The sequence below is a fragment of the Leopardus geoffroyi genome, chromosome B4 (genome assembly GCF_018350155.1).
Source record: "Leopardus geoffroyi isolate Oge1 chromosome B4, O.geoffroyi_Oge1_pat1.0, whole genome shotgun sequence".
Classification (NCBI taxonomy): domain Eukaryota; kingdom Metazoa; phylum Chordata; class Mammalia; order Carnivora; family Felidae; genus Leopardus; species Leopardus geoffroyi.
The window spans coordinates 133,311,170-133,363,544 of record NC_059341.1 but is presented as its reverse complement, the minus strand read 5'-3'; the positions used below and the strand labels follow the sequence as shown (position 1 = coordinate 133,363,544).

General features: G+C 54.5%; 1 protein-coding gene and 1 non-coding gene across 4 annotated transcripts; both read right to left on the bottom strand.

Moving 5' to 3' along the window:
• Nucleotides 1-15,026: 15,026 nt before the first annotated feature.
• On the bottom strand, nucleotides 15,027-15,182 carry LOC123592351. The gene has a single exon (XR_006709738.1). It is a non-coding gene; the product is annotated as a U1 spliceosomal RNA (small nuclear RNA).
• Nucleotides 15,183-19,879: 4,697 nt separating this feature from the next.
• On the bottom strand, nucleotides 19,880-44,149 carry SYNGR1 (synaptogyrin 1). 3 transcript variants are annotated; one of them, XM_045465881.1, is made up of 4 exons: nucleotides 43,981-44,149; nucleotides 26,703-26,940; nucleotides 25,113-25,258; nucleotides 19,880-20,857 (listed from the first exon to the last, which is right to left on the bottom strand). In XM_045465881.1, the coding sequence occupies exons 1-4, from the start codon at nucleotides 44,077-44,079 to the stop codon at nucleotides 20,702-20,704; spliced, it is 639 nt and encodes a 212-aa protein (XP_045321837.1). In that variant the 5' UTR covers nucleotides 44,080-44,149; the 3' UTR covers nucleotides 19,880-20,701. The 3 variants fall into 3 exon arrangements, with proteins under 3 accessions (XP_045321837.1, XP_045321836.1, XP_045321838.1); XM_045465880.1 differs by having other exon boundaries at nucleotides 19,880-20,923; nucleotides 43,981-44,144; XM_045465882.1 differs by lacking the exon at nucleotides 19,880-20,857 and adding an exon at nucleotides 23,275-23,579 and having other exon boundaries at nucleotides 43,981-44,144.
• Nucleotides 44,150-52,375: the final 8,226 nt, after the last annotated feature.

Sequence of the window (52,375 nt, the reverse complement as noted above, 5' to 3'; positions counted from 1 at the left end):
GGTCCTCCCTCAGCAGGAACCAACCCCACTGACTCCTTAATCTCGGGCTTCTGGCCCCCAGGACCGCGAGACAACACATTTCTGTTGTTTAAGCCCCCCAACTTGGGGTAACTTGGTTACAACGGTCCTGCCGAACTTACACAGCGTGAACCTCCTTGGAGGCAGCTAATGATGCAGAGATGTGCGAGCTGGACTCCTGGGATGTGCTCCGCCCTCCACCCCAGCAGCATGAACCAGGATGGGATCCTTCCCAGACGTGGTTCCAGCCCCCATCCTTGGTCGGCTGTGCTCCTGGCTGACACGCTGTCTTATGAAAATCCATTCTAGTTTATCTCCCGTGGCTCAAACCTCTAGAGGGTATCCGTGCAGGGGACTCTTCGGGCCAGCCATCCCCAGGCCCGGCTGTGGCCAGCCTCCTGTCCCCTCAGCTCTGTCTGTGAAGGTCCCCGCTTCCGAGCCCCCGAGGGAAGCAGGTTCTTCCCGCCATCTGCCAGGAAGCCTGTTTCCCCACATGGTAGCTCCTCTTTCCAGGGACTCCAGACCCCACCCTCAGCTCCTCTAGGCCCCCGCTGCCCGCCCTAGGCTTCAGGAGCCCCAGGAAAGGGGAGTTTGCTGGAGGATGGCCAAGAGCTGACAAAGAAGGCAAAAGGTGTCTTTCCTAGGCACCCAGAGAGCTACGGAAAAACCAAGAACAGAGACTGAATTCATTCAACAAATTCTTGCCTAGTGCCTGCGATGCAACAGACCAGCACATGGGAAGGGAGACGAGTGTGAATCAGTGATTACTGAACCCATCGTAGGTTCAGCATAGATGGACTGGCACACTGGGTGGGGGTTGGGTGGAGAGAGAGGCAGAAATCCAAGAAGGCTTCTTGGAGGAGGCAACCACCTTGGGCAATTTACGTAACTTCTCTAAGCATCTGATCAATTATTTATTTTCTTTAGTAAGTAACTCGTAGGCAAAACTGTAGGGGTCAAAAGCAGAACAGTGGCTCCCAGGGGCAGGGGGAGGGAAGGTAAAGGGCCCCAAGGGAATTGTTGTTGTTGTTGTTGTTGTTGTTATGTTGGGAATGTTCTATGAGTCGGTGATGATGGTGTTGCCACAACTGTATATTTTTGTCAAAACTTACCAAATTGTACACTTAAAAGTGGTGAGTTTTACTGTGTGTAAATTATACTTCAAGAAAACTGATTAACAAAATAGAAAATAACATTTTATTTTATTTTATTTGAGAGAGACAGAGAGAGTGTGAGTAGGGGAGGGGCAGAGAGAGGGAGGGAGAGAATCCCAAGCAGGCTTCCCGTCACCAGCGTAGAGCCCAATGCGGGGCTCAAACTCACAAAACCATGAGATCATGACCGGAGCCGAAACCAAGAGTCATACGCTTAACTGAGCCACCCAGGCGCCCCAAATATAAAAGAACTTTTAATGTGGTTTTATATCTTATAAAAATAATACACGTTTATTTTTTTAAGGTTTATTTATTTATTATTTATTATTTATTATTTTTTATTTTTTTCAACGTTTATTTATTTTTGGGACAGAGAGAGACAAAGCATGAACGGGGGAGGGGCAGAGAGAGAGGGAGACACAGAATCGGAAACAGGCTCCAGGCTCTGAGCCATCAGCCCAGAGCCCGACGCGGGGCTCGAACTCACGGACCGCGAGATCGTGACCTGGCTGAAGTCGGACGCTTAACCGACTGCGCCACCCAGGCGCCCCAAGGTTTATTTATTTTTGAGAGAGAGAGAGAGGGGGGCAGAGAGAGAGGGAGACACAGAATCCGAAGCAGGCTCCAGGCTCTGAGCTGTCAGCACAGGGCCCGACGCAGGGCTCGAACTCACGGACTATGAGATAATGACCTGAGCCAAAGTTGGACGCTTAACTGACTGAGCCACCCAGGCACCCCAACACATGCTTTTTAAATTAATTAATTAATTAATCAATCAATTAATTAATTTAAATTTAATTTAATTTAATATTTTTTTAATTCTTAAATTTATAGCCAAGTTAGTTAGCATATAGTGCAATGATGATTTCAGGAGTACACTCCAGTGATTCCCTCTCTACATATAACACCCAGTGCTCCTGCCGACAAGTGTCCTCCTTAATGCCCCTTACCCATTTAGCCCATCCCCCCCCACACACAACCCTCCAGCAACCCTGTTTGTTCTCTATATTTAAGAGTCTCTTATGCTTTGTCTCCTTCCCTGTCTTTATATTATTTTACCTTCCCTTCCCTTATGTGCATCTGTTTGGTATCTTAAACTCCTCATAGGAGTGAAGTCATATGATATTTGTCTTTCTCTAATTTCGCTTAGCATAATACCCTCTAGGTCTACCCACGTAGTTGCAAATGACAAGATTTCATTCTTCTTGATTGCCGAGTAGTACTTCATTGTATATATATATACATATACCACATCTTCTTTATCCATTCATCCATCGATGGACATTTGGGCTGTTTGCATACTTGGGCTATTGTCGATAGCGCTGTTATAAAATAATACATGTTTAATGCAGAAAATGAAAAAAACAAGAACAGAGAAAAAATATTAAATCACCCATATCCCAAGGCTACTTGGATATAACCACTATGATTAACATTTTGGTAAATGTCCTCTGAGACATTCGTGTATATATCAACATGTGTATCTCATGCTTTTACAAAAATTAGATATCACTATACGTATGATTTTATAACTGAATATTATAATTTTGATGTTTCACTTCACTATTCTTCTACAATACAGTTTTTCTTTCCCTCATGGTATCCTGTTTATAGACACAGCCAAGTTTAATTAACCAGTTTCCCTTGTGTGATGCCTCTGTCTTTTCTTTCCCGTTTTTCGGGATTACACTCAAGTTGGTATTGGGCATCACTGTAGACCAGAATTTCTTGAACTTCTCTGTGTGAGAATGCTTCTGGCCGCCGGGAAAAGCCCCCTCTCAAAATAATATTTTAAAACTGTATGGAGGTTCCTCAAAAAACTAAAAATAGAACTACCCCACGACCCAGCAATTGCACTACTAGGCATTTATCCACGGGATACAGGGGGGCTGTTTTGAAGGGACACGTGCACCCCCATGTTTAGAGCAGCACGATCAACAATAACCAAAGTATGGGAAGAGCCCACATGCCCATCGATGGATGAATGGATAAAGAAGATGTGGTACATAGACACAATGGAGTATTACTCGGCAATCAAAAAGAATGAAATCTTGCCATTTGCAACTACGTGGATGGAACTGGAGGGTATTATACTAAGTGAAATTAGTCAGAGAAAGACAAAAATCATATGACTTCACTCATATGAGTACTTTAAGAGACAAAACAGATGAACATAAGGGAAGGGAAGCAAAAATAATCTAAAAACAGGGAGGGGGGCCAAACAGAAGAGACTCCTAAATATGGAGAACGAACTGAGGGTTACGGGAGGGGTTGTGGGAGGGGGGGATGGGCTAAGGGGGTCAGGGGCATTAAGGAATCTACTCCTGAAATCATCGTTGCACTAGATGCTAATTTGGATGTAAATTAAAAAAAAATAGGGGCGCCTGGGTGGCACAGTCGGTTAAGTGTCTGACTTCAGCCAGGTCACGATCTCACGGTCCGTGAGTTCGAGCCCCGCGTCGGGCTCTGGGCTGATGGCTCAGAGCCTGGAGCCTGTTTCCGATTCTGTGTCTCCCTCTCTTTCTGCCCCTCCCCCGTTCATGCTCTGTCTCTCTCTGTCCCAAAAATAAATAAACGTTGAAAAAAAATAAAAAATAAAATAAAAAAAATATTTTAAAATGCATAGAATTATATACCAGCGTTTCAAAGGAAACCAATTACAGTATATTAAAACCTATTTATCAAAATATATTTTAAAATATTTTTTAAGTTTATTTTGAGAAAGAGATGGAGTGCACGTGAGTGGCAGAGGGGTAGAGAGAGAGAGGGAGAGGATCCCAAGCAAGCTCTGAGCTGTCGGTGTGGAGCCCAATGTGGGGCTCGATCCCACACACCATGAGATCACGACCTGAGCCGAAATCAAGAGAACGCTTAACCGACTGAGCCACCCAGGCGCCCCTACTAAAATATAGTTTTTAATTTGTGCCACAGAGATCCAAAGGTGTGAGACACGTGGAGCAGAGCCACCCCAGCAGACCCACACCTACAGTGAAAAGCAGAGCAGCCCCGGTCCCACCGACCCGCCATCAGCCGAGCCCCACAATACTGGCAGACGGGTGGTCATTGTTTTAACCTACTTGAGTGTTGGAATCGTGTGTTTCACGGCTAGGCTGTCTGATTCCATGGGGGACGGGGGGAAGTAGCCTTCCCGTGGAAAACATCCCCTAACGTTATAGCTAAGCCTGGAGCTGAAATGGCAAATAAACATACGAAAAGAGGCTCCCCATCCCGCGTCAGCAGCAGATTGCAAATTGAACAACAATGAGATCACGACACACCTATTCGCGTGGCTAAATTCCAAAACGGCGATCACACCAAATACCGACGAGGATGTCGAGTGACAGGCATTTTCCTCCGTCGCTGCTGGGAATGCAAAATGGCACAGACAGCTCGGAAGTTTGGTGGTTTCTTCCAAAGCTAAACATAGTCTCACCGTATGGTCCGGCAGTTGTTCCTCTGAGTATTTACCCAAAGGAGTTGAAAGTGACATCCACACAAAAAGCTGCACACAGATATTTATGGAAGCTTTATTTGTAATTGCCAAAGCTGAAGGAACCAAGATGTCCTCTGACATCTGGATAAGCAACTGTGGAACGTGCGGGCAACGCAAGAACATCATGGATGAAAAGAAATGAGCTATCAAGCCATGAAAAGACATGGAGGAGAGGTAAATGTGGACTGCTAAGTAAAGGAGTGAATTGAAAAGCTATGTACTGTATGATCTTAACTATATGACATTCTGGGAGAGGCAAAACTAGAAACAGTAAAAAAAAAAAAAAAAGAGGGCGTCTGGGTGACTCAGCAGGTTAAGGGTCTGTCTTCGGCTCAGGTCACGATCTCGCGGTTCGTGAATTCGAGCCCCACATCCGGCTCTGTGCTGACAGCTCAGAGCCTGGAGCCTGCTTCACATTCTGTGTCTCCCTCTCTGTCTGTTCCCTGCTCACACACACACACACACACACACTCTGTCAAAAATAAATTAACATTAAAAAATTACAAAAAAAAAAAAAAAGAAAGAAAGAAAAGAAAGAAAACCAGTGTTCCTAGGGGTTCAGGAAAAGAAAAGGAGGGGTGAATAAGTAATGCACTGGGGATGTGTAGGGCAGAGTGCCTCTCTGTATGATATCATATGGTGGATACATGACATGGTACGTTGGTCAAAACCCACAGAATATCCAACACCAAGAATGAACCCTGATGTTAACCATGGCCTTTACTTAACAGTAACGTGTCATTATTGGCTTATCAATGGTAAACAACGTCCCACACTAATGCAGGATGTTACCTAATAGGGTAAACTCCGGGGGCAGGGAGACAGGAAGCATATGGGAACTCTAGGTCCTGCTCCATTTTTATGTAAACCTTAACCTGATCTAAAAAATAAAGTCTATTTTGAAGTGCACAAAAAGAAAAAAAGCGGGGGGGGGGGGGGAGAGCTGTGACTAATAGATGTGCTTCTCCTCCCTAATGCATGTTAACAGCAAGACCTCATAACTTTGAAACGGTAACGAGGGAGGGATCGAGATCTCCACTGGGATCCTGTGGGTGGAAAAGCCACAGGTACTGCTGATTCTCCTGTGGTTTGCTGCCTACATCCGCAAGTGAAGGAAGTGCTAAATCTCATCTCGAGGTCTCTGAAAATAAAGGGGCAGTGTTTTTGCTCCCCCGTCCAGCTTCACGGATTGCTTGTCGTGGAAGCAGTTTTGCCGGGTCGGAGTGTGCGCACTGGAGAGATTGTGCTGGCAGTCGGGGAAGTGGTCTTCCGATTGGCAGGTGCGGTTTCCAGTCGATGGGGGAAACGAAGGCAAAAGAAACAAATTAGATTTCCTTGCAACTGATAGCCCGTTGACAGGTTGTTGAGACAGGCAGAGTGACCTTCCTCTAGGAGCTAAGCCGCCTGGAGGATGACACTTTGCTAAGGGCAAAAGGCAATCTTAGCTTAACGTTATCCCAGCCCCCGAGATCCTGTTTTAACACATAAACATTCCTTTGGGAGCCTCATCTCTGTCTCCCAAGACGTATGTCGCCTATCACCCTCCAAACATACGGCCCACTGATATAAGTCTGAAGGGTCCCATGATTGGGTTTTTACTAACCAGTAATAAATGACCTTTTCCTAAGGACAGCTAGACCCTCAAGGTCCTAGAAACCTCCTCTCCAAAATACCTTGGAGGCTTGTGCTGTCCCTAACCCCCTCCCAACTTCAAAGTATATAATCAGCCACTCTTCACAATCCCCAGGCAGCTCTTTCTGCCCACGGATCCTGTCCCTGTGCTCTAATAAAACCACCTTTTGGGGGCCCCTGGGTGATTCGGTCGGTGAAGCGTTCGACTCTTGATTTCAGCTCAGGTCATGATCTCACAGTTTGTGGGTTGGAGCCCCTCATCGGGCTCTGCGCTGACAGTGCGGAGCCTGCTTGGGTTTCTCTCTCTCCCTCTCTCTGCTCCTCCCCTGCTCGCGCGTGCACTCTCTCAAAATAAATAAACGTTTAAAAAAAATAAATACGAAATAAAATACAGATATCTTTTTGCACCAAAGATATCTCGAGAATTCTTCCTTGGCTGTCGGCTCTGCACCCCACAGTCACGCAGCATTTAAAGCTCCTGCTCTCCTACCTCCAACCTGCAGCTAGGGGTCCTCAAATGCTTCATCCCGGGGCCACCCTGCTCTTTAACACTCAAATGGAAACAGCCTGAGCGGCTCTTCAGGACACCAGGATCTCACAGGTTTGCCTCCCCAGAGACCGCAGACCAACGCTTCCTTGCCCTGCCCTGCCCTGGCTGCTGCCTGGCACCCTGGCCACCTCCCTTTCCTCTGGATCGCCACCCTGCTCCCCAGAAACGGGTCACCTCCTGCCATCTGGTGACATGTCCAGGCTTCAGCTCCCAGGATGGCTTCCCTGGGCTCAGCACCCTCCCAGAATTCCCTGAAACACGGCTACCCCCGGCCTGGGGACATTTACTGCAGGTTTGGGGCGAACAGACGGCCGATTTAAACTAGAGGTCGCTGCTACCAAAGTCTGCAATCTCAGATTCTCCACGGGGGGCACTCTGGTTGTCTCTTTTCTTAGCCCTCCTCCGCCTCAGTACAGGGACTCACTGGACCTCTACAAGCGTGCATGCTCTTGACCGGGGCCTCCCCGGAGTGTGGACCTCCGCAGCCCCCCACCCCAGGGGGAGGAGAAATCAGGCCTCCTGTCCGAAGCCTGCTTCCGCTTCTGTTCCCACAGCTTTGACCGTGGGAATATTCGTTCTCTTCGGGGGCAACCCCCACCCTCCTCAAGAACCTGGACAGGACAGACCATCACAGCATATGGCTGCACACCCCAAGGTCAGGCCGGCTCCACTGCCTGTGGTCGGAGAGCCCAGACCAGTGGCTTTAAAAAAAAAAAAGAAAGAAAAGTTCTTTAACCGGCCCAGCTTACATAACTTCAGAATACTCAATGCCTTACTTCACAGGCCGATAGAGAAACTTACTTAGCAGCTGTTACTTCACAGCTGCCTGCCCAAGAGGATCGATCCATGGCGGTGATCGTTCCAGAACAATCCAGAACAAGGAGAAGATCGTCTCTGCAAGCAACTTCTCTCTCCTGCCCTAGAATGTAAAAGTCGTTTGTAATCTTTTTAAAAAAAAAAGTTTATTGGGGCGCCTGGGTGGCTCAGTCGGTTGGGCATCCGACTTCAGCTCAGGTCACGATCTCGCGGTCCGTGAGTTCGAGCCCCGCGTCGGGCTCTGGGCTGATGGCTCAGAGCCTGGAGCCTGTTTCCGATTCTGTGTCTCCCTCTCTCTCTGACCCTCCCCCGTTCATGCTCTGTCTCTCCCTGTCCCAAAAATAAATAAACGTTAAAAAAAAAAATTAAAAAAAAAAAGTTTATTTATTTAAGCAATCTCTCCACCCAATGTGGGGCTCAAACTCACAACCCCAGAATCAAGTCAGTGCCCGCTCCACTGACTGAGCCAGCCAGGTGCCCCTATTTATAACCTGTAAAGTGGCAGTTTCTAGCATCAGCAGTTTCAAGATGCATTTAATAAAATTATTCTATCATGGGGTGCCATGATAGAATAATTTTATTGAAGTGAATATTTGATAATTTGGTAGATTAAAAATGGTACCTCAGGGGCACCTGGGTGGCTCAGTCGGTTAAGCGTCAGACCTTAGCTCAGGTCATGATCTTGCAGTTCGTGAGTTCGAGCCCCGTATCAGGCTCTGTGCTGACGGCTCGGAGCCTGGAGCCTGCTTCGGATTCTGTGTCTCCCTCTCTCTCTGCCCCTCCCCTGCTCATGCTCTGTCTCTCAAAAAGTGAATAAATGTTAAAAAAAATCTTTTTAATAGTACCTCAGTTTGATTTAATTCGCATTTCTATGATTATTTGGAAAACTGAACTTTTCTGGATACGTATATTGGCACGCTTGTGTTTCTTATTCTGTGAATTGTCTGTTTAGATCATGAACCTATATCTCTGTCTGTTAGCCTGTCGGAAATGGTTTTCCCAGTTTTCCATTTAGTTTTCCACAAACTATACATTTACAGTCTGACTAACCAAATCTCTCAATATTTTCCTTTATGGTCTCTGTCTTCTGTGTTATGCTGAGAAATACCTACCTGACCCCGAGGGATGTAAATATTCACTTAACCGGTCAGTGTTGATTCCATTTGGAGTTTAATGCAGTGTAAAAGATCCAATCTGATCATTTCCATAAACATCAGCCAATTTCCTCTGGAAGCCTTTTATCAAATAATCTCGTCTTTCCCCCACTGCTTTGAAGTGCTGCTTTTATTTGGTTTGTAAACCTTATGTACCCAGTTCTTTGTTTTTGAAATCCCTACCTCCCAGGGATATTACCAGGATTAAATGAAGTAACATCTTCAGAGTCCCTAGCATGGGAACGTAAAATCCTCTCCAAACATCTTGGTTCTCTTCCCTTCTCCTCTTCTCCAGACCATTACTCCCTCCTCATGCCATATGCTTCTACTGTTGACCTTGGGATTCTGGGAACAGTTCCAGCCACACAGAAGGTGCTTACTCAGGCTTTGCCGTTTGGCCCCCAAACTTCTTTTTGGCCTGTTAGCACCTCAGCCAAGGTGACCTTGCTCTGGAGGGCTGCATGGGTGAGCCGCCAGGGGAAGATGGTAATTACACAGTGCTGAGTCTGTGGTAGGGGTGGGGGGAGTCAGGGGAGACGTCCCAGGGGGAGGTGACGTTGGAGCCGGGTCTAGGAGGGGAGAGGAACTGGCAGGCAGAGAAGGGAGAAAGGGCATCCGTGGCCAAGGGAACAGCGTGATCCAAGCAGCGGAGTGTGTGGGGGCAATGGCAGAGGTCAAGAGTGGCAGGAGGCTGGGGATGACAAGTCAGGGAGGGCTGTCTATGCCCGGGAACGGGTAGGGATTCATTTAAGTGGGAGAGTCCCACGATCACATTTGTGTTTTAGGAAGATCAGCCCAGGCCAGATGGCGGGTGGGGAGACCAGTACTAGGAGGCTGTTGAGAGAGCCCAGATGCAATGGAGGGGGGGCGGGGGTGGTGGCCAGGACCAAGATGGTGGCCTTGAGGATGAAAGGAAACGAGCAGTTTTCAAAACCATCCAATTAAATGAAAAGAGAGAGACTGGCAGGGGTTTGAAGTGGAAGAGACAGGAGGCAAGGAGGACCTCCAGGTTCCTGGCTCGGGGGGGGGGGGGGGGGGGGGCTATGTCCGTGACGGAGGATTTACTGAGACAGGAGCACTGGTCGGGGAGCACTTTTGGGCTCAGGTTGGGGAGGACAACGGGATCAGTGGAAAGGGATGGGGTGGAGAGGACACAGAAAAATTCAAAACGTGCAAAACTCGATGTATTCTTGTACGCATTCCAGGCATCTGTTAAAGAAGGGCAGAACCAAGGGGGTGGCAGAAGGGATGATGGGAAGTGGATGGTTTGAAAAATATTTAGGAAGTGGAGTCGACAAGATCTGGCAGATACTTTGATTTTTTTTTTTTTTTAAGAGCAGCATGAATCTCGGATAGTACCCCCAGGGCGGGTAACTGCGGGCTGAAGGCGCCTGTTTCCGAGACGGGGAACACAGGGAAAGGAGGAGGCTTGGTGGGAAGATAATTAACGCAACAATCCTCAGCTACTTACTCGATGCCAGGAACTTTGTGTTTAGGATAGAGCAATGACAAAATCTCTGCTCTTAGAAGACTTAAATTCAGTGAGGAGGGCTAGACAATAAAGAAACAAACAAGTAAACATATGTCAAGTGGTGAAAATTGTTATGGAGGTAAATAAAATGGCAGTGAAGTCCAAAGTGTTTTAAACATATTTTTGTTTTATTTCTAAGTAAGCCGTACACACCATGTGGGGCGGGGACTCACGACCCCAAGGTCAAGAGTCACACGCTGTACCGATTGAGCCAGCCAGGCGCCCCTGGTTCGCAATTTTTTAACGATATGACCAGCGATGGTCCCACTAAGAAGGTGTCACATGGGCAGAGACTTGGAGAGAGGGGGAAGAGCGTTCCAGGAAGGGGAAACGGCAAGTGCAAAGGCCCTGAGGCAGGAGCATGCTAGATATGTTCTAGGAACAGTGAGGAGACCAGTGTGGTGGGACAAGGAGGAACAGTGTGGTAGGGGAGGAGTGGCCGAAGATGGGATTGGAGGGGAAGCAGAGGCAGATACTGTGGGGCCACGTAGGCCATAGTAAAGGCTCTAGCTTTTATGCTAAGAAAGCCATGAAAGCTCTCTGGAGAATCTTGGGCAGAAGAGGACCCTGAATACACTGAATTTTTAAAAGCTTAGTGAGTAAGAATTCCTTGGTCTTTAAATTTTTAAAATGTTTATGGGGGGGGGGGGAAGGGGCAGAGAGAGAAGGAGAAAGAAAACTCCAAGCAGCCCTGTGCAGGGCTTGATCCCACGAACCAGGAGATCATGGCCTGAGCCGAAATCAAGAGCCGGACGCTCACCCAACAGAGGCTGCCCAGGTGCCTCAAGAATTCCTCGGTCTTTAGGTCTCAGTTCTACCACTTTCCAGCTAGGTGACCTTGGACACGTTATTTAATTTCTCTGTGTCCTCAGCTTCACAATCTGTAAGACAATAAAAGCAATCACTCTGTATGGTTATCGTGAGGGTTAAATACAGTTAAAATGGAGAAAGCACTCAGAACCGTATCTGGCACTGTAGGCCGGGAGCAGCAATTATGATCATTATCATCAAGGCTGCTGGTGTTGAGAACAGACTGGAGGGCGCCAGGGCGGAAGCAGGGACACCATCCGGGCAGCCCCTGCAGTGGCCCGGTGGTCCAGGAGAATGGCGAGAGTGACTGGGACCCGAGTGGAGAGAAATGGTCAGAATGAGGGAGAGGTGATAGCATCCGCCGGTGGGTCACATGTGAAATGTGAGAGAAAGAGGGAGTTATGGAGGCTCCAAGGATTTTGCCCTGAACACACGGAAACTGAAGTCGCTGTTCGCTGGGAGGGGAAGGAACGTCGGGAGTCTGCCTTTGAGCGTGATATACAGGAGACGCCCCTGGATGTCGCAGTGTGAAGGCAGGCAGTTGGATATACAGGTGGCCCAAGCTGGGGGCATATGCTTGTGAGCGGTCAGTATACAGTGGATGCTGAAAGCCGTGGGACCAGATGGGCTTACCAAGGAAGCGAGCACAGATGGAGAGGAGGGCCAAGGATGGGCCTGGGAGTCTGCCGCGTTGACAGCAAGGGCTCAACGGATGCCACCACCCAGCTGATGTCATTTTTGAAAAGCCTGCAGACTTCTGAAAAAGCTTGAGGGAAAGGTTTTGGGTTTTGTCGGAGATCTCTCAAATGTTTGAAGTAGCATTTCTAGGACACATAATTGGGACAGGCTTGGGAAGACACTAGAGACAGGTAAGCACAGAGGGGGAAGGATGGGGGGTCAGAGTTGAAGTCTTTGCTGATCCAGAAAGCAATTTTCATGTAAAACTGGCTTGGAGGGTATGTGAATCACCAATATAACCATATACTGGTATAAAAATAATGTTTTTTTTTTTTTTTTTTTGAAGGAGAGAGAGAGAGACAGAGCATGAGCAGGGGAGGAACAGAGAAAGAGGGAGACACAGAATCCGAAGCAGGCTCCAGGCTCTGAGCTGTCAGCACAGAGCCCGACGCGGGGCTCGAACCCACGAACTGTGAGATCATGACCTGAGCTGAAGTCGGGCACTTAACCGACTGAGCCACCCAGGCACCCTGGTATAAAAATAATTTAACAAGAGGCAGTGGCTAAGAGCACGGATCTTTTTTTTTTTTTTTTACTTATTTATTTTTTTAAAGTAGGCTCCACGCCCAGGGTGGGGATCGAACTCACAACCCTGAGATCAAGAGCCACATGACCTACTGACTGAGCCAGCCAGGCACCCCCAAGAGCATGGATTTTGAAGGTGACCGTGCTATGGTTCTTCAGGCTCTGCCCAGTGTGACCCTGGCTGTGCACTTCTCTAGCTCAGCTCCTCATCTGTAGAATGGGCTCAGTTTAGGGTCTCCATCACAGGCTTTGAAAGAACGAAATAGAAATGCTGGCAAAGTGCTTAGCATAGCTCTGGCCCTACAGAAAACCACACGCACACTTTTTTTCTTCTCTGCTACCACTCGCACCAGCACTTCTGACACCAAACGTGGGTTTTTTCTCACGTCAACCATTCTCTGACACCAGCTGGATGTCCTACGGTTCCGTTCAGTTCTGACATTATCGACCTAGCGTTAGCGTCAGATCCCACAAGTTAAGGGCTCAGTCCCGAGACTGCCCTCACTTCAGATGTTAATGGACAGTCCCAGCCTCCCTTATGTCTGATCTGCCAGCTATAAATCAGGGGTTCCCATGACCCCTTCCCCCAATAAGTCAATAATTTGGTAGAGAGGCTCACAGAACTCAGGAAAGTGCTTTGCTTTCTAGTATCTATTTATTTAAAAAGATAGAACTCAGGGATAGCAAGATGGAAGAGATAAGTAGGACAAGGTATGAGGAGGCCGAACACAGAGCTTCCGTGCCCTCTCTGGGAGCACCACCCTCCCAGCACCTTGATGGGCTCACCAATCTAGAAGCTCTGTGAATCCCTCTGGTTAGGATTTTTATGGAGATTCCATTATGGAGGCATGCTTGATGAAATCACTGACCATTGGTGATTGAAGTCAATCTCCAGCCCCTCTCCTCTACCCACAGATCAGGCGGTGAGGAGGCTGAAATTTCCAACCCTCCAATCACGTGGCTGGTTTCTCTGGCACCCCCCCCTCCCCCATCTTTAGGGATTTTCCAAAAGTTACTTCAGTAATATACACGCACGTTTGACTGAAAGGGGCTTGTTATGAACAACAAAGGTGCACCTCTAAACCCTATCATTCAGAGATCCCAAGGAATTTCCTGTGCCAGGAACAAGAACTGGATGAAAATCAAATTTATTGGGTTATAATTATAGCCAATATGATGGGTCCACAATCAAGTGTTGCTATCTAATTGACAAGGATACTAAAAGAAAAAACAACTTCGAATAGAATGAAGGGGCAGTGGAGAGGGGGCTGGAATCAGTATTCTGGGCAGGGCTGAACTCAGAGGCATGTGACCGGTGTAGTTATAGAGGCTTCCCCGCTCTCAGGAGGGACCCACTTCTTGGTTTAACGCTCTGCTCTCACTGTCTTGAAATTCGTAATAATTTTCTCCTTGGAACTGTGTTTTGTAAAGGAAGTCCAATGGGACAGCGAAGCATGTGTGTGAGCAGAGGAGGTACACCGGGTGGCAGAAAGCGGGGTCCGGGCCAGCAATATGGCAGGCGGCGGGCAGCATGAGTGTTGAGCAGTTGACCTGGCCACCCAGTGTGCACCCACATGGCGGGGCAGTCTGGGATCCGTGCCCAGACTGCCAGCAACAGAATATGGCTGCAGTCCACCAAAGCCATGGTGAGAGAAGGGACCCCACGTGGAAGGGCCCATCCAGTAGATCTATGCAAACGTGAGCTCTGCAGCCTAAGTCTGGGACGGGAACTGCCAGCATTTGGGCAGGAAACGGTCAGTAAATTATGACAAAATCAAAGCATATGCATGGACGTTGCAATAAAGCATGTTGGGGAGTTGCCAATTCTTCAAGGTTTAGAATCCCTGGTTCTGAAAACTGCTACAATTTTGCAAAGCAAATATTCAGAGGCTTAGAAATAGAACTCAAATGTAAAGGTCACATTTTACAGAAAATTCTATTTTCATGTGAAGTTTCATTATTAACGAGAAAGGCAATTTTATTTTATTTTATTTTATTTTATTTTTTTAAATTTTTTTTTCAACGTTTATTTTATTTTTGGGACAGAGAGAGACAGAGCATGAACGGGGGAGGGGCAGAGAGAGAGGGAGACACAGAATCAGAAACAGGCTCCAGGCTCCGAGCCATCAGCCCAGAGCCCGACGCGGGGCTCGAACTCACGGACCGCGAGATCGTGACCTGGCTGAAGTTGGACGCTTAACCGACTGCGCCACCCAGGCGCCCCGAGAAGGGCAATTTTAAATTATTATTATTATTATTATTATTATTATTATTTGCTTGTAATCCAAGGTATGGCAGTCAAGTGCCGAAACAGGTCATTAAAATTATAGACAAATTATGAAGTCGCTTTCATCTTTTTTTCCCCCAGAGGAGGGCACAAATGCTCTCCCTCGCTATTAGAAATTACACAGTTGATGGGCGCCTGGGTGGCTTAGTTGGTTAAGCGTCCGATTTCAGCCCAGGTCATGATCTCGTGGTTTGTGAGTTCGAGTCCCACGCCCAGTCCTGTGCTGACAGCTCAGAGCCTGGAGCCTGCTTCTGAATCTGTGTCTCCCTCCCTCTCTGCTTCTGCCCGGCCTGCGCGCTCTCTCTCTCTCAAAAATAAAAATAAACATTAAAAAAAATTAAAAAAGAAAAGAAATTGCACAGTTGAGTTTCCCACATCTGGAGAAGTCACAAAGGTCAGTGAGGCCTAAGCGCAGCCTATGAGCCTCACCCTGGGAGAACCACCTTGGTGATCACCATGTCCCCATGTAAGTATCACTTTCACTGTGTTGTACAACGTCACAAGTTACCGATAATGTTAAAGAAAATATTAATGTGTCACTGTATAAAGTTACATGTTAAATTCAAGCATATGTGAAATTGATTTTCCGAAGACTTCAATCTTTTGACAAACCGTTCCAGGAGAATCATCAGCTCTAAATGTACTAAATATAACAAATAAAATATTTTGAAAGGAAAAAAAAAATTGTATTTTAGTACCGTAAGCTGCGTTTTTAAAACCTGCTCTTTGAATAGGAGGCCCTGAAATTTTTCTAGGGGCGCTGGTTCTGAAAACTAGTATTTCTTCGAGAGGGTTTTCATATTTCTCCGAATTATTCTGATTCTGTTAAAACCCTGTTGGGCTTTTATCGAGTTCCGTCAAGTCCAATGAATGGTCATCAGGTTACCACTTGTTTTAAAACCCACATCGCAAAAACAAAAACAAACAAACAAACAAACAAGCAAGCAAAGAAACCCGCATCACAGATGACGGCTGGTCGTCTTTGCCGCGGACACTCTCCACTGCAATGTCCCTCTCGTCCCAAGAGGAGGAAGGTAAAACCCGGGTAGGCGGGAACGCGCTGGTGGCCCTGTCTGTCAGAATGGTGCCACTTCCGGGCTCCTCCAGCCTCCTCCCACTCCCGATTGACCAATCCTTTTACCCCATCGTGGAGGGAAGCAATCTGATTGGCTTAGTCGTGGAGGAGGGCGGTGCCCTTTACAGCTGCCTTGGCACCAAGGCCCTGGGACCCATCAACCTATGAAAGGGCGGCCCTTGGATCAGGTGCTCAGCTCTGCCACGTCAGAGGCCCCGCGGTAGGACTAAGGCGGGACTAAGGCGGGACTTGCGGACAGCCCAGGGCATAGGCGTGGCCAGACTGTGACTGACAGGCCGATAGATGGGGGGGGGGGGGCGCCCAGCTTACCTGCCGCTCCCCTACCGCCTGAGCTCCTGCGCTGCTGCTGGGGAGTGGTTCTCACACTCCTCAGCCCCCTTGACTCAGTCCATCACTTACCGATCTGCTCTTTCCTCAAATATATCTAGATTTCCCCCACTCTTACCGTGTCCATGGTGACCTTCCTGTCTAAACAAGGGGCAGCAACCTCTTGGTTGCCATGTGACCACAGGAGTGGTGTTTTAAACACACACAACAAGGATTGGGGCACCTGGGTGGCTCAGTCGGTTGATGGCCCAACGTCGGCCTCTCCCTCCTCCTTCTCTCCTGTGTATCTGCCACGCCTGCCTTCCACTATTCCCAAGCTCTTCCAGGGCCAGGAACCCCTACCTTTCAGTTCTGCTCTCCAGATCAATCAGCAGCCCACCCCCTTGCCACTGAACCCTCAATCATTCTAGAGAGCTCAGATGAAGGGTCATCTGCTCAGAGGGTCTGTACCTGAGCTCACGTCTCAACTTGCATCTTCTGACATTGTCTCAGCGCCGGCCGCAACTTACACTTCCTGTTTGTATGGTTTAACGTCCATGCCCCCTGCTGGGAGACTACGCGGGGGGTCAAGGGCTGTCCACGTTGCTCAGTGTTGACTCCTAGGCCCCAGCACAGCGTCTGGATAAATATTGTGCCAGCCCAGGGCCACTAACTTTAAATACAGTGCAAACGCATGTGTAGGTCTGCATGGAATCTTGATTGCCTCTAGGGAGCGGGAAAGGGACCAGGATAGGGAATGGTGGCGGGGCGGGTGTGTGCACGTTTAAGCCCGTGTGCCTGCGTGTACATATGTAAAGCTGGGGGGTACTGGCTTCGACTGCAATGGTTTCACTTCTGCTGAACAGTAATGAACAAATAAAAGCATGTGCCAGGTCAGGGGAGAGAGGGAATGGGCAACCCAAAGCCACGCTCATGGAGAACAAAAACATTGTGACACACTGCGATCCGCTGGTGGGTTTTGTCTTCACTTTATTACTATGTCACCAGAAGTCACCACCTTCACTTGGTTCACCACAAATGGACAGATGTCATAAAGGAGGGTGCCACGGGGCCACTGGATTCACTCTTGAGACTTAACCAGGTGGTGGGGGAGTCCAGAGTGGGGGCCCAGGAGGGGGACCGCCATTCACTGCACACACGCACACACACAGAGATATATTTGTGGAGCCTTATATTATACATCTTATATATAGAAAATATATATATTTATACTATACACAGGCAGTTACGCTGCGGGAGGGCCGGGACACCCAGACGAGGGCTGTGGGCACCAGGGGAGGGGGAGTGCCACATCGAGGGGCAGCGCTCGGAGGCGACTGGACCAGCCCATCCTCCTACAAACTCTTTGGAAGGGTGGTCCCCTCTTCCTGCTCCTTAGACAACCAAAGGGGTCTGGGGTCAAGGTTGGGGGGCCCTCAAGGGGTAACAAGTGGGGGCTCTTGGTTACATGGGGGAAGCCTGGGACCCCCAAGAGTCTTTGAAGATCAAAACTCACCAGGGAAGGTTGGAGTAGGGAGCGGATGCCAGTCCCTGGGGAGTTAGCTCAATGGTTACACCCCCAGGTACCAGAAGCCACCCCCAGGCAGACGGGCTGCGCAGGATGAGTGTTAACTCGGAGGCAAGAGACCCGGATCCCAAACCTCTGCCTCTGTGTGTGACTTTGCACAAGTCACTGTCTTCCCGGCTGACTCTACCATCTCTAAGGGTGCTTGCAGCTCTAAACTTACGTGGAACCCAGCTTTCCTGAGCCCTCTCTTGTGCTTGGTGGGAGCAGGAAGCCCAAACTCAGCAAGGTCAGGCTGGGGCAGGGGGTGCGGGGGGGGGGGGGAGTCTTCTCCAAAAATAAAAAAAAAAAATAAAAGTCTTGGAAGCAAGAGAGAGGCAGAGGGAGGCAAGAGTACACCACTGGCTTGTGAATACACCTTGGGGGCCCTGGGGGGCTGTCCTCGGCCAGGGGAAGAAGCAGGACGTCGCTACCAACCTCCTAAAAGGGGAGTCGGGAGCCTTGGGTCTCAGCCAAATCCCACCCTCCGCTCTCTCTCCCTCCACCACTGGCTGGTCCCTGTCAAGAGCCAGCCTGACGGTGGGATCACAACTGGGCCGTACTCCAGGTCTGCACCCCAGGTCAAGGGAGGAATGCAAAGTGAGAGGATTCGGTGCCCCTCACTCCTGGCAGGCGTCCTGTAAACCTTCCCAGTCTGGGGTGGCAGGGAGAGTCTATGAGGAACACCCAGGGGTTGGATGAAGCTTAAGTGGTTCCTAGCATCACGAGGAGCTAGTCGGTGCCCAGGGAGAACGGATGGACAGCGCCCTGGGGTCCCCCTGTGTCCATCGGCAGGGGAGGTGCTTGGTGGGGAGTGGGCGAAGGGAAGGGCCTCTCACAGCCTCCCGCACCGGCACAGGACTTCACTTTGCCAGAAGCACACCCACGACCACCCGCACCCTTACCTGCTTCGGAAACCTGGTCTGGTAACAGGTTCCACCGCTCGGCCTGGCAGATACCGCAACCTCATCCCGTCCCCACTCGGGCCACCGGGAGCAGGGATACCATGGACACAGTCCCTTCGCCAGATGTGGAAAACCGGGGTCAGCAACCCTGAGCTGCTGCTCAGCTGCCTGGGGTTCTCTGCTGTCACTGCTGCCCCCCCGGGGAGGGCTTGGACAGGCTGGGGTTCAGATGCATGCTCTGCCGCTTCTGCGGTTAAGCGGGGACAGCGGTGCCACTTCTCTACCTGGGAAATTCCCTCTCTCTCGCTCTGCGGTGCTGCTCCTGCCCCTCCTCGGGGAGCCTCACCCCTTCACAAGCTCTCATATAGCACACTGCCCTCTGGGGGACCCTGGGTAGCGGCGGGTTTGGGGCCCATCTCTGGGCCACCGGCTTGCATGCCTTCTGAATCCCTGGTGTAACAGCGGAGTCTGCAGGAGTGAGTGTCACCTGCCTCTGAGGATTCTGGTGGGGGAACGGGGTGCCGGTGGCGGGGACATCCAGCACGGTGCCGAGCCACAATCCCCTTGCCCTGCTCCCCGAGGCACTGGCCAGTGGACGCTGGGCCCCATGCCCCCCCACACCTCCATCCTGTAAGGCCTCCCCGCCCCTCAAGGCTCAGTGAAGAGCCCATCTGGGCAGGAGTGTCTCTCTGCTCCCAACCCTCCTTGTGCCTTTGGAGTCGCCTGCTTACCATCTCCACTACAGCCCAGGCCTCCTCCCCCCAAGCCTGCCACGCACCAAGGGGCTTTCAACATTCTCATCTCGGGAGCAGTTTGTCCCATGGCAGCAGCTCAATGGCTGGCTTTGCTGGGCCCTGAGTCCCTGCTGTCTCTACTCTGACTCCCACATTGTCCTCTCATCAGGCCTTTTGGAAGGCCAGTGGAAGGACCCTCTGGGTCCTTGGCAGTTCCAGCCCCTGAGCCCCCCTGGCTAACCCTGGCCGAGGGAAAGGTGACACAGTGTTCCAGATCAGTTCCGTTTCCTGGGAGGTCACGAGGGCAGGGAATCGGGGCACCTGCTGAGTGGCTGGGACCAAGAACCCCGGGCAGTAAGCCCGGCTCTGCCACTCACTCGCTGTGACCTTGGGCCTCCTCGCCCACCCGGCCCTGGGCAGGGACAGCGGTCAGTCCTTCGGGAGGCCACCGGAGCTCCCGGTGGGGCACGCGCGGCACGGAGCAGTACGTGGGTGAAACGGGCGAGTGAGGCAAGCCCCCCGGGCCCTCCCACCCTGACAGGAGACCAGGGCAGGGGTTGGTGGGGGATGTGGGGAGAGGGGCCTAGAGACAGGGCTGTCCCACTTCGGGAGCAGCCAGCCGGGCAGAACAGGCCCCCGACTTGCAGCAGAATCAGGGTATCTCACGGGCTGAGGTCCCCAAGGCCTCCCAGAGTGTGACGATAGCACTGAGAGGTGGAGCCCCAGGCTGGGGGACGGGGAAGGCAGGGAGGACAGGGGACAGCAGGTGCTCCGCGGTCAGGTGGCCTGGGCTTGGAGCCAACTCTCACTGGCTGCCGAGTGACCCTGGGCAAGTGACCTTGACTTTTCCAGGCCTCAGTTTCCTCAGCCACGAAATGGAGACAGCCCCAACACCCACAGTAGGGCTGCCGTCACTCCGGCAGGTGACAACTCCAGTGTCCTGCCGGCATTCACACCCACCCCGGGGGCCAAACCTTCCCGGCATCATCCGGGTCTATCTCTCGCACCGCTCCCACCTCTGGTACCCACGGGGCCTCCTCCGTCCCTCGTCTGCCTCCTTTCCGGGACCGTTTCTCTTTCACCACCGGTGCCAAGCACACACCTGACACACAGCAGGCACTCAATGAACACTCGACGACACAACGGATGAACGCGAACACCCCCAGCCCCCGCTGGACAGACTTGCACACGTGTAGATGCACCCCCAACACCTTACTGCCCCATCCCACCCCGAGCTGCCCTGGACGTCGGTGGAACGAGGCGCTGGGCAGGGCAGCCTGGGAGGGCTCGGGGGTCTGGGCGTGGGCGGTGGGCGGTGGGGGGGCAGGGAGGGCAGGGGCGGCTGAGACCGGGGCAGGGACAGGCGAGGGGCAGGCGGTCACTGCAGCTCAGTAGCCCTGCGACTGGTAGCCCTGGGGCTCGGCGTCAAAGGCGTTGGCCGGTTGCTGGTAGGTACCACCCATGCCGGTGGGGTCTGGCCCGGTGCTGGGCTCCACGTAGGGGGCGTAAGGCATGCTGGAGTCCTGGCTGGGGTCCATGTAGTCCTGGGAGAAGAGGGCCGAGTCGGCGCCAATCTGATACCGCTGGAAGGCCAGCATGGCCTGGCCCGCCTGGGGACGGGGGCCGGCGGGGACGAGGACAGGCGGGAGGGGATGGTTAGAGGAGAGACAGACAAGAACGCTGGGTTAGTGGCAGTTAGTTCACAGGACACAGGCAACAGACGGCTAAATATCCTCGAAGCCCCAAAGATGAAACCATGCCTGACTGAGGGGCAGAAGTCTGTCCTTGTAGCCAGCCCTCAAGAGACCCAGAACCACACCGTCCATCCAGCCAGAAAGACCTTCAGAAGGTCTTTGGGTCACTGTGGGTCACCGAAAACTTTCCACTGTGGAGCGTTAAGGTGGCCCCAAGGCCACAACATCCTCCTCAAACTGTGTTCTCGGGGGTGTTACGTGGAGAGGGGAAAAAGTTTCTTGGTGTGCTGGAAAACCCCCTAAAAGCCACCGCACCTCTCTTGCGGCGAGGTGAAACCATGTAACTAAGTTCTGGCCAGCACACCAGCTGTCCCACCCATTGACCTGACGCCCGGAGGGCAGATGTGGGGCTGGAGCTCTCGCAGCCACGCAGGACCACGAGGTCCATGAGCTAATTGTAGGGACGGAAGGGGCCTGGGTCACTGGAGACTTCTGGAGCCACGAGGCCAGTCCCGGACTGCCTTCTCAGACTTGGACTTCATTTAAACCACTGCTATTTACAAGTTCATTTGCTGCTGAACCTAATTTTAACTAAAACATTTGGTCAAACAAGTTTGGGAAGCTGAGTTCAACAGAGTAGAAGTTGTTTCAGGGCCACAGGACTTGTTAGGGCCTCGACTAACGTCTACTGGGATCCCTGAGGGGAAAACTTTGGCAAGCGACCTTTGCCAACCTTACCTGACCAATGAAGCCCTCTTCTCACGGGACCTAGTTGGGAAAGACTTGTCTACAGCATACGCACAAAGGTGGGAAATTCTTTTTCAGTAAAAGCTATTACGTGGTTATTAAGGACAATGACATTGACCACCCCCAGCTAGGGAATGAATTGAAAACATAGTTTTTAGGTTTACATTGAAAGCCTTCCCCAAAGATCTTTCTAGCAGGTAATCTTCCTGTGATGGAAAGATGCTAATGCTCTACATAGCCATTTCTGGGCTGGGAGGACTGAGGCTTAGTGAAGGGAGACCTCACGGCAGAGTCAGTGCCAGAACCCAGACCTGAACCCAGAGGTCCTGCTCCTTCCCAGGCCAGGGCCCTCCCCATCTCCTTCCCATGGATCAGCCCCCTCCCAAGGGAATAAACCAACCAGGAACCTGAAAGGGCCATCTGGTGAGGGGCGGGGAGTGTGCTTGGCATTTTATTCTAGAAAGTTCCAGAAGCCCAATGACTAGCCACTGACTTTTGATTTGTGTCATTGGTAAAGGCTCTGAGGGGCAGCCTTTCCCGAACACTGGCTGTTTAAAGCAGTGCAGGAACCTGAGAAAGGCAGACCAGGCCCGAAGGAGTTGAGCTGAGGGAATCAGGCCTCCCTAATTCAAGAGGCCAGTTCAAGAGGCCACAACACAAGAGTATGGGGGTGGGGGGTGGTGCATGGGACCCTGCTGGACTCAGGTGCAAAGGGGAGGCTGGGAGTTCTGCTCAGAGCCCAGGGGCCTGGTGGCCCACCTGGCCCTGCTTCTTCAGAGCAGGTGTACTCTCTGTAGCATCTCCACCACGCAGCAAGCCGTGTGCACTTGTATGCCTCTAGTGTTGGGAAGCTCACTCTCTCTGTGCTTTGCTCTGGGGGCCTGTTTGCTCTGATACCCCCTCAACTCCTGGAGAGTGGAGAGATTGGTGGTTCCCGCCCAGGCAGCTAAAGGCCCCCAAACTGTAGAACTGGAGGTCAAAGTCTTTTGGAAGAACGAGGGCTCACCACACGAGAATCGCCCCCAAAGTAGAGATTATGGAGGTGTCTCTGACTCCTTGGAGAGAATGGATGAAGGAACGAATGAACGGAAGAGCCTACATTTATTGAGCATCTCTGTGCCAAGCTCCGTGCCAGCCTTTGTTTCATCCACACAACAGCCCTGAGAGGTTGGTCCACTGGGTAGTGAACTGAGGCTCAGAGAGGTGCGGGGGTTTGCCCAGGGTCACACAGCATGTGAGAGCAGGGCCGGACCAGGAGTCCTCTGATGTCCTCGGCCAGGCCTCCGTTTGCACCCAGCCTCCATGGGAACTGTAAGGTCAGCCTTCGTGCTGCAGCAAGGAACAGGCTCTCACACCGTGTCCACAGATCAGTATACCAGTATAGACAGCCACCGCCAACCCTCTGATAGCCCGTGGCCGTCTGTCTGGGGGAGATTTCAATTTGTTTGTCTTCCCCTCCCCAGCCTGTGGGCTCCTGGGGCCAGGGACCCCGTCTGATCCATCACTAGGCACAAAACAGCTGCTCAATAAATGTTTACTGAATGAATGGACATTTGGAAAAAGAAAGGAGGCAATGAACGCGTAAGTGGCGAGTCTTAACTGGCCCCTCAAGCCAGCCACCCACTGCCCTGCGTGCCCTGGCATCCTGGCCATTTCCGGCAGTAGGCTGCCCCCATAACCTTGCCACTGGGCATGACACAGGGCGCTCCCCGCCTCGGGAAACCGGGCAGGCCTATGGCTGTGCCGAGGCGGGAAACAGTGTGCTGTATTCCTCCTGGAAGGTAAGGTCCTTGAATCTCCGCACGGCCAGGGCTGCGGTCAGGCTCTGCCGGGAGAGAGCAGGGGTGAGGACGGTGGGGAAGAGCTGGGAAAGGCAGAAGTGCCAGCAGGGAAGCCGGCCTCAGTGGGCACCTGTCCGTCAGGCTTTCGCATCTGCCCCCGGAAGTCCTGACGCCCCATCACTCCTCCTCCTCTGTGAACTCCACCCCCACCTCAGGGCTCACTGGTCCAAACACCTCCCTGTAGCACCGGGTGGGCTGTGTGGTTCCCATACATGGGGCATCTTCTGTGGTCTGAGATCCCCTGGGGTCACTTGGTTCTTCCTGCCCAGCCCTGAGGACACGGAGGGCGGGTGTGACCACCGCTGGCGTGCCAGGGCCTGAACCACACGTGTTCTCCTCCAAACCCTGGCTCCCAATATTGTATTGGGAGAGGGGCCCCAAGAGAAAATGGATATTCAGGGGCCCTCAAAAAGAGCAGGAAGTCACTCTAGGACAAGCCCAGAAGGGCAGAGGGACAAGGAGGCCTGGCTGCAGCAGGCTTCGCAGGAAGGGCTAGGGCTGCTTGTATTTAGCCCCAGGGTCTCCTTGCAGAAGGCTGGGCCCAGGGCTGCTCTAGGGCCTGGAGGGGAAGGGGGCTGCACACAGGGGAAAGGAGAACCCTTGAGATGGGGGCCTGGAGCCCATGTGACCCTGATATCGCAGGAGGGAGGTGAGGAGAGAAGAAATACACCGAGGGGACCTGACCCCAGTGGGAAAGAGGGCCCAGCCCTGCTGTCATGCCCGTGGGTGCTGGAGACCGCTAGGTCCAGAGCCTGCCAATGGGTGCCGTTTGTGGGCCCAGAGACACGCTTTCTTTGACCCACACGGTATTTTTTTTTTTTAACTTGAATAAATTGCTAACACGTAACGATCGGGTTTCACACAGAAATTCAGATTTCTGGCTTCTCTGGAAAAATGGGAAGACTGGCCTGTGTGGGTCCCTATCCCTGCCTTGGAACAGGGATCAAGGGTGTCCCTTTGGGGGCATGCACCTGCCGCCCGGCCCACTCACGCTTTCTCACGTGCTGCCTACCACACGGACATCTGAGTTTGTGATACCCCGCCCCCCCCCCCCCCAAATCCCAACTCCTGATTTTCAGAGATGGGAAGATAATGGGCCGGAAAACTAGAGGCAGCCCCAGGAAGTGGCCCAGGTCTCCCGACACCTAGGCCCGGGCTCCTAACCAGCCTCAGAACTGCAAAGCCTTGTCTTTCTGTCCAGGCCTCCACTTGGGTCTGCAAAAGGTTAGGGTAAACGCCCACAACCCGACTACCAGAGTGCTTGGGAGGGGCGTTCGTGACCACTGGAAGGCTGCTCTGTGCCAAAGCGAGGGTCTAGCACCACTGTGCGACCTCGCTGGCGATGGCAACAGCCTCCTTCCCGGGAAGCAGCCCGTGTGACTGCAGAGGAGAGAAGCAGGGGCACGTACGGGCTCCAGGAAGCAGGACGCAGGCCCTGGCTAGGCTGAAAGGCCGCCCGCCCGCTCGGGAGCCTGGCTGGGGCAGGCGACCGTGGGCTGGGTGGGCCGTGTACTCACCCATGTGAAGATGGAGAAGAAGGAGAAGGTGATGGCGGCCCGAGCCGCATCTGTCCCTTCATTCATCGGGTTGTCCTTGGGCTTGGACACCTGCCACTGGTTGGCCAGGAAGCAGAAGCCCACGAACCAGAGGAAGGCCCAGAAGGCTGGGGTGTCCACGAGGGCCAGGCACAGGGGCCGCGCACGGGAGAGGGCGAGGGGGGAGGAAATGGGGAAAACGAGCAACACGGAGGGGTTTGGGAGCACGTCTCCCCCACCCCACCCCCACCCCCATAGGGAGAGGCGGGGGCAGGGGGCACAGAGAGGGGAGCACAGGGAAGGTGAGGCGAGAACAGGGAGGTCAGTCAGACACAGAGCAGGAGAGAGACCACAGAAAGGAGCCGGGCCACGCAGACGGCAAGGCCAGGAGCAGAGGCAGGGAGAGCCAGGGGCAGCGAGGGGAGGGGCGGGGAGGGGAGGAGGGAGAGACAGAGAGAAAAGTCAGTTGGCCTAGGTGCGCATTTCTGTCGCCTTAGCCAAACACAGATTTCCCAGCTGAATCCCCGCCCCGGGACGTAGTCTGCCCCTGCAGCTGTCTGGGAGGAGCACTGATCCGACCCCCTGGCCAACGATAGCCTCCCAGAAAATCGGGCAGAGAGAGGATGAGGAGGAGGCTGGGCAAGGGGGGCGGCTTAGCTGGGCAGGTCTGAGCGTTGCCTTCTCTTGTGCTCACAGCCTCACGAGGCCCAGCCTCACGAGGCCCGAGCCAGGTGAGCGAGGGCCCTCTTGAGCACCGAGGCCCAGGGAGCTTAGCAATGGGAGCCTTGTGGCAACGAAGTCTTTTGTGGGTCCCCAGGGTCTCCCCAGAGAGGACCAGAGCGGCTCGGACAAAGCGTGTGTGTGCCAAAGGGCTGGGGTAGCTAGAGACCAACATCTCCCACAGGCACTGCTGGGGAACCCTGGGGCGCCGTGGAACACCGCTTGAGAACCATTGATTTCATTCTATCCTTCCAGTCTACGGGACTGGTCTCACTGCTTCCAGTCAGCCAGGCTCACCCTGAGGATCCCAGGCCCAGTAATGGGGGGAGGTCTCAGCCAGAGAGCCGAGGCCACAGGCAAAGCTTCACGGCCTCTCAACCCAAGCACCCAGTGAACAGACTTCAGAACTCGTGGGGTCAGAGGTCGGGTCAGCTCTGCCAAAGGCTGCTTCTGGAGGACGAGGGCAGCAGGTCACGTCAGGTCCTGACCCTCCCCGGGCCCACACTGTGTGCCAGGCGGGTTGGTCCTGCCTTACGAGGCTCTCACGGGGGGGGTGGCACAGAGGAGGCTTCAGAGAGAAGGGAAGCTGTGTCCCCTCCCCGCCACGGAGCTGTGGGCTGTTCCGGGGCCTCAGGCCCGGCCCTGGTCCCACCACTCCCTGTTGCCAGCCGTGTGACCCCAAGTCTGTCCCCTCACCCACCCGCACCTCAGCTTCCTCATCTGGAAAACGGGGCGATGGGGGACGGCTGCCTCCTCGGTGTGCGCGAGGATTAACGGGCCCACGGCCGGGACGGCCCCCTGCCGGCTCTGTTGTGCTGGGGGGGGGGGGTGCCCACTGGGCGGGGGGCTCACCTGAGACACCGATGTCGGACAGGACGGCTTTCTTGCGGTCCTTCACGCTGCTGATCTGCGGGAAGTACACATCCAGGGCCAAGTACAGCAGGCAGGTGAGGAAGGCGAGCACGCCCACGGCCACGCCATAGCTGCAGGCATTGGGGTTGCGGTTGTAGATGCAGAACTTCTCGCCCCCCGAGTTGTTGTTGAGGTAGCCCTCGTTCACGATGGAGCCGAACACCACGATGGAGAACACCTGTGGGGGGAGGGGCGGGGGGCCAGGCGTGAGATCCAGGCCGGCCCCCGCCCAGCACCAGGCCCGGAGAAGGGGAGGCTACCCGCCTCGGCCCGCGGCCTACCCCTGCCCCGGGGAGCCCTCTTCACCCCCGACAGCCACAAGGCTCGTGCGAAACAGGCATTTCAGAGGGGAGGCCCCGAGAGGGAGGGCAACTTGCTTCGGGTCACACAGCGCAGGAGGGGACAATCCCTTCCTTCCTCCGCCTCAGGCAGGAATGACCCTCTGACCACAGATTTGGCCCTACCAACCCACCGTCCAGGTCCTGGGAGGTCTTCCTGGGCCCTGACACCAAGATTCCTCTAGAATTGGACCTGGCCTCCCAGAATGAGTGGGGCCATGCCCTTCTGGGAGGTGAACCTGCCAAGCCCCCACCCCCAGGCCCCCTAGGCTGACTCCTCTAGACGCTGGCCCATGCCCACCCCCACCGGCAATCCCTTTGCCAGATTTATTTCACTTGGATAGACGGCCAGCCGGGATGCCCGCCCCCCCACCCCACCTCCTGGCGTTCACGCCCTTGTGCAACCTCCTTCCCCCTGCGTGGCGGCTGGGCCTTGTGATTCACTTCCAACGGAATAGTGCAGAGAGCGACGGATAACATCTCTGTGAGGAGGTTGCAAGGACGCTGGCTTCCACCTCGCTCACCCTCGCTTGCCGCCTCTTACTTGCTGGCTCCAAAGGAAGAGGCTGCCTTGGTTTGAGCTGCCCTCTGGAGGGGCCCATGTGGCTTTTTATGGTTTGCAGCCATAAACAAATGCACAAATTAAAAACAACAACAACAAAAAAAAAACGACACTGGATGAACCTTAAAAGAGGTGGAAAAAGAGGTGAGGGAAGCCAAACACAAAAGTCAACCTCCAGGACAAAAGCCCTAACAGACAAAACAGAGACGAAAGCAGGTGAGAGGTGCCCCGGGGCTGGGGGAGGGGAGGACGGAGAGCGATTACTTAAGGAGCACGGAGCGTTCTTACGGACGATGAACGTTTTGAAACCAGACAGAGGTGATAGTTGTGCAACATCAATGCCACGGAAATGCGCACTTTAAAACGGTTAATTGCGTGGCATGCGAATTTTTCTACAATTAAAGACAAGACCGTGGGCCTGTGTCCTGCTGGTTCAGCCGTGGGCACAGCGGTGGCCATGGTGGCCCGTGAGCCACGCGTTTGCCTGTCCAAATTCGAGAATGTGCACACAGCCACGGTCCAGACCCGGGCCGGCGTGCTGGCTCTCAACCCGGCCCCGTCACAGGTTCCGCATCTTCGCGGTCACCCCGGGAGGCGCACAGGGCAACTCGTGCTGCTCCCAGTTAGCAGCGCGGGGAAACCGAGGCACAGAAGGTGCATGTGGCACTGTTGTCAACACTCCGGGCTGAACTGGGAACCGGGCGTCCTGATCCTCAGCCCTGTGCTGTCTCTCACCTCACTAGGCTGACGCTCAGCCTCAGGGGGTGGGCCCGGACGGAGGTGTAGTCTTTCCAGACACCCGGGGGGCCAGTAGCGTGAGTGAGTGCCAAGTCTGGCGCTCCGGGGCCCAGGAGGGGAGAGGCAGGAAGTCCTGACTTCACAGCGATTGTCTAAGGAACTCCGGGGCTACTGACAGAGCCTTGACAAGCAAGGCAGCCGCAGGAGATGAAGGCAGGCTCTCCCATGGCCAGCTGCTTGAGTGGCGCACGGCACGACTCCGGGACTGCCATTCACAGAGCCCCCTGGGACCTGTGCACCAAGACAAGTCCCAGGTTCCTACCAAGGAACTGCCAGGTCGGGAATCCGAGGCCCAGCCCCAGATGTCACCCAATGTCCCCAATCCAGCAGAATGGACAAGCTACTCGATTAGAGGGGGCACTCCAGACCCTAAGGGGTCACACAGGGCTGCTGAAGTCAAATCCCAGGCCTGCTTCTTATGCTGTGTGGCCTCAGGCAAATGACTTCACCTCTCTGAGCCTCCGATTGGTCCTCTGCAAAAAGTAACCTTCCCTCCAGGGCTCCTGACAGAATGACACGCAGGCACCCTGAGCAGAGCAGGTGCACAGCAGGGGCTGAGCCACGGTTAACTGCCTTTTCCAGAGGCCCGAGGAAAAGCGGGCTGAGCACCAGGAAGGCCCTCCTGAGCAGCACTTCCTGGCAGGCATGCTCCGCCAGGGGTGGGAACAAGGGTAGACCCCCTTCCAAAAGCAGGCCAGGAGGAGGTGGGAGGGGAAGCAGGCGGGCGGAAGCTGGGGCTTTGGGGACAGCAGAGGAGGAACCATTAAGATGGGGCCCTCTTGGGGGACAGAAGCGGGGAGTCCCTGAAGAGGCCAGGAGGCACGTGCTGGAGACAGTGTGTCCCCAGGAGGGTGAGGAACAAGATCAAAACAGCCTCCAAGGAACCTGCGGGGCCCCGGAGCAGCGCAGAGAGAGGAGCTCAGTGCCCGCTCCGGTCCTCCTGTCCATCCCACGGCTCTGGCACACAGAGCGCTCCGCGGTCAGGCATTCCTCAAGGTCGAAGTCACCTTGGGCGAGTGGCTTCTCGGAGCCTCGGTCCCCTCATCTGTAAAGCCCTGCCACCGCAGCACCCTGAACCACCGGCGTGGCGTGAGGAACGGACGAGGCCATGCACGTGAGGGCCTGCAGGCGACGCGGGGCCGGCACCCAGAAAACGCCGGAGTGATGCTAAACAAGCAGAAGAGATAACGAAGCAACGGCAGGCGGTGGCCATGCCGGGAGGGGGGCAGCGGCGGTCAGGGAAGGGAGCCGAGGCAGTGATTTTTGAGCTGAGCTGAGAAGCCAGCCCTGCCAAGATGGGGGGAAGCGTGTTGCAGGCAGAACAGAAAGGGCAAAGGCGGGAGGTGGGAGAAAAGCCTGGCTGGAGCAGCGACGGAGGAGTAGGGCTGGAGGTGCATGAGACGCGGCGGGAGGGAGAGTGGGCGAGACGGGGGGGGGGGGGGGGGGGGGGGGGGGGACAAGGCCAGGTGGGTGGGACACCCTGAGGAGGGTGTGACCACAGGGGGGTGACCGGATCTGTGGCTCACCGTCCCCGCCCTGCAGCACGAAGCTCCCTGAAACGGTTCCCCCACGGCCTTCCAGACACAATTCGAGCTTCCGAGGGCTGGTGGTCCAGTCCCTTGCTGTATGGCTCGCCCACCCCTCCTGGGCCTCACCTCCCTCCGCTGCCTGCTGATCACTGCTTCCCCACCTTCCCACGCTCCGGCCCGTTGCATGGTTTCTTCTCTGAACGTGGTTTCGACGAGCACAGGTCGCGACCGGTGGCGGCGGGGCAAGCTGCCACGAGGCAGGCAGGGCCTGACCCCCAAAGCCGTGAAGGGCAGGGTGAGCTCAGGAGCCACTTCGGGCTTAATCCCACTTGATCTGACTTAGGTCTGGAAAGGGCCACCCTGGGCGCCGCGGAGAGAAGAGCGTAAGGCCAAGGTGAAAGCCGGGAGACCCGCTGGGGGGCTAAGCGGCGCCCGGAGGGAGGGAGGAGGGGCCGGGCTGGCGTGGCCAGTGGTGGCAGCGGGACGGGGTGGCTGCTGAACGCGGAAGGTAAAGCCACCGGGATCTGCTGACACGTCTGCCGTGGGGATGAGAAGGAAGAGCAAAGGGCGGGGCGCGGGGGGCTGGGTTCCGCGACCCCCGGGAACAGGTGTGCACGCCACGTTCCCCGCAGGCTGCACAGCCGGGCCAGGGCAGGGACGCTCACCTGGACCGGGCCTGAGACTCTACAGATGGAGAAGCGTTGCCAAGGAGACACAACTAGTCCCCCGGGGTCCCCGAACTCCCTCCGGGACCCTGTAAGCCCGGGGTTCGCGACTCCACTTAGCTGCCGTCTCTCCACCCACGTGGGAACGAGCCCCCCAGGAGCAGGGATGGGCCTCGGAGCTCACATCCCGCGGTGGGAGGAAGGGGGGCTCCCTCAGGACCTACCGGGGGACTGAAACACCTGCTCCTAACTGCACACGCGGGCCACGTCCTTCTTTTCATTTTCCAGCCGTGTGCGGGCACCGGCCCGGGGGCCGCAGCTGGCTTGGGGTGGGGGTGGGGGGGGATACAGACTCAAACCCAAGTCACTCTGAGCCCAAAGCCAGGGCTCTGTGTCAGGCAGGCGGTAAGGCCGGATCTGCAGCAGGGAGCGCACGGAGCCGAGAACCGGAAATTAAACCAGAATGAAACTCTACGCTGCTGCGGCCAAACTCTACCTAACAGGCGGACCTGCTGGAGGGACCGGAGACGGGTCTGTGGCGGCAGAACCAGCGGCCTGGAAACAGGACAGGGTGGCCTCAGGGGAGGCTCCACAGAGGCCGCTGGTCACTGGAAGGCACAGGAAAAACAATCCCTTTTCCTCGAACTAAAGAAAATGCTATAGAAAGCGGGGGGCGGGGGGGGGGGAGGCACCAATGTAAATGGACCAAGGCTGTTTTTTCACCATCTTTATAATCCAATCCTGGGTCTTTTTAAAAATGGATTAAAAAAAAAAAAAAAAAAAAAAAGAGATTCCAGATGGCAGCTGGAGCAGAGCTATGTCAAACTCAGAAAAACACATCGGAAGGTGTCTCAGAATCTCAGGATCTTGGGGTACTGGACTCAGAAACACAGAAGCGGAGACCCCAGAAGTGTCAGACCCCGCCCCCACTCCGCTCAGCCATCCCAGACGTCAGGGTTGGCACAGATGTAGGCTGTGTCATAATTGTGCACCTGCTGTTCCGCCCTCCCAGAATGCCCTTCCCCACTCTTCCATGTTTCAAATAGGCTCAAACTCCTTCTCAGTCACTCCCCCTCCTTCCCAGTCACTCCCCCACCCTGACCCTGCACACACTCATTTATGGGTCTGTCGCTCCCAAGAGACCTGAGCTAACCCACAGCCTCTGCAGGGGCCCTGCATCGACTGGGAGCGCCTGATGGAAAACATCTCAGTTAATCCTCACCAAAATCTCTAAGGAAAAAATAAAGGTAAAAACATCCCCACAAATCAGGCTCACTTAGCCCATTTCACAGAGAGGGAAGCTGAGGCCCAGAGAGGCCTGGCCTCTGGCTGGCCCATAACAGGCTGGCCCATAGCGGGTAAGCAGAGCGCCGGGCTCCAGCCCAGACCTGCCCGCCTCCAGCCCCACTCCAGGATGTAAGTCAAGTCCCTACCTTCAGCTGCCTCCCCAGGAGTGAATTCCAGGTCCCAAACCCTAGAATGAGCGTGAGTCCCAGGAGGGACACTTGCCATCCCGAGAAGTGTCACCACCCCACTGTGCAGGAGGGGCCGGGCCCACATCTGCACACAGAGCTGGCAGGCCGCGCCTAGGCCACTGGCGGGCAACAGGCTGCCCCGGGCTCCCGGGAGAGCTGGGCCAAACCAGCGTGAGGGGCAGAGGTCGCTGCTATTTGCCGGGAACTCCCCAGAGGCTGGCTTTGAACACCTTTAGGCACATACCAGGTTTCCACCCAGACAAGCTGCAGAGAGCGGAGCCCCGGAGCCCTGCCAGCTCAGAAGGGCACCGCCCGTCTCACCCTCCATGTTCCCGAGCCCCGCACCGCACCGCAGGCAGCCAGCTGACCCGCTCACCAGCCTCCACTCCACCGTCTCCGCTCCTGCCCACCTCCAGGCTGCAACGTCACCTGCCCCAGGAAGGCCTCCTCTCCGGCCTCCCACCTCCTCCAGTGGCAGCCAGTGGGTGCTCACCCACCCCAACTCTTACGAGTCTCTCCCGAGGTTGAGCCCCTAGGTGGGCTCTGAGGTCCCCCTATTTGGGCGGCTGGTCTCACGTCCAACCCCTCCAGCCCCCAGCGACCTCCAGCGCCCCTCATCCGTCTGCACGCTGGCTCCCATCCGGGAGCTCGAACCCCGAACCGGGCTCATCCTCAAATGCCATCCAATGCGGCGCTAGCCCTACTGTTTCATCCTGCACCAAGTAACCCAAATGACCCCGTGTCCCCCATGCTGGCCCAGGCCACTACCACCGCTTGCCAGGAGAGGACAGCAGTTTCCCTCCTCGTCTCTATGCGTCCACTCCCACCCCTGCACCATCCCCTTTACAGCAGCTGGAGAGGTCCCTTTAAATTCCGTTTTTTAATGTTTTTATTCATTTTTGAGAGGGAGAGAGAAAGAGAGCAGGGGAGGGGCAGAGAGAGAGGGAGACACAGAATCCGAAGCAGGCTCCAGGCTCTGAGCTGTCGGCACAGAACCCGATGTGGGGCTCGAACCCATGAACCGCGAGATCATGACCTGAGCCGAAGTTGGATGCTTAACCGGCTGAGCCACCCAGGCGCCCCTGGGAAGATCCCTTTAAACGTGTCATTGCCATGCTCCGTCCTACCCACCTCCATCCCCAGGATGGATACCTCGCCCAGCTGCAACCCCTGGGCTCCTGCCTTCCTCTCAGACTCCTTTCTCCCACTCTTCTCTAGCTCCCTCCCAAGCTCATTCCTGCCTCCGGGCCTTTGCACTTGGCTTTTCCCTCTGCCTGGAATACCCAGAGTTCCCCAGACCTTCCAGGCTGGTTCCTGCTGGCTCCTTGTCAACATCCATATCTCAGAGAAAACACCACTCAGAGGAGCCCTCCAGGCCTGACTCCCAGATCTACAATATTCTACGATATTCTACAATACGTTCCAATGTATTTCTCTGATGACGTCTTTATACGCTAACGTCCCTAGTTATTAGTTCATTTTTGGGTGAACATCTGCCCGCTGGACCCACAGGGAGGGTTAGGAAAGGCTTTAAGGGGAACGAACAGCAAGCCTGAGATGGGCAGAGGTGCAGGTGGCATGGGAATCAGCATCCCTGGCTTGGGCCTCTGCTTGCACACTTCTGACCACGGGGAGCTCACTCCCTAAAGGGAGGGGCTGCTGAGTCCTCTCCCTCACCTCCAGCTGAACCTGCCTTCCTGTCAGTGTCCCTACCAGAGTCCTCAATCCCGCCGCCTCCTGGGCCCCAGGGAAAGGCTGTGTGAGGAAAGAAGGAGCCGTGCTTTTGAGGGATGAGTCAGGCTGCCAAGGCCCCCCCACCTCTCATATGACCTCCCACAGGGTCATATGAGGAAAATGGCAAAAGCCAACGCAGGGGCACATGATGGGCACTAGGCAGCCACTCTGTTTCCTGAAGGGCCTCGTGCGGAGCCGCAGGGCTGAGGCGGGGTCAGGGGAGGGGAGGCTCCCAGGGCCCCTTCTCTGCTCCCCTGCCCGGGCACCCTGTTCCGACGCCTTGGATGTAACCTGCAGGGGATTAGGCCGTAATCTTCCTGCAAGCTGTCCCTCGGGTTCTCAGCAGTGGGGGTGGGGAGGGGGCTCTGCTGGGCAGGGGCCCGAGCAAGCAGACCCCTGTCCCCAAGGTACTGAGACTCAGCCGGGTGATCTGAAGGCTCCCCCTTCTCGCCACACTGTCCCCACCTTCACCCTCCTGTGGCTGTGTGACCACAAGGGGGCAGGGACCCTTGTTAGAAAGGGGGAAACCCAGACCAGGAAACAAGCTGCTTGACTGGCCCAGGGCTGCAGCTTGGTGGCCGAAGGAGCCAGAGGCCTCACCCCACAATCTTCTACAGCCCAGGTCCTTCCCCACCGGGCCCTGCCACCTCTGAACTCTCTGAGGGAGGGAGGGGGAACAGAGTCACCCCTGGAAAAGGGCTATGAACACCAACCGAGCACTGCCTGGGCCCTTCCCGGGCAGGACCTCATTTATCCCCAAAGGCCCCACTGGCTGGCAGGCAGGCAGGCAGGCAGGCAGGCACCACTCTCTCGTTTTGCAGCTGGGGAAACTGAGGCTCTGTGCAGTCTCTCAGCCGGTCACAAGGGCAGGGATAACCACCCGGGTCTGTGTGCTCTTCCTCAGCTCGATGCCCGCCCCTGCCCTGCCAGCTCCTACATGACTGACGCTGTTGTTCACTGTCTCTCTCCCTCTGTGGAAGCCTGAGGTCTTCGGAGAGAGAATCTGGTCCCAGGCCCTGCCTCGCTTTCTAGAGAAGAAGGCACAAAGGGGGAAACGCCTTCTGCACTGACAGTTCTCACGGCCGTTCACATAGAGCCCAAAAGAAGCAAGGAGGAGACAGCAAGCTTGGGGGGGGGGGGGGAATCCTGGAAGGCTTCAAGGAGGAGGTGATTTCTGCGTTGGGCCTTGAAGGTTCGGTGGGAGACCCCGAATAGGGGTGGGGGGTGGGAAGAGGAAGGCAGAGCAGTGCCCCCCACCTCATTTACCCACATGTGGAGCCCTCACAAGACGCCACACGCTGCCTGGCCCTGGGGGATACAACAGCGATGTAACAGACGCAGTGTCTGCACCCCCAGAGCTGACACCCGAGGGGGTGGCGTCCTCTTCGCTGCTCTGCTGTACCTCTCGGCCTTTACCACGATGTCCCTTCTGCCTGGAGCTCCTTCCCCCGTCTCCGCCTGGCTGACGCCGTCCCTGTCGTAACTAACTGTACTGCCACTTTTCCGTCCCTGACCTAGGTGAGCGTCTCCTCACGCTGGTCGCGCGCTCACCTCTGCATTTTTACTGGTGTCACCACCACGTTTCCCTCCGCTAGACGGTGAGCCCTCAGCAAACAGCGGGCACGCAGCACACGCTCGGGGTGGCTGTTAACCAGAAGATGACAGAGTGTCTGTGTCCCGCGGCCGTCGGGTCCAAGGGGAGGACGGAGAAATCGCTCACGGCCGGCCAGGTTCGGCTGAGAGAGCCGTTTAATGACAAGCAACCATGGATTTGGCAACGAGAGGGTCACAGATGGTGAAGGGTGGGGGAGAAAGCCTGAGCGGGGTGCATGTGAGAAACCGAGGGAGAAACCTTGGTGAGGGATGGAAATAAGGCACGTTCGGAAGATGATGGGCAAGAGCCAGGTGGAGAGGGCGACACCGAGGATGGGGGAGAGGGAGAGGCCAGTGGGCGTGCAGAGCTAGTGGGCAGGGAGGCCGGCCCCGGGCCACAGAATCGGAGAGCCCAGGGGAGGCACGGGCATGAGGAGGCTGAGGGTGGGTGCCCGGCGCAGGAGGCTGTGGGTGAGGCCACGGGGGGAGCCCCGCTGGAGGGGCGCCAGAGAGGATGGGGTGAGGGCGCTACACAGCCTGAGGGTCAATGGCTCCGAGGTCCCAGGCCCAGGGAAGCTGGGATTGACAGGTGAGAGGAGGACAGACAGGAGAGGGGAAGAGGTGGCCACCTGAGCGCACGCAGCTGCTGGAAAGACGGCCAGGCCTAGGGTGCACCTGGCGAGAGGGGCCGAGGCGCGCGAGGAGAAGACCGTGGCAGGCGGTGAGGCCAGGGCGTGAGCAGGAGCACGGAAGCGGGCACTGCGACACCAGGAACGAAGGCGGCGGTGGCGCTAGAGAGAGCGGGTGTTAAGACGCAAGCATCTCGGGCACCTTCAAGGAGTAGGGGAGTGACCCGGGGCTGGCCCAAGACGAAGAGATCCAGGGCTGGCATGAGAGTCAAAGCTGGGGACAATGGTCTGGCAGCGGCCTTAGGAGCCAGGAGCACCTCCAGGCTCGGCAGAGGGAGGGTGTGAGGGAAGGAAGAGCCCCCCGAAGAGGGCTGCCAGGGGAGCAGGGTCGTGGGGGGAGGCCAGGTTACAACGCAATGTACCATTAGGGATGTTCAGAGCGGGGTCAGGGACTCGGGGACACAGGTCATGTCCTCCCGCCCCCTGGACCGTGAGTTGAGAGCCCCAGCTCATTGGGGTTCCCGGATGACTGCGTTCTAAACAGTCTGGGCCTGGCAGCCTAGGGCTGTCCCAGCCAAACACCCACCCCTTCCCCACAGTCCCCTTCATCCCCTGCAGAGGGGGGCTGGGCACAGTCCCATCCCGGGAAGGGAAGCGTTCTCCAGAAACACAGGGCCATGAGCTGCCGTGCCAGGATGCCCTGACACTCTGCTCACATTCATGGACCCGGGGCCCAGGCCCCTCTGCTGTGGGCCCCCCAAAAGCATTGTGGGGGTGTGGTTCTTGATATCACTTCTTTAAAGACGGACCAGTCCAACAGTCCCCAACCTGGAGTCCACTGGGAGCAAGCGTGGGGTTCCTTGAGGGTGGAAAGGTTGGGAACCAGCCCAAAATGACTATCCATTTCCCATGTGACAGATGGGGAAACTGAGGCCCAGAGCACATGGCATCTTGCTCAAGTCACACCACCAGTCAGGGTCAGAGGGGGTCGCCGAACGTGGCTTCAGGCCTCGAGGCCCCAGGCACTCCCCAAAGCCCTGGCCTGCCTCTCCTCCCCTGGACAGCTGGTTCTTCCGGTTCCGGGCGCCAAGCGTGGCTCCCTTGCCAGCCTACCATCTGCCCTTCCTTTCCTCCCTTGTCTTCCTGGTTTTTCCTCCTCTCCTCCCCTCCTCCCCCAGCCTTAGTTCTTTCTCCCCAGGCTCAGGCCTGCCTCATAGCTCTGCAGGAACAGGTCCTGTGGGACTCTGCATGTGGCCGGGAACTCCCTGAAGCAGGAAGCTGTGGGCTGTCACCCCAGCTACTCCGGTTAACATCTCTGGGCCTCAGCTTCTCACCTAAAGTACTGAAACAACACCCACCTGACCAGGATGACGAATGCCCAGGGGGTGCGGTTATATGGCGGGCCCTTCAAACATGAGTCTTCACAAAGCTTAGAGTCTGCCCCACATATCAGAGATGAGGCTTGGAGAGGCCAGCATCTTCCAAGGTCCTGCTCTGATGACCCCGCTCCCCACACCAAACCCCCGGCTTTCCCAGGCTCCCCAAGCTCCTGCACGGCCCCAGTACACAAGGAAATGCCCAAGACACAGAGCAAAAATCTCCAGCCGGCATCTCCTGAAGACTTCACCCCTCAGTCAGCATCTCCTGAAGACCTCACTTACCAGCCAACGTCTCCCGAAGATCTTAGCCCTGAAGAATGTCTCCTGAAGACCTTGCCCACCAGCCAGCATCTCCTGAAGACCTCGCCCACCAGCCAGCATCTCCTGAAGACCTCACCCACCAGCCAGCATCTCCTGAAGACCTCACCCACCAGCCAGCATCTCCTGAAGACCTCACCCACCAGCCAAAGTCTCCTGAAGACCTCACCCACCAGCCAAAGTCTCCTGAAGACCTTGCCCACCAGCCAGCATCTCCTGAAGACCTCACGCACCAGCCAAAGTCTCCTGAAGACCTCACCCACCAGCCAGTCTCCTGAAGACCTCGCCCACCAGCCAGCATCTCCTGAAGACCTTGCCCACCAGCCAGCGTCTCCTGAAGACCTCACCCACCAGCCAAAGTCTCCTGAAGACCTCACCCACCAGCCAGCATCTCCTGAAGACCTTGCCCACCAGCCAGCGTCTCCTGAAGACCTCACCCACCAGCCAAAGTCTCCTGAAGACCTCACCCACCAGCCAGCAACTCCTGAAGACCTCACCCACCAGCCAGCATCTCCTGAAGACCTCACCCACCAGCCAAAGTCTCCTGAAGACCTTGCCCACCAGCCAGCGTCTCCTGAAGACCTCACCCACCAGCCAAAGTCTCCTGAAGACCTCGCCCACCAGCCAGCATCTCCTGAAGACCTCACCCACCAGCCAGCATCTCCTGAAGACCTCACCCACCAGCCAAAGTCTCCTGAAGACCTCGCCCACCAGCCAGCGTCTCCTGAAGACCTCGCCCACCAGCCAGCATCTCCTGAAGACCTCGCCCACCAGCCAGCGTCTCCTGAAGACCTCGCCCACCAGCCAGCAGCTCCTGAAGACCTCGCCCACCAGCCAGCGGCTCCTGAAGACCTCGCCCACCAGCCAAAGTCTCCTGAAGACCTCACCCACCAGCCAGCATCTCCTGAAGACCTCACCCACCAGCCAAAGTCTCCTGAAGACCTTGCCCACCAGCCAGCGTCTCCTGAAGACCTCACCCACCAGCCAGCATCTCCTGAAGACCTCACCCACCAGCCAAAGTCTCCTGAAGACCTTGCCCACCAGCCAGCGTCTCCTGAAGACCTCACCCACCAGCCAAAGTCTCCTGAAGACCTCACCCACCAGCCAAAGTCTCCTGAAGACCTCGCCCACCAGCCAGCATCTCCTGAAGACCTTGCCCACCAGCCAGCGTCTCTTGAAGACCTCCTGGCTGCTGACTCCATCCTAGACCTAAGAGGTCAGCCACAGGCAGATGAAGAGATAAGGAAGATTCCAAGACTGTTAGTGCTAAATGCCAAAGGAGCATGTAACCTACCTCCGTGGATGTAGCTCCCTGAGTAAATGACAGGGCGGTGCCAGGTGCTGGGAGAGGACAGGCCATGCAAGGTCACACGTTTCCTGCCAGGACACTCGTCCCCAGCACCCTCTAAGGTCACGCTTCCCCGTGGCAGCCACAGGGAGCTCTTCTGTGTTTCAAACCCCTCTCTGTGGCTGCCCACAGCCCTCAGATGAAGCCCAGAGTGTACATCTGCCATCCAAGACCTTTTCTGAGCTTCCCCCTGGCGGCCACTCTGGAGCACATTCACAGAGTGTGATGTCACTCACTCGCACACCCAGGACCCCGAGAGCTCACCATCATTTATTTCTAAAGCCCACTCAGACCTCATGCTTCCAGATATTTGCACACGCTGTTCCCTCCACCTGGAATGCCCCTCCCCGCTTCTTTATCGGAACCAACTCAGAAGCCGCCTCCCCCTGGAAGCCCTCCATGCTCCTCTGGCAGAGGTAGCTACCCCTATTGGATTTTCTTCTTGTAGCATCTCAAGCCTCCCCAACAATGCTTGTCACTGGACTGACAGTGTCTCCGATGGGGCACACAGGCTGGTACTGGGCAGGGACTTGGCATGTGTGGAACGAATGACTGAATGCCAGAGCTGGCCAGAGGCTCTATCTCCACCCCAGACCCCTTTTACCCCACGCACAGCTCCCTGATTTTGGTGCAGGATGAGCTCAGCTTTTACACTCAGGGTTCTCTGGGATGACCGAGGGGGTCTGGTAAAAACAAGACCCCTTCAAGCCCCCCTTGGGGCCACTTCAACCTAGACAGGGAAGCCACAGGGAGCGCACCGAATGTGGACGCTGCAGACGTCCAGGCTGTACCTCTGTCATTTGGGGCGGCGACACCTACCCTACTTACAGAATCCTGGGGTGTCACACGCAAGGCCCTTAAGAAATCAATCCTAAAAACGCCACCATTTCAGACATTTTATCATTTATTTTGCTCAAACTGAACATTAAAACACCAACAGCCCTCTCCTCTACCAGCACCGATATCCCTTCCCCCCAGGCCAGTGCAACCCTCTAAAAGGGAGACCGTGAAGCCCATGGAGAAGGTGGTCTTTTACAAGAAATCAGGTCGCTCCCTGCCGGAGCTCGGCTCCCCGCTCCTAGCTCCAGGGATAGGGAAAGGTGTCACAGACAGGCTGCAGTCCTGGAGCACCTCTGACCCAGCTCAACCTCCTCACTCAGATGGGGAGACCAAGGCACACGGGTGGGCATGGCCGGTGCCCGGGGAAGCGGGCAGAGGCAGCCTTCTCCCGGCTCCCAGCCCGCACAGCCCCGTCTCCCTCCAGCGGGGCCAGAGGTGGCTCTGAGCTTACCCCTGACACTGCCCCGGCTCAGCCGTCCCCTCCTCACCCGAGGCAGGAAAGGTCCGAATCGGCTGGGCTCGCTGGTTCCCTCTCTGCCTTAACCAAAGCGGTCAATTCCTGCCGTGAGTGGTCACTTCACCAGGCCTGGGGGCCAGCGAGGGGACAAGGGACAGAGAGGAGCTGAGGAAGCCTCCGTCAAGAGACAAAAAGGTGGTGTCGGAGGTCCTGCTCCTGCCCCCGCGGCTCAGGTGCCAGGGTAGATCCAGGTTTGAAGAGGCCCTGAAGCTGATATGGTTGGGGGGGGGGGGGTTCCCTCTTTCAGAAAAAGATCTTTTACAAAAATCACAAGCCCACGTGCACGTGTTGCTAGGGCCTCTCCAGGGCTGCAGAAGGGGTCTACGTGGCGGGGGAGTCGTCCTGGCTAGAGTGACCAGTCACCGAGGTTTGTGTGGGACTCAGAGGCTCCCAGACACATAACTTGCAGTGCTGAAGCTGGGAAAGTTCCAGCACACCAAGATGAACTGGTCACCCTAGCCCTGGAGCTAGGACTTCGTTCGTCTGAAGGCCAAGCCTGATGCCTCCCAGACCCCAGGATGCCAAGGGGACGCCAGGGCGAAGGACAGGTCACCAACGGCATCTTCTGCGCGCTCATCGACGAGTTAAAACACTTTCAGAGCACCACACATTTTTGAAAAAGACTGGAAGGATCCACCGGTCCTCCCTAAGTGAGGGGATCACATGTGATTTTTTTCCACCCCGCTATTTTTTTTTCTTTTATTTCTCCCCCTCCCCTACCATCGATCGTTTTTATTGTGGTAAAATACAACATAAAATGTACCATCTCGGGGCGCCTGGGTGGCTCGGTTGGTTAAGCATTCGACTTCGGCTCGGGTCATGATCTCGCGGTTTGTGAGTTCGAGCCCCACGTCCGGCTCTGTGCTGACGGCTCGGGGCCTGGAGCCTGCTTCCGATTCTGTGTGTCCCTCTCTCTCTGCCCCTCCCCCGCTCACGCTCTCTCTGTCTCTCTCTCTCTCTCTCTCAAAAATAAATAAACATTAAAAAATTATGAAAAAACGTACCACCTTAATCATTTTTAAGCGTGCGGTTCAATGCTATTAAGTACAGTACGTTTATATTGCTGTACAACCATCACAAGTGATGTTTTTATTTTCCGAAAGTCAGCAGGGATTACTTTTGTGATCAGAAAAAAAGAACTACACATTGTTTAAAGGTGTCACTTAGCCTGTTATCAGCTGCCTTTGCTAGCATAAAGGTAGTGAGCAGAGCTAGGAGGCAGTGGGTGGGGGGGGGGGGGGTTCGGGCATTAGATGGTGGCTGGCCCAGATGACCATTATCCTTTCCGAACCTGAAATCCAGGATTCTGACCTCTTCCAGCTCCAGGAGAAGCAATCAATGTGCTTTGGAGACTCAAAGATTTGGCTTCCAATCCTCTGCCGCTTACATGCTCAGTAACCTTGGGACTCCCTGAGCCTCAGTTTCCTCAAGTGATGCAGGCCGGAAGGGAACTAGCTGGGTAAGCGTGTGTCCACCCCGGGCCCACGGTGGCTACCCCATCCGTTACTTTTCCTTCCTCCTGCTTGGACTGTCTCGCCACACCCCGAGATAAGCCCCATTTATCCTTCAAGGCCCAATTTGATATCACCTTCTCCATGAAGCCTCTCTTGATTCCCACAGCAGGGAGACCCCTCTCCTGGCACTCACGGCCTCTACCCCGGGGCGGGGGGTGGGGGGGTGGGGGGCACCTGGCTCCCTTCCCAGTAGGACTGTGGGATCCCCAAACACTAAAGGCTGCATCTGAGTCACGTCACTTTCCCTAGGGGCCCAGCAGACTCAGTGAAGCTTTGCTAAATGAAGCCATCACAGGCAGAAGTGACCCAAGCAAGCAAACCGCCCACACCCCTCACAAAGCCAGTGGCTTGACCCTCCCAGGCCCGTGGCCCGAGGGGCTGGCAAAGGGGAGCAGGGCATACAGCTGGCCCACCTGATCAGGCAGGTGCCCCCCCAGAGCTCCATCTCTGCCGAGGGTCAGTTGGGGTCTCTGGGGAGTTGGAGACTGGCATACATGAATGAGGTCGGCACCACAAACCCTTACGGATGTCCCCGGGTGCCAGGCTCGCTGCCAGGCCCTGTGCTGTCACTGCGGCTTCCCTGCCCTCAAAGAGCTCCCCAGCTGGTGGGTACTTGAGAAGAAAGGGATTTATACATGGCCCCGCTTCTTGTGGCACCAGGAGGAGGTTTGAACGTTTTTAGACAGGGAAGAGTTAGCTTCCTTTCTCTCTGGGAGGCCAGAGATAAACACCCCAGCTGTCCCACCCATCAGACCCTAATATTGCCCGGAAAACCCAGGAAGTGAGGGAGTTTGAGCACCCTGAGGCCACAGTTGACCTCAGACGTAGCCCCTTGGGGTGGCTGACAGTGACCCTGCCCAGCGTCCCCAAGCCCAAGACCTTCTGGTGTGGGCCCGCAGGAATAGGCCCCAGGCCTGCAGAGGCCAGACCCTCTGGTGATAGTATCTGGGCAACGGCCAAAAAACCCTAGGGAGCCCCAGGCACCCCTCTCCTGCAGCAGGCTTCTTTCCCTGGGGTGCTGCCCAGACCACATGAACCCCTCCCTCTGTGCTCACTGTCTCTGTCCCATCCTCCTCACCCACAACCCCAGGTCTGAGCAGGGACCCCCGCTGCTGGGGAATTCTGACCCTTGTCAGGCTGGAGATCCAGAACAATCCCCTCTGCTTTCCCCTAATCCCCCCCCCCCCACAAGCATCCAGGTGTACTTGCGTGGTGGGGGGGGGGGGGAGGTGCTGTCACGGATTCAGGAAATATCAGAGCCCACGGTGGCCGCTGCCACCTCTCTACAAACCGGGAAACTGAGGCATGAGAGAGCAGCTGCCTCTCCCCACGTCGGGATGTAACTCCTCGCTTCCCACTAACATTTCTTGGGTGGTTCCCAGCCCAAGGTCACGCCGCGAAGGAGAGGCAGTCCCCGAGCAAGCCACCTAGGTATCCGGCTCCCGACGCATCGCTCCACACCTTCCGGGCTAAGCCACATAACCCGGTTTCCGGCCCTGTCCTCCTGGAACGTCCACGGCAGGCGCGGCGTGCGCCCCGTGAGATGATCCACGCCCTGATCCACCTCTCCCCCCCCCCCGACACAAACGGCCACCTGAAACCCGGGCTTCGTCCCCACGGCCGCTGATCCGCCCGGGTGGCCGCGCGCAACCCGAGCCGCGAGCTGCACAGCCGCGGCCTGGAGGTCACGGCGATGGGGGGCCGCACGCGAATGGGGGCGCCGGGAATCAAGGGCTACGGCAGCAGGGGCGGGAGCTCCCCCCGCTCCGCCAGCGCTGGGACCCCCCCCCCACCCCCCGCCCGGGGCCCGGGAAGGAAGGGGTGGCGGGCGCCGGCACCCCGGTCGGAAGGCTCTCCGCCGGCTGCGGCACGCGTGCCCGGGGTCCCGCGGGGTCGGGGTCCGTCCGGGCGCGCCGCCCTTGCCCGCGCCCCCACCGCACCCCACCCCCCGCGCGGCCGGGCCACCCAGCCGTCCTTACCCAAGACACGACGCGCAGGATGGTGTGCGGCTGCCGGACCAGGGTGTGGGGGTCGAAGGCGCCCCCGGCTTTGCCCGCTCCGTACGCACCCCCTTCCATCGTGGCTGCACCCGCGCGGTGCCCCCCGCTCGGCGCGCGCCGCCGGCCCTGCGCGTGCGCGGCGCCCCCGCCCCCTCCCCTACTCGCGCGGTCTGCGTGGCCGAGGGCTCCCGCCAGGGGGCGTCCTGTGCGGAGGGCGCGGGGGCGCGGGGGCGCGGGGCGCGCGCGCGCGCGCGTGCTGCGGACCGGGCGGAGGGCGAGCTCGGCGCTAGCGCGGTGACCTCTTTGCGGAGCTCGGGCGAGGGGGGGGAGGGGCGGTTGCCGCAAATACGGGACGGCCCGCCCTGCCCCCACCACGGCACCTCCGAGCCTAAAGCTCCGGCCGAAACCTTCTTCGTTATTGGTTTCCTTCCTGTCGCTGCCTGACCCCGACGTAGAGGGCAGGGGCCGCATGCAGATTTCGCCAACGAATGAGGGGACCACGGTTACCCCTGACTCAGAGCCCTCCAAAGCACAGCCCCCACCTCCCCCGGGACCTTTCCACCTCGCTTTCAGGCTGAGATCACATGGGCCCCTGTATCTGCGCACCCCACCCCACCCCTAGCCGAGGGGCCCGAGACACCTGGCACAGAGAGGGAGGCGGAGGAAGGGCAAGGAAGTTGTTAGTGGACAAACCCCCCAACACACACACACACACACACACACACACACCCTACCCTTTTCCTTCATTAATTATGTAATTATTTGCTCATTGCTTTCTTCTGCTAGTCTCTGTGATCGGTTGTCTCATTCGCTGCTGTAGCCAATGTCCTGGCACACAGTAGTTGCTCAATAAACAGACCCTTAGTCCCCAGAGCCCCATCACGGCTTGGGTTAGACATCAAGGTTTCCTGGAAATAACATGGGGTTGCAGTGGGAAGAACCTACCAAGTCTGGCTCTTCCCATGACCTGTAGTCCTTATGGCCTCTCTCCATGTGTCCCTGTACCTCCATTGGATCTAGGATCAGATTGGACAAGGATATCTGCAGCGGCTTTGCGGCTCTGCTGTCTGGTCATTCTGTGATGACAGGACACAGATCTGGGCAGAAGAAACGCGTGGTACGTGTGAGGGCCGTTCTTACAAATATCACCTAGCCAAGTGTCCATCGTAGGATCTGTTTACTGAGGGTTAATTCTGTGCTGGCACAGAGTGGAGCGCTAAGGGCTTTACACGTTGCCCAATTTAATATAGCAACCTCATAAGGTAGCTGCTATGATTCTAGAAAACTTCCAGAGGAAAACAAGAGAAATTTTTGTGACTTTGGGTTGGGCAAAGAGTTCTCAGATGTAACGCCAAGAGAATGATCCATAAACGAAAACAATCAATTAATTGAACTTCATCAAAATTAAGAACTGCTCTTCAAAAGTCATGGCTACAAGAATACGTGAGGGCAAACCACAGTCTGGGAGAAAATCTTTGCAAATAGCATACATCTGATAAGGAATTTGCATCCCAAGTATATAAAGAATTCTAAAGAGTCAATAATAAGAAAACAATCTGCTCTTTGCAAAACGGGCAAAAGATTTGAACAGATAACGTATCACCGAGAAAGATACACAGATGGCAGCTAAGGACATGAAAAGATGCTTAACGTCATCAGTCATTAGGGAAATGCAAATTAAAACCAGGATGGGATACTTCCACGCACGCCTTAACATGGTTAAAAAAATTGAATTTGACAATATCAAGTGCTAATGAGGATTTAGACCATGTGGAGCTCTTGTACCTTGCTGGTGAAAATACAAAATGGTACAGCCATGTAGGAAAACAGGCGAGCAGTTTGTTATAAAGGTAGCTTATACGTTTACCGTATGATCCCGTAATCCCTCTCCTAGGTATTTACCCCAAAGTTATTTTCGTACAAGACCCGGCACAACAACCCAAATGTCCCTCAACTGGAGAACGTATAGACTGTGGAGTCCTGCGTGCCGTGGACTACTACACGGCAATGAAGATGACTCAACAATTGACACATTCAACGACCTGGGTTATACTAAGTGAAAGAGGCCAGACTCAAAAGACTACAGGCTGCATGGTTCCCTTTCTGTGCCCTTCTTGCAAAAGCAAAACTATAGGGACAGAAAACAGATCAATGGTCGCTGGGGACTAGAAGTGCAGCTAGGGGGCACATTTTAGGATTTACTAGTAAGGGGGGGGGGAGGGAGAATTGGGGGATGATGGATTTATTTTATAATTTGTGGTGATAGTGATACAATTGACTATATGTCCATAAAAAGGGTGATTTTCATTGTATGTAAATTATACACAATTTTTTATTAAAATTTTTTAAATATTTATTTATTTTTGAGACAGAGAGAGACAGAGCTTGAGCGGGGAGGGGCAGAGAGAGAGAGGGAGAATCGGAAGCAGGCTCCAGGCTCCAAGCTGTCAGCACAGAGCCTGACGCGGGGCTCGAACCCAGAAACCTGAGTCGAAGTCGGGTGCGTAACTGACCGAGCCACCCAGGTGCCCCTACACAAATTTTTTTTTTTTTAATGGAGAATAAATCTGTGTGAATGTGATGGGCCAAAGCAGTAAATAACATTCACTCGCTTATTCTTCCAATAAATCTTTATTGGAAGCCCACCTTACACAAGACTTTGTGTTAGACATGGGGTGCATCGGGGTGAAGAATTCAGAGACTGTTCCTAATCCTTCCAGCTTAAAGATTTCATCACACCAGTGAATTTAAATCTCAGAAAGGGTGGTGCTTAGGAACCGGAGCGTCAGACTCAGATATTCTTGGACGGAAGTCCTGGCTCCCTCCAACAGTCACTGAGTCACATTGGCCAAACGGCTTCACCTCTCTGGGCCTGTTTCCTCGTATGAAAATGGAAATAAGCAAAATACTTTATTATAAATAAACCTGAGGATTATTGTCAGGATTCAATGAGTGCACGCACAAAATATACCCAGCATCGTGCTGGATATATATAAAGAATGAGCTGGGGCGCCTGGGTGGCGCAGTCGGTTAAGCGTCTGACTTCAGCCAGGTCACGATCTCGCGGTCCGTGAGTTCGAGCCCCGCGTCGGGCTCTGGGCTGATGGCTCAGAGCCTGGAGCCTGTTTCAGATTCTGTGTCTCCCTCTCTCTCTGCCCCTCCCCCGTTCATGCTCTGTCTCTCTCTGTCCCAAAAATAAATAAACGTTGAAAAAAAAAAATTAAAAAAAAAAAAAAAAGAATGAGCTTAGTAACCATTTTTTTAATTAAAAAAATTTTTTTTAGTGTTTATTTATTTTGAGACAGAGAGAGCAAGCGGGGCAGGGGCAGAGAGAGAAGGAGACACAGAATCTGCAGCAGGCTCCAGGCTCCGAGGTGTCAGCACAGAGCCCGATGCGGGGCTTGAACTCACAGAGCCGTGAGATCACGACCTGACCCGAGGTCGGACGCCCAACCGACTGAGCCACCCAGGCGCCCCGCAGGCATTTTCTTAGAAGCACAAAGTTATAAATGATGGGTGGGTTTCCAGGGTCACTCATGAATCTCTAACTCAATACCTATCATTGCGCGTTCCGGAAACATCCTCCTTTTCCTCTTCCACTGCTTGTGTTTGTGATCCCTGTTAACGGCAAGGCCAAAGGAGGAAGTCAGGCTGTTCTTCGCGTGTCAAGATTTTGCAAATCCAGAGCTTCCTGATCTCGCCCTGCCCTGTAATTTGAGCTCCCGGTCCAGCCGGAGCTGCAACTCGCCTTGGCTCCTTCTCTCCTGCCCCCTTGAGGCCGCTTTGGTGTGGAAGGTGTCAGGTCTGTTTTCTGCGGGAGTGTGGAGTTGCCTGGGCAGAGGGGCGACGCTGTTCGTTGGCTTTGAGCGGATGAACCACAGCAGAATTGTGGTCTTAAAAATCGGCTACAGGTATCCTTCTGGAGAGCTGCTTGGCGGAGTGTTTCAGCTGACGTGGCAATCGCATTCTTTCCTCAAGGACGGGATGAAGGAAGTACCCACAGACTTAGTTAGCTCCGAGCCTACGTACTAAATTCATCCAGTCATTTGTTCAACACATATGTGACACCACTGTGTGCCAAGTCGCTGAAAACCCTTGGGATCCAATAGCATATGGTCTCTCACCTGAAGGACCTCGTTGTCCAGGGGAAAATATAACCTAGGGTGGCAGATGAACTACAGCCACAAATTCTGTGATCCTCTTCCCATGGCAAGCAGGTGCCTATGTCTCCTCCCCTTGAATACGGGCAGGCCTGTGATGGTTCATCAGTCGATCCGTAGAGTGACATTTTGCCATTTTCCTAGCCCAGGCCTTAAGAAAACATAAGTGTTCACTTTTCCCATCTCCTGGAACACAGCCCTACGCTATCATGTAAGAGTCTATGTTGGTGGGGATGCAAGCTGGTGCAGCCACTCTGGAAAACAGTATGGAGGTTCCTCAAAAAATTAAAAATACAACTACCCTACGACCCAGCAATTGCACGACTAGGCATTTATCCACGGGATACAGGGGTGCTGTTTCGGAGGGACACATGCACCCCCATGTTTTTTTAATTTTTTTAATTTATTTCTTTTTGAGACAGAGAGAGACAGAGCATGAATGGGGGAGGGTCAGAGAGAGGGAGACACAGAATCTGAAGCAGGCTCCAGGCTCCGAGCTGTCAGCACAGAGCCCGACGCGGGGCTCGAACCCACAGACCGCGAGATCATGACCCGAGCCGAAGTCAGACGCTCAACCGACTGAGCCACCCAGGCGCCCCTGCACCCCCATGTTTATAGCAGCACTATCAACAATAGCCAAAGTCTGGAAAGACCCCAAATGTCCCTCGGTGGATGAATGGGAAAAGAAGGTGTGGTATATACATACAATGGAGTATTACTTGGCAATCAAAAAGAATGAAATCTTGCTGTTTGCAACTACGTGGATGGAACGGGAGGGTATTATGCGAAGTGAAATTAGTCAGAGAAAGACAAAAATCATATGACTTCACTCCTATGAGGACTTTAAGAGACAAAACAGATGCACATAAGGGAAGGGAAACAAAAATAATATAAAAACAGGGAGGGGGACAAAACAGAAGAGACTCGTAAATATGGACAACAAACTGAGGGTTACGGGAGGGGTGGTGGGAGGGGGGAGGGGCTCACTGGGGAGGGGGCACTAAGGAATCTACTCCTGAAATCACTGTTGCACTAGATGCTAACTAATTTGGATGCAAATTCAAAAAATAAAAAATAAAATAAGTTAATAAAAAAAAAAGATCTGTGTTGGGACCACCAAGACCTCATATACCTACTCGGGGCAAGAGCCCCAGCTGAGCCCAGCCTTCTAGCCATCGCCACCACGGTCCCAAACCCTCCAGACTGACCCATGGCCTCAATGCTACCAAGTGACCTCAGTTAGTGCCACCTGGGAAAAAAGAATCAATGCCCAAGTTCCTGAAGCAAAACATCACAACGTATAATAAAATGGCTGTCGTTTGGGGCCACTAAGTTTTGGAGTAATTCGCTGTACCGCAACAGATGATGCCCATAACAAGTCAAGAAACACTTCTCCACCATACACAGAGCCATGGTGACCAAAATACAAGACGGGAAAATTTAACCGACCCATCCAGGCTCAAAAATAAACAACCCTGTGCGGTAGGAGTACGAAATGGGGAAAGGGTCGAAGCCGCGGGCTCTTGGACTCTGGATCCACACAGCCACTGAAGGTTTGGCTTTTGCAGGGTAACAGAGTCTAAGATGCTCCACAAGAGACAGAACCTGAGCCAGGCTCCTGCGTGAAGCCAGCTAGGGGGGTGGCGCTCTGTCACTGGGAAAGGACACAAAAGCTATAACTGCAAAGATCCCTCCCTGGGACTCTGATTTAGAGACAGTGGTGGATCCAGGGAGGGAGGATAAAGATTTATGGGGCGCCTGGGTGGTTTAGTCGGTTAAGCGTCCGACTTCGGCTCAGGTCATGATCTCACGATTCGTGAGTTCGAGCCCTGCATCAGGCTTCATGCTGACAGCTCAGAGCCTGGAGCCTGCTTTGGATTCTGTGTCTCCCTCTCTCTCTGCTCCTCCCCTGCTTGCACTCTGTCTCTCTCTCTCTCTCTCTCTCTCAAAAATAAATAAACATTAAAAATTTAAAAAAAAAAAAAAAAAAAGAAAAAGATTTAGCTTGCCCCCAGAATGCCAAAGCAAGCCCTCCACTGGCTTTTCAGCTGAGGCTTCGGGGTCCCCTATACGTCCATCGAAGGAGCCCTAAAATATGAGATCTGCTTCTGGATTGTGCTCCTGGAAGCCTGGTAGAGGCAAGTTTCCTGGGCACAGAGGAAAACAGAAAGCGTAGGAAAAAGAAAACAAAACGCTTCCACTCCCAATAAAGCTGCAAACCAAAAATCCAGAAGCCTTATTGAAACCCTATAGGCAACAAATTCACCACTCACGAGCAGAAAATGAAGTCACTGCAGATGGGATGATGTATGGAAAGTGACAGACTTTATCTTTTTTTATATTATTTTATTTTTTAAAGTTTATTTATTTTGAGAGTGAGAGAGAGGGTTGGGGTGGGGGGAAGAGAGAAAGGGAGAGAGAGAATCCCAAGCAAGCTTTACAGTGTGGAGCCCAGTCTGGGGCTCGAACTCAACCAACCATGAGATCATGACTTGAGCCCAAACTGAGTCAGACGTTTAACTGACTGAGCCACCCAGGTGCTCCCAGAGACTTGATCTTCGAGTGTTTGGAATCCTCAAAGGAAAAAATCTTTAGAAAGAAAGAAAGAAAGAAAGAAAGAAAGAAAGAAAAGAAAGAAAGAAACCAGCAATATGGATGGCCAAAAACCTAAAGTGATAGAAAAAAAAAGAACAAAAGAGAACAAGAATGGACCAAAAAGACAAAAAAGAAGGAAGGCTTGAACCCAGAGGGATGAACAGGCCCTGAAGTCAGAGCTTCCCTAACATAGCTCTGCTCCTTGGTGCGCTGAAGTTTTATTTATTTTTTTATTAAAAATTTTTTTTAATGTTTATTTATTATTGAGAGACAGAGAGACACAGAGCGTGAGCAGGGGAGGGGCAGAGAGAGAGGGAGACACAGAATCTGAAGCAGGCTCCAGGCTCCGAGCTGTCAGCACAGAGCCCGACGTGGGTCTCGAACCTACAAACCGCGAGATCATGACCCGAGCCGAAGTCGGATGCTCAACTGACTGAGCCACCCAGGCGCCCCAAAGCTCAATATTGTAAAGGTCTCAAGTTTTCCCAAGTTGATGTATTGAGTGAATGCAATTCCTGTCCACAAATCAACAGGATTTTCAGTGGAACTTGAGAAGCTGATTCTAAAATTCTTTTTATTATTATTATTTTTTTTTAAGTTTTTATTTAAATTCCAGTTGGTTAACATAGTATAATATTAGCTTCAGGTGTATAGAATTTAGTGTTTCCACACCTACATACGACACCCGGTGCTCATCAGAAGTGCTCTCCTTACTCCCTATCACCTGTTTCACCCATCACCCACCCCTCCGGTAATCATCAGTTTGTTCTCTATAGTTAAGAGTCTGTTTCTAGGTTTTCCTCTCTCCCCCCACCCTGCTCATGTCTGTTTTGTTCCTTAAATTCTGCACATGAGTGAAATCATATGGCCTTTGTCTTCTGTGACTGCCTTATTTCGCTTAGGAGCTGATTCTAACATTCTTATGGAGAAACAAAGGGCCAAGAATTGCCCATCCGATTTCGAGGAAGAAGAAGAAGTTCTATCAGACAGAAGATGTAAAGGTTTGTTATAAAGCTGCAGTAAATCGGATGATAGACAAACAGAACAACGGAACAGAATGCAGAGCCCAGAAATCGAATGACGAACATTTGGAAATGTGATATACAGAAGTGACCCTTGCAAACGGAAGAAGAGGCCATTTAGTACACGAGCAGTGCTGGGGAAAGAAATGAGGTTGGGTTCCTACCTCACACCGTTCACACAAATTAATGCCATGTGCCGGCTGGAAGTTGAAGCCAGCTGCGCTCCGGATTCATTCACTCACCCGCCTCTCCAAATTAGCAGGAGGCAGAAGGCCAGCTAGGAGACTGGTTCAAGGTGAAACCATGATTACCTGGGGGCAGTGTCAGCCAGAGGGAGTGCTTGCAGCTGTCTTGTGGACCCTGGAGCTTTCTGCGCCCCCCCCCCCATCTCCTCTGCTCATCTTCCCCTCTATGTAAATTTCCTTGGGACTAACACACCCCAGGAACTGGCCTTTTTCTTCTCTCAATACACACAACCAGATTGAATAACTGAGATCCCTGTACAGAGGGGAAAGGAGCTCAGGGGCTGAAACGACTAGATAGCTGAGCCGTACAACTCCCTGAACACGCAGGTACCATTTGAAGCAGGGGTATTAG

Bases quoted from the DNA above. Each gene is read 5' to 3' on its own strand.
- SYNGR1 (XM_045465880.1), bottom strand. From the start codon at position 44,079: ATGGAAGGGGGTGCGTACGGAGCGGGCAAAGCCGGGGGCGCCTTCGAC. The intron at 26,941-43,980 runs GTAAGGACGGCT...CTCCCCCCACAG, and splicing joins TCCTGCGCGTCGTGTCTTGG to GTGTTCTCCATCGTGGTGTT. The intron at 25,259-26,702 runs GTGAGCCCCCCG...TGGACACCCCAG, and splicing joins GTCCGACATCGGTGTCTCAG to CCTTCTGGGCCTTCCTCTGG.